At 43.7% G+C, this 72089-nt stretch overlaps 1 protein-coding gene across 1 annotated transcript; it reads right to left on the bottom strand.

The window, feature by feature from the left end:
• On the bottom strand, window positions 254-15718 carry EEF1E1 (eukaryotic translation elongation factor 1 epsilon 1). The gene is made up of 4 exons (XM_005696866.2): window positions 15562-15718; window positions 11149-11349; window positions 6495-6590; window positions 254-1526 (listed from the first exon to the last, which is right to left on the bottom strand). Exons 1-4 carry the CDS (start codon window positions 15646-15648, stop codon window positions 1386-1388), a joined length of 525 nt encoding a protein of 174 aa, XP_005696923.1. The 5' UTR covers window positions 15649-15718; the 3' UTR covers window positions 254-1385.

The raw sequence follows: 72089 nt of genomic DNA on the forward strand, positions 1-72089 counted from the left end.
CCTGGAGATGGAAAGGGTAACCCACTCCAGTATTCTTACCTGGAATTTCCATGGGCGGGGGAGCCTCTCGGGCTACAGTCCATGGGGTCGCAAAAAGCAACTACACAACAACAAACTCCAGTATACTCAACACTCTTGCCCATCAACTCTCTTGACTCAGGAGGGGTGGGGCTCTTATAAAGGAAACCTTGACCGATAGCCAGGGGCTGCATGTTAAGGCTTTTCCACACACACTGTCTCCACGAATCCTCAGAGTTTAGAGTCATCTTTATTTTTACATTTTATCTTTATTTTTACATATTAAGAAAACGTGGTTACCTGATTTGCTTCAGGTCACGCATGCACCTAGTCTGTGATCAAAGCAGCGCGAAGCCAAAAGGACGTGATGGACATTTCCCAGGTCTCTGCTCTTTGCACTTGAACTTTGAATTGTATTCTATGGACTCGGCGGGGACACCAAAATATTACATCACAATAAAGTGCCCAAAGACTCCGCTTTTCCTACAGTTTGTAAATGTAAGCTCTGTAGCTCTCAATCACTGATTATTTATTGACTCAGCTGCTAAGAGTTATAAATTATATCGGTTTGTTAACAAAGTGTGAGTTTTTGTTCCTTAGGGCATTGAGGCAGCCTTTCTGTGTTGGTTTTTATTAATAGTTTAGAAAAATCTAGTAGTTACAGAGTCCAAAATTAGGGGGATGGTGGGAATGTCCCGTCCCTGGTTAGCTGCTGCACATTCCGATACGCCCAAGGCCAGCAAAAGAACCATTAACTTGAGGGAACATATTTTATCCCATTTCCCTCTTGGGCAGAGCAGCAGTTGGTTTCACTTCAATAAATACTGACTACAGGAAAGAAAGAAACAAAAAAGGTTTTTCTCAACCACCTTTACTGGCTCACATAAATATCGAAAGACAAATCCATCTGTCTCCCCCTTTTGTCTCCTTGGTGACAATTTACTCTAGCTGTTAATCAACAAACTACTAGAAACACGCAGAAGGGGGAAATGAATTTTACAAGATGAAAGAGGTCAATAACCAGTCAAATACATCAATCACTGGAAGGACTTTTTTTTTTAAGATTAAACCACTGATTTGCAACTTTTATTAACAGAAATTTCATCTATATCTCTAAAAACCAAGATAATTGATAACTTGATTTCAACTCAAGTTTTGACAGCAGCTGAAGTTTTACATTAAAAAAACTGCAAAATGTCAACTAAAAAAAAAACAGACAAAACGCTGGGACATGAGTCTGTACTTAAATTCTACCAACTTCAACAAATAGAGAATGGGTGCGTATCAGTTCACGTCAGTCCTCTGGTCTGAAACACTTCCCACTGGACAGGGGTTACTCCCTCTTCTGGGCGGGGCGCGGGTGGCTTCTACTGGGAGTTAGTATATAGTCTGTTCTTGATGAAGACAACACTAGACAGATGCTGCCTAATGCCTGGACAGTGCTGAATGTGACAGAACCAGCGCGACACGTTTAGGTATTTCTCCTTCTCTTGAACTGTCAGGTCAACCTGAGTAGAGACGAAAAACACAGACATTACACAAGCGCCGCTATCAGCATCACTCGAGCGGGAGACAGACACTGGGGGGAGCCCCACGGGGGTCACAGCCAACCTATTCAGATAGGAGTGAACCATCTCAGCCACTTGGACGAGCTCTCCACTTGTTTAAGGCTTTCATATTCCCGTCAAGACCAGACGTGCTTCTGAGCGAAATCTCAAGTTTTCAACAAATGAAAAGTCTACATTAAGTCAGGATCTGGAAGACCAGAGGGTTTTTTTTTTTTAATTTTTTTGAAAAGGAAGAGAATAGCTTCTGAGAGACTAAGATATGGTTCTTTCTCCAGTATTTTTTGCAAACCTAAAATAAGGAAGGTTTATCGGCATCTAACATACTTAACAAGGGAATACAAGGTAAACTCAAATACATACACATCTACAAATACACATACACACATTTCAGGATGGCTGCTGTGTATTAACGTGCAGACAGCTGCTGATTTCTACTAAACTCGGGAGAAATACACAATGACTCTTTTACTGTTAAGTAATTATTGCTTAACAGAAGAAGGAAGGGCTATTTCCAGGGTGTGTGCCTCGGATGAACAACAGCATGCTGAATTCTCTTTGCAGTCAAGCTGAACTTGGTCTTTAGAGGATGTAGCAGCTCTCGGGAGAAGGGGATGGCACCCACTCCAGTGCTCTCGCCTGGAAAATGCCATGGACGGGGGAGCCTGGTGGGCTGCAGTCCATGCTGAGGGTCGGACCAACTGAGCAACTTCCCTTTCACTTTTCACTTTCACGCACTGGAGAAGGAAATGGCAACCCACTCCAGTGTTCTTGCCTGGAGAATCCCAGGGACGGGGAAGCCTGGTGGGCTGCTGTCTATGGGGTTGCAGAGAGTTGGACACAACTGAAGTGACTTAGCAGCAGCTCTCAGAACTGACTATCCCGCTACCAGGAGGCCCAGAGACTTGGTTAGGGAAAGATGCAATCAACACCGTGGGTCAGACCCCCGATCATTTCACTGGGCTCAGACCCCAATGCAGGCAACTTGAAGCCTTTTCTGAGCCAAATGTTGGACTGGATCATGAAGAGGTGTCAGGCAAGAAGAGGCCAGCAGGCCAGCCACAGACCAGGTAAGACTAGTATAGCTGCTTCTCCTGTTATTAGTTCATTTATTTAACACATTGCAAGTCTCCATGAAACTGACTAGGAATGTTCACAAACACACAAAATCTCAGTCACCCTCTGGGACTGCAATCCCATTAGCCATCTGCTTGTCGTGTATACCTGTGTCCTAAGGCACAGGTTCAGCAACACTGAAGAACAGTCACTCTGGCATTTGATAATTATCACAGAATAGAAAATATTATAAAGGTAGCATTTTCTCAATAAATGTTTAATTGAACTTGTATTTTCCTTTCATGTTTACTACTAGGCAATTTAAATAGAAAAGCGGATAGAAGTCATCAGGCCTTCCTTTTTGCCTTCATGACATTAGGATACAATTGTACTAATATCTGATCTGTTAACATCATCTTTGATGTCAAATGTCTATCTCTGTTGGACCAGTTTACTAGCAGTGAGAGTCTCATTGCTACTGTTACATAAAATTTCACTTTCCGGTTTAAATCCTATATGCAAAGTGCTATTCATTGTTGTTTTGCTGATAGGCTGTAGTTGTGTCTGACTCTTTTGTGATTCCATGGCCTGTAGCCCGCCAAGCTCCTCTGTCCATGGGATTTCCCAGGCAAGAACACTGGAGTGGATGGCCATTCCCTTCTCCAGGGGATCTTTCCAAGCCAGGGACTGAACCCAGGTCTTCTGCATTGCAGGCAAATTATTTACTGTCTGGGCCACCAGCGAAGCCCACTTTCACACAAACACATACATATGTACATATATACATAATAAAATTCAAAACCAGCTTCAGCAAGCCTCTGTACTGATAGCTAAAGCAAACAGAAGTAGCAAGTATTACCCCAACTTGATTTCACATCAGCTGTTGACACATATGGTGAGTCCAATTTGACTGCTTACAATCTGACTAATTTCAGAACTCTTTCGTTTTAAAAAGCCTCTACTCAGCTGTTTTATGAGATGTTCCTGTTCAGAATGAATTAAAATGCACAAAGAAGGCATTTCCAAGCAGTAAGGCTTGTCTGATCCAGGCTCAAGTTGTCCACCCAAGTTTTGACGTGGGGGGAAGGGCGGTGTCTGTTTTACAATCTGCACTTCAGAAGAGCCCGAGCTGTCAGAGGCTGGCGGACGCCGCCACCAGGCCTGCTCCCCAAGAGGAGCGCAACACACACCAGCGCACGCAGCATCAGGAGGTCACCACCTAAAAACTGCACAGTGTCCAGCCTCCAGTGTCAGGAAGACAGCAGACCCACAGCATCACGTAATTTTTATTCCAAGAGCTTCTGAAGTTTCTTCTAACATTTCCTAATTGATTCTTGTAATTAGATGATCTATGTTAGAGAATATAAATTTGTTCACTTTCCCTCAGGACATTTTGCTAGAATACAACCTGTTTCCAGGAAGCTCACGTTACATTTAAACTTTTGGTTTCATCACCACCACTATTCTTTCGGAAAACATACTGACTCTCACCAAACTTACATTCTTTTTGAACTTCCGGGGTGGGATCCCCATCAGCTATTTCACTTATAACTGGTTTTCCACCATCCCTTTCTAGCTGAATTTTTCTTTCTCCTTTTTGTTTTAATAATGGGAAACACAATGCGATTGTTCTAGTTAACACCTCCCGCTTCTCAATGGTCTGCACGCCAGTGTGTCTGCAGTGATGTTCAGCCTTCCTAGTGAACCATTCCTTCTTATTTACACTGGCGCTCTATAACCAGTTTGAACCGTAAGGCCAAACAGATAATTTCCTTAGTCACTAATTTTCCATGAAGACATGTGAGAAACACTCTGAGCGACCCTTTCCAGATCAGAGGAAATGCCGGTCTGCGAGCTTTCTGGCAGATGACTCCACGCTGCCCCTGGGACACTCTTTATAGCTGGCGTTCCTGGATTGTTCGGTAGCTATTTCTTTTTAACTTTCTTTCTGAAAGAATGATACCTCCACGGGTGTTCCAAACTCCAAAACAACTGTATTTCAATTGATAACAATCTTATAGTCGAGCAGCACGTAATGTTACAAAGGATTTTAATAATCTCGAGTAACAGCCTGTTCACGGGGGCTGCTGTGTACTGGTGAAATCACTTCGAGAGAGCAATGAGTCACTGGGCTAATCACAAACGGCCACAGGAACTGGCAGTGCAACAGAGGACCAACGTCACGCTCCCCAGAGGGAATTAAGAGATCAGATCTCAGGGGCGACTCGGCCACAGCTAAAAGCGGGCTCGCGCTGCAACAAAGCACAGCGGGACCATTTGATGACTTGAAGGTTCCCTGTTTCATGCCTGGTGCTGATTGCGCTGATTACATATAAAGTATTTAATAATGTGGACAAGGAAATGAAGGAACATATGAGGGTAAAAACAAACACACAGCCAAGAAAAACAAACAGCTATGGGATGAACTTGAGCATGGAGCTATCTGAACCTCCCATCGACCCTGCCTGAAATTAATACCTGGAAATCACTTTCTTCTCACCTGGGTCCATTTACACCCAACTCAGCAGGGGTGTCATTCAACACCACAGGGCAACACGGCCACAGCACAGGCTCCGTCTGTGAGGCCTGTTCCTTGAGAAGGTGTAGCTGCTCCCATGTAGCCTGCCTGCGTGTGCAGCAGAGTGGAGGCTTCGGTTGTGAACTCATTTGATGAACCCAAAGGGACGGTGACGTGATTTACATATTATTCCAGTCAATTTTGTTTCAGAAAAAATGAGCATGAGAGCCTTAATCATAATATTGTAACCATATAAAGAGGACAGACATCTCAAAGCAGAGATAGACATAGGCAGGGATCACCGAGCACTGCCAGTGGAAGACGAGGTTTCCGGGTGTTTTGAAGCTTTACTGCGTTTCCTTACTTTTGGCTGAGCCACATGGCTTGTGGCATCTCGGTTTCCCCGACCTGGGACTGAACCCAGGCCGCAGTAGGAGTGAGAGCCAGAATAGCGAACGTTCGGCCACCAGGGAACTCCCAGAAGCCTCATTTTCCCACATGGCATTGAATGAAACACTTCCAACCTGCTTGAGAACCACAGGCCCTTGCGGGCGCCTAGAATCAGTGAAATAGCCTGGCAGCTGGTACATTAGGCAATGAGGACCTCGTTCACTCTGCTGGCAAAGATTTCCACCCAAGCTCCCTCCTTCGGAGTACCTGCTCTCCCTACTGCATGACCTGTATAAGGCACGGTGAGCAGAATGTAAAATGAGCACTGGTTTGCAAGAGTCACACTTCCTTATAGCCTTTTATTTTTTTAATTAGAGGGGAGAAACGCTCATCTTCTTAACGACAGCTTGTGTGTGACTTCTCTGACACAGCTCAGCATGGAGACAGGACTGAACGCGTGTATCTGGGCTAACCAAGAGCTAAGGATTCAAGTTACACATCCAGCGGTCTAGGCGGGGTGGGGAAGAAAGTGTACAGGCTTGTGAAAAGGGCAGAAACGGAGTTACTGCAGGTAACAGTGGGACCAGGGGGTAAGACTGGAGTAAGAGCGGAGGTCGCACAGAAGGCGGGGTACAAAAGCAGGAGAGGACAGGTGATGGCGGGGTCCAGGTGAGGAGGACAACCAAGTCCAAAGGGTGCCAAGAGAAGGAGCCACAAAGAAAAGCAAGACCAAGAACAGGAACAAAACCACGCATGTCAACAGGAAGCTCCTCTGTGTGATGGATCCATGGAAGGAAGGAATATTTGCTTAAGGTACCTTATATAAAAACAATCCCTTTCATTTGATAAGGTGAAAATGCAAATTTGATTTAAATTCAAGACAAATGAAAAAAAAGGCATTCTGAACACTGCGAACAAAAAGAGCCAATAACTATCTGAATACTCACAATAAAGCGATGAAGCCCATAATACAACAGGATATCTGCTAATGTGAAGTTATATCCTGTAAGGTAGACTTTATCTTCAAGGTATGAATTAAGATCCTAGAAAAACAAATAACAAAATGTTAATTTAAAAAGCAATAACAATAAACTTAATTATACATTTGATTTGAAACATTTAGAAAGCTATTAGAAAGCAAAACACTGACACTGAATAAATTCAATCTTTGACAATAACAGAAATTTATTTGAAATCACAAATCATACATCAACTCATTTTGAAAAACAGTATAATTATTATTTATCTTATTTCATTTTAAAGAAATTAGAAAACATTAGAAAATGATATTCACAGTGCCATCTGTGGTAATTTCAAAGACCCCAACTGTTTCTTTGGGGAGATGGGGGGACATTTTGTAAATCATGCTCATGTTAGATTTATTTTCTCCATTGAAATATAAAAAGCTCAACAATTCCTAGGTCTTAAGAGAATTATAATGCATTGGTTTGTTAGATTTTTTAATATATGTATATTTTAACTTCTTAATTGAGAATAAATACATGTAACATGTTAAAATTAATCAAATTTTTATTATCACCACAACCATTTGTAGGTGCATAATTCACTTAATGTTAAGGGTATCCACACTGTGGTGCAATCAATGTTCAGAACTTTTTCATCTCAGAAAACACTCTGTAGTTTTTAAAACAACTTCCCCTTTCTCTCATCCCCAAGGCCCTGGGAGTCACTATTCTGCTTTCTGTTTCTATGAATTTTATTCACAGAATTTTGTATATGCTGTATATAAGCAGAATCATGTACTATTATTTGTCTTTTAGTGACTGCCTTATTTCACTTAGCATAATATTCTTAAGATTTACCCATGATGCAGCCTGTGTCAGAATTTCCTTCTTTATTAAGGCTGATTAACATTCCTATGTAATCATTCTAGAAAAACTTCTTAAGCTACAAAGAGAGCAGTTTGTTTTCATTCTCAAATCATATGCCACATGCTTGGCACACAGTGGTTCAGTAATCAGTAAATGTTAGCTGAATTGAACCTGAACTCTTTGAATTTGCCCAAGCCTTCATTTAAAGATAGTAATTTTCAAAACTGTATATGAATATGGGATTGTAAGGGGTGGTACAGATGATGACATTAAAATAACATGTACATAGACAGGAAACAAATGCATAAGAATCAAAATAAAACTGGGCAGAGAAGGTAAAACACAAAGGTAGGCACAGGCTGCCACTAATCCCCTAGCAATCTGTTGGATGGAATGCTTTTCCCTCCAAATGTCTTCGTATGAAACAAGTTTGATACAGCATAAGAATAAAATAATCTACACTTAATTTTAAGAACCATCTCTAAAAGAATCTGAAATAATAACTTAACACTGCTTTGTATAGTGTATATATTCTTAAAATATTCCATATCTATGTTTTAGTTAGGGCTTCCCTGGTGGCTCAGAATCCATCAGCAATGCAGGAGACCTGTGTTCGATCCCTGGGTTGGGAAGATCCCCTGGAGGAGGGCATGGCAACCCACTCGAGTATTCTTGCCTGGAGGATCCCATGCACAGAGAAGCCGAGCCTGGAGGGCTCCAGTCCATGGGGTCTTAGGAGTCACAAAGACACCAACTAAGCGACCAAGCACGGCACAGCACATTTTCGTTATAAAGACTCTTTCAAGGTGACACTCTTTAGTTATAAAAACTTTACAATGGAGTTTCAAAAACTGGAGTTTCAAAAACTATCAAGAGTTAATATTTTTCTGATTAGTGATATAAATCAATATTTTCAGAAATTATGATTTTTCAGAAATTGAATTCTGAAATTTAAAACACAGAATTTCACACTCAAAATATTTGTGGAAAAGAACTAAAGTCTGATATTCATTATATATATATTTTTAAACAAGCATTTCTGATACCACTGCCAAACTGGCATCAGAGTTCTATCTGATTTTTCTGTGTAACTACTATTAAACTTACTCCAGTATTCTGGCCTAGGGAATTCCATGGACCTTATAGTCCATGGGGTCGCAAGGAGTCAGACACGACTGAGGGACTTTCACTTCTTCACTTCACTTCACTTCATTGATATTCTTTATTTGGTTAGACATTGCTCTCAAAGGGCTGCCAAACAGATTAATAGTGACAATTCTTTGGGAAGATCCCCTGGATAAGGGAAAGACTACCCACTCCATTATCCTGGCCTGGAGAATTCCATGGACTGTACAGTCAATGAGGTCACAAAGTTTCAGACACAACTGAGCGACTTTCACACATCCTTCATCTGGATCCAAATGTTAGTGTATCATAATGGCTGCTTTTTTAAAAAAATATATTTTTATTCATTTTTGGCTGTGCTGTGCGGGCTCTGCTCTGGTTACAGAGAGTGGGGCTCCTCTCTAGGTGCGGCACGTGGCTCTAGGGCACGCAGTCTTCAGCAGCTGGGGCATGTGGGCTCCGTAGCTCTGGAGCATGGGCTCAGCTGCTGCCCAGCATGAGGGATCTTCCTGGGCGTGCTTAGTCATGTCCGACTGTTTGCGAGCCTGTGGACTGTAGCCCTCCAGGCTCCTCTGTTCACGGGATTTTCCAGGCAACAATACTGGAGTGGGTTTCCATTTCCTACTCCAGGGATCTTCCTAGACCAGGGATCCAACCTGTTTCTCCTGCATTGGCAGGTGGATTCTTCAGCACTGAGCCACGGAGGAAGCCCAATGCCTGTTTTTAATTACATATTACCTTAGCTCTGAGCCACCGTGGTTTTAACTTTGAAATGGAACTTTAGCGAATTATCCTTTTACAATATCCTTATAGCAAGACTTTTTAAAAAAGTAATAAAAACAGAAACAGCCTAGTATAAAAAAAGGCAAAGAAGACAGGTAAGGAAATTTTTTTAAAAAATGATGAAAATGCTCATGTTATGAAAAAAATGCCACAGCATTAATAATGCCACACACACAAAAACAGCAAAGTAAACAAAGAGATCACTTTTTGGCTTTGTCATGAAAGTGGGGTGGCATAGGAGGAAAGGGGGTAACACCTATGTCAGCAGGGGTTTTGTGGAAGAGGCCTCGGTCATCATACACTGCCAAACTACACTAAAACACTTTCCTGGAAGGCAAATGAGCAACAAAGCCTTAGAAATGTATATAGCTTTGGTCCAACAATTTCCCTTGCAGGAGTTTAGCCTAAGGAAACAAACGGAATGCGTTAAAATATTTAGCCACAGTCTGGTAATTACACGGGTACAGGCTAAATGCTGGCACAACTGTATGACAGAATACTAACAGGACCATCAGAGAGAATATGAGTGAGCATTCACGGGCTTGAGAGGGCTGCCCCGGTGGCAGAGTGGTAAAGAACCTGCTTGCCAGTGCAGGAGACATGGGTTCGATCCCCGATCTGGGAAGATCCCACATGCCTTGGAGAAACTGAGCCCGTGCGCCACCCCGGTTGAGCTTGTGCTCCAGAGCCTGGAAGCCGCAACTCCTGAGCCGCCAGGCCCGTGTTCCATAACAAGAGAAACGACTGCAACGAGAAGCCTGCTCACTGAAACCAGAGCGAAAGCCTGCTCACTGAAACTAGTTGCTCGATGCAACCAGAGAAAGCTGGTGCAGCAACAAATACCCAGCCCAGCCATAAAAAAATAAATAATATTAAAACAACAACAAACAAAAACACTTAAAAATAAAAAGGGTAGTTGATCATGATAGACCTATAAAGGAAAAAGATCTGGAATTTATTTTCTACCAGTTCTATTGATGGTATCTGTCAGGAACAGAATTTAAACCATCCCCCAGAATGATAAATGAAAAGCTTTCACTACTATGAGTTCTTCTTGTACAACTTACATTACCAATTTATAACTGGCATAAAATTAGGAAACAGAAAGGATTCCTACAATGATGTGGTTGACTAGGTAATGTCTAAGGTTCCTTCAAACGTTAAGCTTTAAAAAAAAAACTGCTTTATTTTTATATAGGTAACAAAAATAATTTTATTTAGAAACTTTCATTCTTGGTAATTCTAGAGCCATATTTGGTTTCTACTTTATAACAATAGATTCTTTAATTCTAATTTGATTTCTTTAGAAAGAAAATACAAATCCTAAAGCATTAAGTTTCAAGGGAGGGAAACGGGAATTCTCACATCAATCTGACAGGCTTTTCTCAAACTAGAACCCCCTCAAACTCTGATTCCTTCTTTCCTTTAATAAAGTACTTTGTTGCTTAGAGAATCAGAACTACTGACTGGGGGAAGTATCAAGCAATCATATAAGAGAGAAAGTCATAAAAAGCTATAATTATTGACTGTGATGAGTGCTACAAAGGAAAAGCACAGGATGTCAGTAAAGAAAAGCATTTAAACAAGAAAGTGTATCTGTGTGAGAGAGTGTTAGTAGCCAAGGATGTGACTGAGGAAGGGGATCTGAGCTGAGGCCAGAGCTGAGGGGCGGGCAGAGTCTGTTCCAGGGAAAGGCAGCAACAGCTACACACAGGGAAAGACAGTAACAGGTATAAAAGTATCCCGACGTAGAGGAAATGGTAAAGAGACCAAGAGCTTCAGTTACTGCATCTCAGGGAAAACAGATCCCGGCTCTTCATAGTTCACACACGTCAGCCCGTGAAAACAAGTCTCGCCATACCTTCAGGACAGTGTGGATGTCATCTTTACTGGAGTGTCCGTCCACTCGAGTTACCCTGTATTCTAACCACTGCTGAACCACGGCTTTCTCCTCTGCTGTGCTCCCCAGCAAGTATTCCTTGTTGGCCTGCTTGACTAGGTGAGCTGCTATGGTAGTCAGTCCTGTTAGACTTGGACCATTGTTTGTCTGAAGAACTGGAATCTTAAACAGAAAGAAAAAAAAAAATCTTAAAATACCATCACAACTGCTAAGTTCTAAATCCTAAACTTTTTTTTTTTTTTTTTAATACTCAAGTTATTAAATAGGCTTCTCTGGTGGCTCAGTGGTAAGGAATCCACCTGACAAGGCAGGAGACACAGGTTTGATCTCTAGGTCTAGAAGATTCCCTGAAGAAGGAAACAGCAACCCACTCCAGTATTCTTGCCTGGAAAATCCCACGAACAGAGAAGCCTGGTGGGCTAGAGTCCCACGGGGTCGCAAAGAGCTGGACTCAACTGAGCAAGTAAGCATGCATGCACGAAGATATTAAACTATATACAAATCCAAGTCAGGAAAATAACAGTTATATTAATTTACATTTGATAATAGTTGCTTGATGTCATGAAACTGGTGGTAACATTGCAAAAATGAGTAATGATATTTCTACCTAATTTATAACTACATATGTACAAAAATAGAAAATGGAAATCCTAATAATACCACATTAATTTCAATCAAGATTACCCACACCCTATTTAGCAAGGTGAACAAATATGCTTAAACAAACCCAACTTTGTAATAACAAAAACAAGAAACAATTGTAGTGAACACTGAATTCATGTTGATACAGCTAGAAACACCAAATGAGTTGTAGCCTGGTTTAAGTGACATTCGATCTAATATAATTAGTTATGTCATTAACTAATTAGTTAACTCATTATATGGTATGGACTGTGATGGTGATTTTGCTGCCATGGACTGCACATTCATCAATTTTGGGGCAACTCTGAAAGAGTACACGGATAATAAAAGTCTATAATAAAGTCAGGGCTTCAAGTAGTCATCTGAAAAACAATTCTACTTTTTAAAGTTTTCCTGATTACAACAGCAATACAAAGGATCAGATTATAAGAAACTGCTAATTAATTTAAAAGTTTTTGATGCACAACTAGGCAAAGTATTTAGAGAAATTTAAAAGAAAATGGGAAGTATCACCAATAGGGAGACTAACCAGTTATAAAGAACAAGTAAACAATTGAAAGGACTTCAGGAAACCGCAAGGGAACATTTTCAGGAGAAGACGGCTGCTCTTTCCTGCTCTTCTCAGTCTCCTGAACTCAAGAGTGACTTACTCTATACAGGGCCCTTTCACACTCGAACCTGGGTCAATAAGACCATGTGAAGTATATGGGAAGATTAACATTTTATGGGTACAGATTCAAAGGTTACCTCCTAAACAATAAAGGAAGTAACCAGAGGCAGTCTAGCTTTCCACTTCCTCACCAGCTATTTCCATTCACTAGCTAGCTCCCTGAACTCTCACTTTTGCCTTTACCCTCAAGTGAAACCATCACTTCTAAGATCACCAATAATCTCCTTTAAAAATGCATTAAAAAGTAAACACATGAAGCTTGCTGAGGGTGCTGCCAGTGTTCCATTCCCTGATGTGACTGTCTGCACTTTATGGCGGTGGCTTGATCACTAAGTCGTGTCTGACTCTGTGACCCCATGGACTGTAGCCTGCCAGGCTCCTCTGTCCATGGGATTCTCCAGGCAAGAATACTTGAGTGAGTTGTCATTTCCTTCTCCAGCACTTTATGGTAGATAAAGAGACGCCTGTGCTTCCAGGGAGGGAGGAAGGGAGGGAGGGAAGAAAGAGGAAAAGAGAGAAAGAGGGAGAGGGTGGGAGGGAGGAAGGAAGGAACAGAGAGGACAGAGAGAAAAAGGAAAGAAAAGAACTCACAATTGCTGAGCCTGGGAGGAAAAGGACAATTCTAAAGAGAACTATTTGTAAAAATAAATTATCCACAACCCCATCACAGGAAGTAAAAAATTCCTGGTTACTTTCTCATCTAATCATTACATCTTCTAAGATGTAAGAGGCAAGTAATTTCATCCTCAGTTCACAGATGAAGAACCAAGGTCACCAGGTTTGTGATGGGGGAGTCAGAATTTCAATAAAGTACAATTGGCTGGAAAGTTCATTTTCTTTCATTCACACAGTCTAAGCAGACAAACCTTATGCAGTTGCAATCATGGGACACGTACTATTTCACATTCATCTTACGGTTCCATGATCTTCAAAGTAATCACTTTCAATGGCTACATAAATAATATCTCAATGTGCTGATGTAGTATAATTTAACAACGGTTCTCCCAGAGTTGCACTTCTGGATTGTTTTGAAATTTTAATTATTATTGATATTATTGCAGAGAATGCCTTACTGCTAGCTAATTGCTGGCAGTTGTCTTCCCCCCAAAAATGAATGAATCTTATTGTAGGTCATCATCCCGTTCCCCAAACACATCAACAGAAACCTTCAATAGCTGCCCTCTGCTTAAAAAAAAAAGAAAAATGTTTAAATTAAAATAAGAAACCACACTTTGAACTCCACAGCCCTCACAACTGGGACTCCAACTATAATTCTGGGTTTACCCTGTATTGCATCATCCATCACATGGCTCTACTTATTACCTCAAATTACCCAATCTTACATAATTTATTAGTTTTATACACTTTAAACACCAACTTTTCATGAAGTTTCCAAACTCATTTTAGAGTCAGAATTAACTTTCTCTTCCACACTCATCAATAGTGCTTTCCTCCACTTAGTAACTATGCTGCTGCTGCTGCTGCTGCTGCTGCTGAGTCGCTGCAGTCGCGTCCGACTCTGTGCGACCCCGTAGGCAGCAGCCCACCAGGCTCCCCCGTCCCTGGGATTCTCCAGGCAAGAGTACTGGAGCAGGGTGCCATTGCCTTCTCCAGTAACTATTCTGTTCTGCTTAAAAAGAGCCCCCATGACTTTTTCTCGTGCTGGATGGTAAACTCCCTGAAGGCAGGACTAATGTTTGGCAAGGGTGTGGGGGAAAAAAAAACCAAAAACAAATGAGAGAGCAGCAGCAGCAGGAGAGGAATCAGCTGGAGGCCGGACAAAAAGGAAAAAGCAGGTCTCTCTGGCTCCAGTCAGTGGGCTGGTCTTCTGCAAGTCACACATCTTTTCGTGTGTGTGTGTGTGTGTGTTCAGCTATGTCCGACCCTGTGAGTGTGTTCAGCTGTGTGCGATTCTCTGCAATCCCATGGACTGTAGCCTGCCAGGCTTTTCTGTTCACAGATTTTTCCAGACAAGAAGCAGGTTGCCATTTCCTCTCCCAGGGGATCTTCCCAATCCAGGGATCCAACCGGAGTCTCCTGCATTAGCAGGAGGGTTCTTTACCAGTAAGCCACCTGGGAAACCCTTTCTAGACTCCAGTCTAACTTGTAAAAAGTACAACACGACTGCTTCGGAGATGCAGTGCTTCGGTTCTTCCGAAGAAGTCAGAAAAAGGAAAAAAAAGGAGAACCGAAGAAGGCAGAAAAGGAAAAAAAAAAAAGTTCATCTAGAAAAAAATCTCCAAGGGGCAAAAACCTTATATAATCCAAAGTGGTTTTCCTACAGTCCCCTCCTCTAACACAGTCATTCGTCCTCCGCAACCACTTCGCTTTATAAAACACAGAAGCCCTTCAAAGCCCTTAGAAATCTGAGTTCCTATGCCTCACTAGGTCACCTCAGACCGCGGAACTTCCCCCAGATCTCAGCACGTTGCACAAGGAACTTGATCAGACCTTAGAACAGGATTCCACTAAGGGATCTTGCGGCCGTCCACGCCGCAATGCAGCACTCTTCAGTACTGTAACCAAAATAGCTGCAATGTGTGTCCACTCCGCTGAAAACCAACCCTCTGGAGGGGACGGGAGGGGCACGGCCGCCTCGACCACCCCCGTACCTCCCGGCCTGGCACGGTGGACTCCGCACCCCGTTTGCTGTCTGAGGTAGATGCGGAATTCTGAATGAAAGGTACTGTTTACAGTAAGTGCTGTCACTGAACGCACACGTGGGGCTTCCAGCCTGCTCTACCCGAGGGCTCTCTAAGGAACCTCCGCCTTCCCAGAGCGGGAACCCGAGGGCTCTCCGAGGACCCCCTCGCTTTCCCAGAGCGCGATGATGACAGTCTGGCAGGAGGAAAAGTTCAGGGCGAGCGGAGCAGGTTCCTCTCGCTCCCTCCACTCCCTCCGGGAGCCAGGGCCGCAGAAGCAGACTGGGAGAGCAGACACGTGAGGAGAAGCCGGGCGGCATCCTCGCTCCGCCGCCTCCCCTGCCCGGCCCGGCGCTACCCAGCCTCAGGCGGCCGCGCTCCCGTTCCCCTCTCCCGCTCCGCGCCGCCTCCGCTTCTCACCTGGCGCTCGCCCTGAGCGCTGTACTTGTTCCCTTTACTCAGCCCCAGAGACTTCTCCAGCAGCGTCAGCTCCGCGGCCGCCGCCATTTTCCGGCAGAGCTCCCGGCAAGGGGCGGGATCGAGTCAGCAAGGATCTCCTGCATTGGCTGAGAGGGACGTCCCGCTCCCTCAAACGTCACCGCCTATTGGCTGAATGCGGGGGGCGTGCCAACACGCAGGAGGCGGGGTTAATGAGGGCGGGGCCGAAGGCGGCGTGTGTGACAGGTGGAGAGAGGCTGGCCAGCCTCGGAGATGCAGCCGGGGTAGCCGCAGAATTCTGAATTTAAAGATTATTCGGAGGGCGCTGGGTATGTTAGTGTCCAGTAATTTGCGTAGCCCAAGAAAGTCAGCCTTTACTTGTTTTAATGATCTTTACTTACAATACCTCTAAGATATAATAGTGATGCAATTTATGTATATATACATTTATGTGTATTACGTATATTTGTGGTTTCCCAGGTGGCCCTAGTGGTAAAGAATCCACCTGCCAATACAGGAGATGCAAGAGACCTGGGTTGGATCCCTGGGTGGGGACGATCCCCTGGGGGAGGAAGTGGTAACCTACTCCAATATTCCTGCCTGAGAAATCCCATGGACAGTTCAGTTCAGTTGCTCAGTTGTGTCCGACTCTTTGCGACCCCACGCCAGGCTTCCCTGTCCATCACCAACTCCTGAAGTTTAATCAAACTCATGTCCATCGAGTAGGTGATGCCATCCAACCATCTCATCCTTTGTCGTCCCCTTCACCTCCCGCCTTCAATCTTTCCCAGCATCAGGGTCTTTTCCAACGGGTCAGTTCTTCACATGAGGTGGCCAAAGTATTGGAGTTTCAGCTTCAGTATCTGTCCTTCCAATGAATACTCAGGACTGATTTCCTTTAGGATTGACTGGTTGGATCTTCTTGCAGTCCTAGGGGCTCTTAAGAGTCTTCTCCAACATCACAGTTCAAAAGCATCAATTCTTTGGTGCTCAGCTTTCTTTATAGTCCAACTCTCACATCCATACATGACTACTGGAAAAACCATAGCTTTGACTAGACGGACCTTGGTCGACAAAGTAATGTCTCTGCTTTTTCATATACTGTCTAGGTTGATGATAACTTTTCTTCCAAGGAGTAAGCGTCTTTTAACTTCATGGGTTCTGTCCTGGAAAGCTACAGAGTCCGTGGGGCCCAAGAGTTGGACACCACTGAGCATGCACGTGTATATTTATGTTTAACTTGTGTGCGTGTATTCAGTGGTGATACAATTTATGAAGCTTCTGGTATATAAATAAGCAATGCACACAACCTACTCTTCCTAAGTTGCTATAGTCTTACATTTTCAAAGTAGAAAATGGGGTAGTATATGTTGAATCTCAAATATTTCCAAAATATTACCGAAGATAATTTCCACACCATCGAATGAATAAACAATGTGTATGTTAGTCTGAGGGAAGTGGGAAAGAGCTACAAGATAGTTGATCACGAAGTCAGAAATACAGAAGTTTAGTGGGGAATGCTGTCACTGTGTGACACCCTCCCTACCCTAAAATATTTAATGAGTTAATTCTGGCAGCAGAAATAAAGGTAAGGAAAAGAAGAATTCGCCAAAAAGACAGTAACAAAAGACAAAGGAAATTCCCGTGTAAGTGGATTACTGGGCATTAATTATCCTTATTTTCCTTATTTAGAGACTTGAATGACTATTTCTCTACTTCCAAAAAGGCCAGTCCTCTGATAAAATTAACTCATGTATTTTTCAGTGTTTAAGTATACTGCTTGTAATGAAACATTTAAAACATTTCTACAATTATCTAATTCCAATGGGCGCTATAGTTGAAATAAGACTAGATCTAAATCACCTAATTGAAGATTCGAGGGCCTTCTCTGGTGGTCCAGTGGTTAAGACTCTGCTGTCTCAATGTAGGGCACCTGGGTTTGATTCTTGGTCAGGGAACTGGACCCCACATGCTGCAACTAAAGATCTTGAATGCCTCAAGGAAGACCTGGAGCAATCAAGTAAATGAACATATTTTTTAAAGGTTTGATTTGAATTCTAGTATAAAGTATCAGGGGCTTCCCAGGTGGTGCTAGTGATGAAGAACCTGCCTACCAATGCAGGAGACATAAGAGATATGGGTTCACTCCCTGGGTCAGGAAGATTCCTTGGAGGAGGGCACAAAACCCACTCTAGTATTCTAGCCTGGATAATCCCATGGGCAGAGGAGCCTGGCAGGCTACAGTCCATAGGGTCACCAAGAGTCAGACACGACTGAAATGACTTAGTGCATGTGTGTGCACATACACACAGACACACACACACACACACACACACACACAGAGAGTATCAGAAAGGACAGCACCCAAATAAGGAGTAGATTGGACACATGAGTGAAATATCCCTTTGTAATTTATGCACTCCGATTTGAAATATTATAGATAGATTTTGTACTTTAAAAGAAAGCTGTTTGTTTTCGAGGAGTTATAAGTTTATTTCTTCCCTTCAATTTCTGAAGATTTTTAACCTCAAATTTCCTTTTCTTCCCTGATAGTCTTCCTTTTGTTGTGAATGTGCGTAAATAGGGAATAAAATTGGTTGACCGCCGCAGTGCTTCTAAGATGGAACAGAAAGCAGGTGGTGCCACGTTTAAACCAGACTTCAGGAGTCAGAGATGCTGGTTTCTCATTAGCATGAACAAGTTGTGTCGCTCCGGGAAGGCAGGCAACCCTACTAGGACTCAGTTTCCCCAAGTATAATACAAAGGGCTGGGGTTAGATATCCTCTCTGGTTTCTTTTGGCGCTGACATCCAGTTTTTCAATATTTCAGGAATTTTGCCTTAAAGTGAACATGTATTTTTGTACCACTGTAATTTTGTCATTGTAATTTTGTAATGTGACTGCGCTGCTGCTGCTAAGTCTCTGCAGTCGTGTCCGACTCTGTGCGACCCCATAGACGGCAGCCCACCAGGCTCCCCCGTCCCTGGGATTCTCCAGGCAAGAACACTGGAGTGGGCTGCCATTTCCTTCTCCAGTGCATGAAAGTGAAAAGTGCAAGTGAAGTCGTTCAGTCGTGTCCGACTCTTCGAGATTCCATGGACTGCAGCCCACCAGGCTCCTCGGTCCTACTAATGCAATTCTGTACTGTTGCCTGGAAGGGCCTTTTGTTGGGGCTGACTGTCTTGTATAAATAAATGCTTGCTTATTTGAACATATTTGGGGGCTGGCCATGGAAGGGGGAGTCTAATGTTCCTCTCATACTTTCTCACCGTAATACCAACAGACGTGGGATCTAGTTTCCTGACCACGAATTGAACCAAGCCCCCTATATTGGGAGTGCAGAATCTTAACTACTGGACCACCAGGAAAGTCCCAGAGTTTCTCTATATAGAAGTATTCCAGCTAATAAGTGAAGGTAAAGCAATAGAATATCATTGTTTTGCATCAGTTCAGTTCAGTCACTCAGTCGTGTCCAACTCTTTTTGACCCCATGGACTGCAGCACTCCAGGCTTCGCTATCCATCACCAACTCCTGGAGTTTACTTAAACTCGTGTCCATCACATCAGTGATGCCATCCAACCATCTCATCCTCTGTCATCCCCTTCTCCTCCCACCTTTAATCTTTCCCAGCATCGGGGTCTTTTCCAAGGAGTCAGTTCTTTGCATCAGGTGGCCAAAGTATCAGAGTTTCAGCTTCAGCATCTGTCCTTCCAATGAATATTCAGGACTGATTTCCTTTAGGATTGACTGGTTGGATCCCCTTGCAGTCCAAGGGACTCTCAAGAGTCTTCTCCAACAGCACAATTCAAAAGCATCAATTCTTTGGCACTCAGCTTTCTTTGTAGTCCAATTCTCACATCCATACATGACCACTGGAAAAAACCATAGCTTTGGCTAGATTGATCTTTGTTGGCAAAGTAATGTCTCTGCTTTTTAATATGCTGTCTAGGTTGGTCATAGCTTTTCTTCCAAGGAGCAAGTGTCTTTTAATTGCATGGCTGCAGGCACCGTCTGCAGTGATTTTGGAGCCCAAAACAATAAAGTCTCTCACTGTTTCCATTGTTTCCCCATCTATTTGCTGTGAAGTGATGGGACCAGATGCTGTGATCTTAGTTTTCTGAATGCTGAGTTTTAAGCCAACTTTTTCACTCTCCTCTTTGGCTTTCATCAAGAGGCCCTTTAGTTCTTCGCTTTCTCCCAAGAGTGGTGTCATCTGCCTATCTGAGGTTATTGATGTTGATATTGTTTTGCATATCCCAGTGAAATAATGGATCCAGGCAATGATTATCAATAACTTCACATCACACAAATGGAGGCAAAGAGACAGAATGAGCTTCTGAGAGAGGTACATTCATCACCTAGGAGGTAGTCTTGCTAATTGAGTCTAAATCTGATTAAGTCTTTTATCAAACAACCAGTTCACAGGAAATAATAATAGGAAAGAAGAACTAATTAAGTGAAACCATGGATAGGCAATCAGCAAATTCTAAACCACAGGAAACTCTATAGGACAAGTGAATGGTCTGATCATTTCAGACCATTAGTAAGTAATTTGCAAAGAAAAAAGAAAAGGCAGAGGGGAGATGGAACCGATAAATGTAAAGAGTTACATTTGTAAAATGTAAAGAATTACATTGATATGAGGACATATCAATAAATAACAATATAAGAATCTTTTTTCCAAACTTAATTCTAAAAACAAAAAAAAGCTGTAATTAAATAAGCAGAATGTTTATGCTCAGTTATGACAGTGGCAGGTGCCTACGACACTCCATTTATATGCCAGGAATATTAAGTTAAGGTGCCCAAATCCACACGGCTAGATGTATGGAGAAAGTAACGTAGAAATTTACAATACTATATGTAAAATAGATAGCCAACGGGAATTTGCTGTGTGACTCAGGGAGCTCAAACAGGGGCTCTGCGACAGACTGAAGGGTGGATGGGGAGGGAGAAGGGAGGGAGGTTCGGAAGGAAGGGGACATGGGTATATCTATGCTGATTCTTGTTGATGTTTGACTGAAAACCTCAAAATTTTTTAAAACAATTATCAATTTTTAAAAAGTTTAAAAAAAATCCACACGGCTAATAGATCTATGCATGAATCACCCGGAGGATTTAAAAATTGCAGATGTCATGCCATACTCCTGGGAGATCCTGATTTATTTTGTCTGTGATGGGAATAGGCATTGGTATTAAAAAAAATCCTCTGGTGATTTTAAGGATATGGAAAAGATACATGCACTCAAATGTTCACTGAAGCACTGTTTACAATAGCTAAGACATGGAAGCCCCCTAACTGTCCACCAACAGAGGAATGGGTAAAGAAGATGTAGTTCATTCATACAATGGAATATTAGCCATAAAAAAGAAAGAAATAATGCCATTTACAGCAACCTGGATGAACCCAGAGATTGTTATACTAAGTGAAGTAAGACAAAGACAGATAGCACACGATACTGCTTATGTGTAGAAGCTGAAAAAATGATACAAATGAACTTATTTACAAAACAGAAATAGACTCATGGACATAGAAAACAAACTTATGGTTATCAAAGGGGAAAGGTGGGGGGCGATAAACTAGGAGTTTGTGCCGGGAGCCAGCATGAGGAACTCCGCCCATGGCAAAGGTCATGAGGAAGGAGGCTTCGGCATACGCAAAGGCGGGATCAAACCTCAGGAAGCCCCCTGTTCCCGAGCATCTGCCCCCAAAACCAGGGTCTGCCAACTTTACTGTTTCATGCTCTCACCTATACCTCTGACTTTACGGGGGGCTGACCCCCATTACCTCTCTCGGAGAAGGAGTTAACTTATAGCTCCAAGTCAATCAAAATTCCTGGGCATGACAAGAGTGTTTCAACTTATGAACTCCTCTGAAGGTTATCTAGCCCGCCTGTACAGGTTCGTCTGGCCACATGTGATTGTTTACAGTCTCCCAACCATGAGAGGCACGAGATGTTCTAGACTTACTAAAGGCAGATTCTTTTGGGAAGTTGGAAATTATTAGTATAGTGGGTTGGTTAGGAATTATATTGGTGAAGGGTTTTTCATTTGTTGTGCCAATAATTGCTGCTAATTCCCTGCCCTGGGTGGGACAAGGGTGTCTCAGGTCAAACCCCTCCGTAGGCAGACTAGCTTGTGTGACAGGATTATCCACACTCCTGCCACTACTCACATGATTGTTTACCACCTCTTAACCATAAATAGCACAGAGAGTTTGGAGTAGTTTGAAAATCTTAATTAGCATAGGGGTTTTCTCATTGTTGAATCAATGATTGCCGCCAGGCCTCCATATCCTTAGGCACCTGGGAATATATTAATGTATTTGGAATATAGAAAAGGAAATATAGTAGTTTTTGATGTTAGCAATACTAGACTTTTTGAGTTAATGAATTTTCTCTTTTGTTATAGATGACTGTACTTTGTTATAAATCACTGTGTCCTTGCTATGTAAAAATGTAACTTTATCACTATCTTAAAACTAAATAGATCTTAAGGGGAACATTGGTGAAGGGTTTTCATTTGTTGGGCTGATGTTGGCTGCTAAATCTCCATATTCCCTGCCCTTATAATGAATATAACTAGCATATAGGAGAAATAAGTATTAACCTTTAAGATTAATCATGTTAACTTTAGGTTAAATAAATTCCTTTCTTGATTGTAACCTACTACACCCTCACCCTATAGGAATGCAACTTAATTTGGAGGGTGGTGCCTGGTTTAAGAGAAAACGCCCTTGGAAAAAGTAAGTTTTCTGGTTAACTGACCATTATCAGAAAGAAAGAGTTGTAAAATGTCAGCAGGCCTCATAGCCAGAAGATGATGTAAAACCCCTAAGACCTTTTTTTAATACGTTTATGTGAAGCACCTGATTTCGATAAAAGTCAGGACTGCTGACCCCCACGTGACTTTAAAATTTCCATTTGTCTCTATGTGTAACAAAAGGTATATAAGCGAACCTAAAAAATAAAGAAATCGGATCAGTTTCTGGAAAGACTGATTCCCCCGTGTCGTTTCTTTCTTGCTCCCCGTTTTTCTGGCTGAATTCCCATCTGGAGCGTGGGTGCTCACCACGTCTACTTACTTGCCCTGGCTTTTAAGTTCCATGCGAGAAGGAGCCCAAGGAGGGGCACCTTCCGATATTCAAGTGGCACCAGTGGCCCAACGTAGATGGTGCAAATTCCTTGTCTTGGAATTTTATTGGCATCCCACATAAACCAAGTTATTCAGCCTCTTTTTCACCACTAATATGTCCTACTATACTGTCCGTTTCAATCTCTCTCTATATCTTTAATTAAGCAATTAATTCCTAGGACGCGGACTCCATCCCCACTTCGAATTACCCTGCATCCACCGGGGCTGGACCCCGGCAAGTTTGGGATTAACAGGCACAATATATATAGCATACAGAAGGACCTACTGTATAGAACAAGGAGCAATACTCAGTGTCTTGTCATAATCTGTAAGGAAAAAGAATCTGAAAAAGAACATATATGTCTGTTTATCTGCATTGCTTTTCTATATGCTTCAAAAGTGTACAGACTACAACACTGTAAATTGATTATACTTGAATTAAAGAAAAGGAAGAAAAATTCCCTGGTGATTTTAATGCAAAGTCAGAGTTGAGACCTTCCTGTAATAATGGAGAATCTGGACTTTTGAGTTAACTTTCCGGTTCTGAAGCCCACACACTTGTAACTTCCCACTGTCCTTTCCCCTGTTTTTATGGTGAGTGGATGCATGCTGTCAACATTAAGCCTCAGAATGATGAGAGGTTGTATTTTATTTACAATAGTCAATCATTTGCGTATTTGACTTGGAAATACCCATGCAGGGACCACGTTGCTCATACAAAAAAAAAAAAAAAACTTGACAATTTGATTTTGTGAAATGGAACCCGTCTGTAATCTGCTGCTGTCCTAGTCAAGTTTTAAATCTACAGTACCTGAGGATACAAATTAAACGTCAAAGGAAATTAATTTGTCAAGTGGAACACGAACCGGCTGATTTTCTTTTCTGGAGCAGGCCTGACAGCTTTCTGTCTGTCATCTCGGCATCTGTTAAAACGAGCTGCATGTGCCAGAAACTGTTACTGTATCAGATCGCTCTTAGCGGTGCCTGTCTGAAAAGGTTCAGTTCTAGAACTTCACTTTCTGTAGCAGAAGACGCTGGGATCTTAAACCTGTGTTTCATCGCCATCAACCGCGTGGTAAATAAGGGGATGCAGGTGAGTGCCTGCTGTGATATCATGCACGTAACTCCCACATCCACGTCTGTCCTGCATTTATCCCAAGGGTTCATTAAGCCATTACTGCTCACCAGCCCTGAATGAAGCGCTAGGGCCACATGGACAAACAATAGCTCCGGTGTAGGGAGCCTTGAGGGAAGAGGCTTGAAGACAGGATTAGAATTGTGTGGGAAGAATAAAGAATTGTGTGGGAGACGAGCAAACACAGAGAGAAAGGCAAGAATACACAGAGAAGCCCTGCCTCTGGAACTGGGGAAGGTCAGCGAAGGGCTCCTGGAAGTCAAGGTGTCTGAGCTGAGACTGGAGGGAGGAAAAGGTGCTTTTCAGGTGACAGGTGAGATGGAGCAGTGGTGCAGAGGTTGGGGGGGTTGGGGATTGCACGGGCTGCTGTTCACCTGCTCAGTTGTGTTTAACTCTCTGCGACCCCGTGGACTGTAGCCCACCAGGCTCCTCTGTCCATGGCATTCTCCAGGCAAGAATACTGGCGTGAGTTGCCGTGTACCTCCTCCAGGGGATCTCCCTGACACAGGGATCAAGCCTGCATCTCCTGCTTGGCAGGTGGATTCTTTACCACTGAGCCAGCAGGGAAGCCTGGGATCGCACATACAGAGGCTGTACATTGAGCAGAACACTATTCTTGCAGGAGCTGTTCTGGGTCAGTGAGGGGAGGGAAGCTGGACAAGCAAGCAGGTGTCTCGCTAACTGCGTTAAGAAATCTTTGCTTCAAGGGAACCTGCTTACAGTATTGGTGGGAATGTAAATCGGTGTAGCCTCCGTGGAGAAGAATACGGAGGTCCCTCAGAAAACTAAAAAAGAATTGCCACATAATCCAGCAATCCCCCTGCTGGGCATATATCTGGAGAAAACTCTAATTCAAAATGATACATGTGCCCCAATGGTCACTGCAGCCCTCATATTTACAATAGTCAGGACATGGAAGCAACCCAGACGTCCACCAAGAGATGAATGGATAAAGATGTGGTACCTAGTACAGGGGACCATCATTCAGCCACAGAGGATGAAGTAATGAAGCATCACTGATGGATGAGCCTCAAGATGATCATAGCTGGGAAATGTCCTGGTAGCCTAGTGGTTAGGACTTGGGCATTTTTCACCGCCGAGGGCCTGGGTTCAATCCCTCGTCGCAGAACTGAGTTCTTGGGAACCGTGCTGCAGCCCCCCCACCCCCCCATCGCCCCTGACCTAAAAAAAGAGAGAGAGAGATACAAATGAACTTATTTACAAGGCAGAAACAAAGTCACAGATGTAGGAAACAAATTTATGGTTACCATAAATGGGGATAAATTAGAGGGTTACATTAGGGATTATAATAAATTAGAATTAACACTACCATGGATAAACAAGGTCCTACTGTATAGCACGGGAAAGTGAAAGTGAAGTCGCTCAGTCGTGTCCGACTCTTTGCGACCCGATGGACTGCAGCCTACCAGGCTCCTCTGTCCATGAGATTTTCCAGGCAATAGTACTGGAGTGGATTGCCATTTCCTTCTCCAGGGGATCTTCCCAACCCAGGGATCGAACCCGGGTCTCCTGCCTTGTAGACAGACGCTTTACCGCCTGAACCACCAGGGAAGTCCGTACAGCATGGGGGACTATATTAAATAACCTTGTAATAACCTACAATGGAAAAGGATATGAAAACGAAGGCATGTTCATTTATAACTGAGTCACTTTGCTGTACATCAGAAACCACCACAGCATTGTAAATCAACTATACCTCACTTGCTCCTTGGAATTCCATAAATGACCTGGCTGCCCGTATGTTAGTCTCAGTTTTTGCTTTAAATTAGGCAACTAAAACTCATGTTTCTCTACTTTGTTTGATTTCATATCAAACATCCTCCCAATTGAGAGGCATTTTTCAAATTCCCTGAAAGTTTGTGAACAAGAATCTCCAAGGAGGTTTGCTGTCTTTGCTCTTGATTTGTGGGCTCTCACTAGCTTGGAGCTCTTTCCAGGCTCTCTGGTGTTAAATTAATAACAAATGATGTGGAGCTGACAGGTAGGTGAAGATATGGGGAGCTATGATATTAAAAAAAAATCTCAATCTATTATGTAGCGCCGTGTGCAACACTTTGTCAGGTTTTGCCTGTAGGTATCCTAATTTTCCTTAAATATTTTGCTCACATCTTTTGAGCCCAGAGGGTGGGAACACAGCCCTGAGCAGCTCTCTAACAGACTCGGTAGCATACATGGGTGTGATCCTGAATACTGAACGGTGCCAGTGGGGGGGATTCTATGAAACTGCGCTGAATAAAACAAAAACGATAACTGTACTTTCTTGGTGGAGGAATTGTCTGATTTTCACTGGAAGTTATAAGGGGTCCTATTTTGGATCCATTTCAACATTATTTCCTTACCAGCCGAGCCATCCGCCTCTGACTGCCCAAAATGAGTGCACTCCTTGTCATCATAAGCATTGAAGCAGTGCCAAACCATCTACCGAGAGGTCCTTGGAAATGATTCTCAGCAAGAATGTAGAATATTGACAGAATTAATTTGGCGGTGTTTCAACTGAAAGCATTCAGTTTGTCTCGTCTATTCAATTTCAGTGCGATCTTTCTTTACAAAGAGTTAATAAGGAACATTTCAGACATACACACAAGTAGAGAGAGTAATATGATAAATCCTTATTAATGATCACACAGTTTCAACACATAAAACTTCTTTTGAGAAGTGCGTTTGGGTGAACTCCGGGAGTTGGTGATGGACAGGGAGGCCTGGCGTGCTGCAGTCCATGGGGTTGCAAAGAATTGGATATAACTGAGCGGCTGAACTGAACTATGAAAAGTAAATGGAGAAACTGATGGATAATGTCTGAGGGTTCTATGACTCCATTTTATAGGTAACGTATGCCTCCCTCTCTTGAAGGGTCATTCTCTGTATTCAGTTCAATCATTCAGTCGTGTCTGACTCTTTGCGACCCCATGGACTGCAGCACACCAGGCCTCCCTGTCCATCACCAACTCCCAGAGCTTGCTTAAACTCATGTTCAACGAGTTGGTGATGCCATCCAACCATCTTATCCTCTGTCATCCCCTTCTCCTCCTGCCTTCAATCTTTCCCAGCATCAGGGTCTTTTCCAATGAGCCAGTTTTTCCCATCATGTGGCCCAAGTATTGGAGTTTCAGCTTCAGCATCAGTCCTTCCAATGTTATTTTTTTTTTTAATTCATTTATTTGGCTGTGCTGGGTCTTAGTTGCAGTATGCCAGATCTTTAGTTGCAGCACGCAACTTTTAATTTTGGCACGTGGGATCTAGTTCCCTGACCAGGGATCAACCAAACCCAAGCGCTGGGAGTGCAAAATCTTAGCCACTGGACCACCGGGGAAGTTACTCTCCATGTAAGTTGAAAGAGAAGAGTTTGACGTGTGCTCTTCCTGAGCTGTCCTTCTAGCCATTGCCCCTCTTCATCTCTTCTCCCAGCTTCGGTGCGCTATGCTTAGTCGCTCAGTCACAGCCGACTCTTTGCGACCCCATGGACTGGAGCCCGCAGGTTCCTCTGTCCATGGGGATTCTCTAGGCAAGAATACTGAAGTGGGTTGCCATGCCCTCCTCCAGGGGATCTTCCTAACCCAGGGATGGGACCGAGGTCTCCCTCATTGCAGGTGGATTCTTCACCATCTGAGCCACCAGGGAAGCCCCACAGCTTTGGTGTGGACAAGGATTATTCATTTCTCTGCTGGCTGCAATGAGCATCGCTTGCTCTCACATGCCTGTGGAGGAGTAAGGGCGGGCAGGTTCCACACCCATTTCTGCCTTCTTCCTTTGTTTTCTTGCACATCGCCTGAAGGGTCAAGGCAACAACAGTAAGTTACAAGTGAAAGAAGACTAAAATTATGTTGCAAATTTGTTTCCTTTCCTTCAATAACAGGTCTGTATCCCAGAAGCTATGCTCTTCCAAGGAGGATGTCTGGGATAACTTCATGGGCATTCCCAGATCCTAATCTCATTTCTGCAGCCCACACATTTATGCAAGTGTGCAAAGGTACTCCCCCTCCCCCCAACTTTTAAACTTCCATGATATGGCTGTCCATCGACCTTCCAGAAAAGTCCATCCTATATGCACTGAGATTGGTCTCTCTCTTCTGACTGGTGTATTTCCCTGAGACTGAGTTATTCAGTCTAGGACATGATTCCAAAGGGAAGGGCTCCAGGAGGATCCTACATTTGCATGGCTAATTCCATGGAGGGATTCGATACGGAGGCTCCAAATTCAATACTCACGAGGGTGTCCGCCACACGTCTTTATTCTCCATTTTGTCCAGTGAGTCGCTGCTAAAGCATATACAATGATCCATTTCCTAAGGATAAACTTGCATCCTGTAAATGTAAGGTGTGAGCTGTATAGGGGAAACAAAAGGGCCACAAATTTGCAGCCAGCAGATCTGCCTTAATCTATAGATATGCTGGTTTATCCAGCAAGATGTTGAACTGTACAGTTTCAGAGGATAAATTAGTAGCCAAATGTTGAATTTAGTAGCCAACATTTTAAATCAAGAAATTTTACATACAAATCCAGACTTCTGCCTTAAAAAAAAATTATGTGTTTGTTCGGCCTGCATTGTCTTAGCTGCTTCGACTAGGCTTTCTCTAGCTGCTGTGAGCGGGGCTGCTCTGCATTTCGTGGGCAGGCTTCCCGCTGTGGTGGCCTCTCTTGCTGGAGGGCATGAGCGCAGACTCGAGACACCGGGCTTCAGCATCGCAGCACTCGGGCTCAGTAGCTGCTGGCACACAGGCTTAGCTGCTCTGAGGCATGTGGAATATTCCCCGACCAGGGTTCAAACCCACCTACCCTGCCCTGGCAGGCGGATTCTCTCTTCTGCTGCCTGGGAAATCCATACACCCTCTGTGTTCCTAAGATGCTGAGTTTCTCCCAGCTCCTTTCATGAGTCCACACTTTAATGTCTCCACAGCTGTGGCAGGGGCTCCTAGTATCTGCCATTAGAGACATTTGTATTCAAAAAAGGTGAAGACACACAGCAGTTACAGGTTCGGCAAATTCTGGAGTTCAACTGGGCATGTGTTGCCAGGTCCACAATGAGGGCGCAATTCCGATGCCTGGGAACGATTCCCAGCGGCTCTTGGCTTCACCCTCTGAAATAGGCTTCCTTTTCCATGAAATGTGCCCTTGTTTGAAGCTGAATAATTTCTCAATCTCATTTCTAACCATATAAATCTGAGCATTCAAAGGCATCGTTTCATGTTTACTTTCTGTGCTCTCAATTCAAGCTAATGTTATTCCTTAAAAAATTCGTAGTTTGTGTGTGTGTGTGAATTCATCTGTAATCCCTTCCATTATCTAAAAGAAACACTTGAAATCTCTCAACTAAACCTTTCTGCAGCTTAGATTGCCTGTAAGGCAGCATCTGAGGAACCAAGGCTTTAAGACTCAGATTTGTCTATTTGAAACAAGTGCTGCCTTATGCGGAGAGGGCGATGGCACGCCACTCCAGTACTCTTGCCTGGAAAATCCCATGGACGGAGGAGCCTGGTAGGCTACAATCCATGGGGTCGCAAAGAGTCAGACACAGCTGAGCGACTTCACTTTCACTTTTCACTTTCATGCGTTGGAGAAGGAAATGGCAACCCACTCCAGTGTTCTTGCCTGGAGAATCCCAGGGATGGGGGAGCCTGGTGGGCTGCCGTCTATGGGGTGGCACAGAGTCGGACACGACTGAAGTGACTCAGATCTTCACCTCTTTGGCTTCATCTGTAGACTGTGATTTCCTGACGTACTTTGGGTTTGATCTTTGTCTGAAAGGCATTTCTTAATCTTAGCACTGTTTGCTACTTGGAAAGCTGGCAGGAGAGTTTTATTTTTGAGCCTAAGAAGTCCTGATTTCTTTGTATCTAGCAGTTCTTTAGTTTACTGAGTCTGTTTCTTTACTCACCTTCTCTATAGCGGCAAATAGAGGCAGGCAGCACCTTCCATACTCTGCTTGCAAGTCTCCTTAGCTAGACTATCCTTTTCAGAAGTACACGTTCTATTTCCACGTTCCCATAGCCACGGTGTTACTGCATTTTCAGCTACAGCATCACAAGTTGCCCCTTTCCTCTGGTCTCCTAGAACATTTTCTTTTCTTTTGAGCTCTCACCAACAGTCTCCTTGGGGCCGTCATCTGCCAAGTCTGACTAGGGTTCTGCCAAGTCTCTCTAAGGCCTTCAGGGCTCCTACCAAGCTCTCAGTCCTGAAAACTGGCGTATTTCTAGGATTTAGTTGAGGTAGCATCCCATATCCAGGGATCCAAATCCTTGGTCATGGAGACCTCAGTTCAATTCAGTCGCTCAGTCGCACAGAGTCAGACACGACTGAAGCGACTTAGCAGCAGCAGCAGCAATAGCAGCAAAGGCTACTTCAGGACTGAGGAAGAATACCCACAAGATGATAGGGTTGGAAGAGGGGGTGTTGTTGTTCAGTCGCTCGGTCGTGTCCGAGTCTTTGTGACCCCATGGACTGCAGCACATTCTTTGTGACTCCATGGACTGCCTCCCTGTCCATCATCAACTCCCGGAGTTTGCTCAAACTGATCTCATCCTCTGTCATCCCCTTCTCCTCCAGCCTTCAGTCTTTCCCAGCATCAGGGCCTTTTCCAGTGAGTCAGTTTTTCCCATCAGGTGGCCAAAGTAATGGAGGTTCAGCTTCAGCATCAGTCCTTCCAGTAAATGGGGAGGACTGCAGGACAAAAATTCACTCACAGCCCTTGAGTTTCCAAAATAGGTGATCAATAAGGCAATCACATAACCATTATTTTTCTGTCATACATTATTTATGAGGATGGCTTTCTTTAATAGTGTTAAAATGGTTGGTCTTTGTTTTAAAAGAAAAACAGCAGCACATTTAAAACTTTTTATTACAGTATAACTTGCCTACCGAAAAGCTCACTCAGCATAAACACACAACTCAGTGAAATTTCATCAATAGAACACACTTGTGTAGCTCTGACTTGCATTCGGCTCAAAGGCAACATCACCTGTATCCTTATAATCCTTCTGGTCAGGACCCAGCCCAGAGATTAATTTTGCCTGTTAGTTGAACTTCATATAATCATGTAGTAAGCACTCTTCACGAGCGCTTCCCTGCTGGTTCATATGGTAAAGCGTCTCCCTGCAATGCAGGAGACCCAGGTTTGTCCCCTGTGTTGGGAGGATCCCTTGGAGAAGGAAATGGAAACCCACTCCAGTATTCTTGCCTGGGAAACCCATGGACAGAGAAGCCTGGTAGGCTATAGTCCATGTGGTTGAAAAGAGTTGGACACCACTGAGAGACTTCACTTTCACTTTCAAGCAATCTTTAAAAAGTACTTTCAATGTTTTATTGAGGCATAATTGACACACAATAAATTGCATATATTTGGAGTTACAATTTGATGGGTTTTGACAGATGAATACACCCATGAAATCATCACCACGATCAAGATAATTAACATATTCATCACCCCCAAGTTCCCTTATCTACTCTCTCCACCACCCCGACGTCTCCTTTCCCCAGGTCACCACATTCTGTCATCACGGATTAGTTTGCATTTCCTAGAATTTTATTTTATTTTATATGAGTGGAATCATACAGAATGTACTTTTTCTGGTCTTTCATTGCCCATCATTATTTTGAGACTTGCCCATGCTACTGTGCGTATCGATGCGTGCGTGCTCAGTCGCGTCTAACTCTGCAGCTCCATGAACTATGGAGTGAACTGTGGTCCACTATGCTCTTCTGTCCATGGGTTTGCCCAGGCAAGAATACTGGGGTGGGTTGCCATTCCCTCCTCCAGGGGGTTGCCGCGACCCAGGGATTGAGCCTGAGTCTCTTGCGTCTCCTGCGTTGGCAGGTGGATTCTGTGCCACTACTGGCAGATTGTATTAGTGTTATTGTTCTGGTGTTAATATTACTCAGTCCCACCCACATGGGTTGCAGTGTCTCCCTACGTGACGGATTATATGAATACTTCTCTGCCCGCAGATGTCAGGGGTGGACGTTTGGCTTATTTCGGTCAATGCCTGGTGAGTGGAAGCTTTAAGAGCTGCTCTATGGTTTGGTCTTAGCTCTTTTCTTTGCCACTAGGTTGCTATGTCCCAGACACGGGGCATTTCTTCAGCCCGAAGCTGAAAGCACATTAAACAATTGCTGACCTACAGCTTAAATGGATAACGAGCATGAAATCATTGTTATTGTGGGCAGTAGTTACATATACCCACTTCTTCATACGTGAGAAAATCAACTAGAAATACTGAGTCATTGGTTGTGTTTTTATAATAACGCATTCCAATTGCCAATATCTAATTCTAGTGTCTAAATTTTTAAGGCTTCTTCCATTTTAATCAGTCTTCTTATTCTTTCTTTACCAGTATATTTCCTTTTGGAGAAGGAAATGGCAACCCATTCCAGTGTTCTTGCCTGGAGCATCCCATAGACAGAGGAGCCTGGAGGGCTACAGTCCATGGGGTCGCAAGAGTTGGACACGACTCAGCGACTAAATCACCATATCTCCTTTACCTTTAAAATGAGTTTACCTTGAATCAAGAAAGAAATTTCACAGCATTCTAAAGCAGCTCTACTCCAATAAAACGTAATTTAGAAATAGCAAAAAAAGAGAGAGAAATCATTCTGTGAGTGCCTGCTGCTGCTGCTGCTAAGTCGCTTCAGTTGTGTCTGACTCTGTGCGACCCCATAGATGGCAGCCCATGAGGCTCCCCCATCCCTGGGATTCTCCAGGCGAGAACACTGGAGTGGGTTGCCATTTCCTTCTCCACTGAGTGCCTAGGTTATCTCATTTAATTCTTGCTCATCCAGTTTCTCCCTTCAGAACACTGTTAAGTTATAGACAGTTGCTTCCAAACTCAGTTGGTAAAGACTCTGCCTGCAATGCGGGAGACCTGGGTTAGATCCCTGAGTTGGAAAGATCCCCTGGAGAAGGGAAAGACTACCCACTCCAGTATTCTGGCCTGGAGAATTCCACGGACTGTATAGTCCATAGGATCGCAAAGAGTCAGACACAACTGAGCGACTTTCACTTTCCAAACTGTGCTCTGTGAATCCCAAGAATATTTCTTCTCCTCCACTCGGCTCCATGCTGTGAATTAGAGAATTAGAGACATGATGCTCAGAACCTTCTTCCAATCCGCCTCTCAATCATCTGTACCTGCATTCTTGTTCTGCTTCATCCACAGAATCTCCTGTATGGCTTAAAAGAAAAAAAAAATGCAAACAGTAGGGTTAAGGAGCCATCAGCACAACGCTAACATTCCTGCCCAAAGCCCTCTTTCTGGTAACCCAATAAAAGGGGTCTAACTAAGATAGACTTGACTTGGGTCTCTTATGACCATTCCCCTGAATTGCTCATTTTCTTGTATTTCTGTGTATTCTCTGTCGCTCAATTGTATCCAACTCTTTGCAGCCCTATGGACTGTAGCCCGCCAAGTTCCACTGTCCATGGGATTCTCCGGCAAGAATACTGGAGTGAGTTGCCACTTCCTACTACAGGGGATCTTCTTGACCCCAGAAAATGAACCCACATCTCTTGCATTGGCAGGAGGGTTCTTTACCACTAGCGCCTTCTGGGAAGCCCCATTCATGCTGGGCCTGGGCTAGTTGGCAAAGTTGTAACTCTCCAAAAGAGTCACTTTTTGTCTTAATATTGTCTGAGAATCCATCTCAAACTGTGCTTGAATTCCACTTTTTACGTTAAAATCCATTCTTGATCTACAAAATTCAGGTACTTTATTTGGACTGATTATTATACTTCTTGTCCCTGGAAGGTTTTAAATTCCCATTTCTGAAAGCTTACTTCTAAATTTGTTATTACTACCAGTTATTGATATTACCTAGCTAGAAGAATCATTATAAAAGACACTTTGAAAATCGGGTTATTGTGCATGTGTTGAAAAATACCTTTACCGGATGATTCTTGTCTGTAGCTGACTTTTAAAGGCTTTCAAGCCTGTTCCTCCCTGGCTGGGCTGTTGTTTGGGAACTGACCAGCTGATGTCACTATGGGACCGTGAATGCAGGCATGGTTCCAAGTCCTTGGCTTAGAGGAACTTTGGACTGGCATCCTGGCAGCCTTGGGAAAGATAACCTCCCCCCACCCAGTGCCAGCCTCCGCCCAACCTCCTCTCTCCCACTGCCTGTGTAGTTTATAAAAATGAGAACGAGCTGACAGATTTAATTTTGATGGAGAATTACCTGTAGGCAAGAGGGCAATCAAACCCATACTGTTAAGGAGAGGGGTTGAGATAATGAATCTATTATCTCTGTTTTGTGAATGGTGAGGGTCAGGCTAATAATCCTTTAGTTTCTTCTTGCTTCTGCTTTCTTAGGTACAACTAACTTGAAAAGTGAAAGTGAAGTCGCTCAGTCGTGTCCCACTCTTTGGGACCACATGGACTGTAGCCTACCAGGCTCCTCCATCCATGGAATTCTCCAGGCAAGAGTACTGGAGTGAGGTGCCATTTCCTTCTCTGGGAGATCTTCCCAAACCAGGGATCGAACCTGGGTCTCCTGCATTGCAGGCAGATGCTTTACCATCTGAGCCGCCAGGGAAGCCCTGCAACTAGCTTAGGACGACCTCTAACGGGGATTAACTGGGTGGTGTATTTTCTAGACCTCTTATTCGCCGTGTCCTTTTCTGTGCCTGCTCTTGATCTGGGTGGGCTGTCATAGAGTCCCAGCTGGACTTGAGATTTCAGATCAGTCTCTTGGTCACAGTTTTTTGCAAATCTTGGAGCTGAGGTACAGGGGGGAAGGTTAGGAGTAAGACCTAATAAGAATCTTGAAAATTTCTGTAGGTCGAAGGTATTTATGCCACTGTTTGCTGTCATACACAGGCTCTCAGAGGCCACAGATAAGCCTTCCCGAGTTTAAAGGTTAAAGTTGTATTAAACCGAAACATTACTAATCAATTATACTTCAATTAAATGCACACACACACATATACAAAACAGTTTATTTGGAATCATAAAAGTGCACACAGTTGCTTAAAACAAAAAAATACAGTGTTTGAAGGACAGACCTGCTGACTTGGGGTCACTAACTGTGTTCCCCACGCTGGTCCACTCAGGTTGCCATAATAAATATCGGGACTGGGTGCTTAAGCAGCAGAAGTTCATTTTCTCACAGTTCTGGAGGCTGGAAGTTCAAGATCGAGGTGGCGGAAGGTTCCCTTGGAGGGCAGGACTGGTTCCTTCTGAGGCTCCGTCTTTCCCAGCTTGTGGACAGCCGTTTTCGCCCTGCGTCCTCACATGACCACCCCCTGGGCTTGTGAGCATCCAGGCTTCTGCCCCTCTGTCTGCACTTCCTTTCCACAAAAGGACACTAGTCAGATTGGATTAGGACCCACCCTAAGGACCTCATTGAATTTAATCACCTTTAAAGACCCATCTCTAAAGGCAGACACATTCAGAGGTGATGGGGGTTTAGGACTTCAGCAGATGATTGGGGTGGGGGGAACGATTCAGTCCATAACGCCTCTTCCACCCCCTCTCTGGTCTAGAAATGAGCTGACCAGTCTGAGATGTTGATTTATTTGACTGAAATACGTTCCCCTGCTGCTGCTCTCTGATTGCGGCGCGAGGGCTTCTCGCTGTGGCGGCTTCTGTGCCGGAGCACAGGCTCTGGGCACGCGGGCTCGGGAGCTGTGGTGCGTAGGCTTATGTGCCTGCAGCACGTGGGGTCTTCCCGGAACAGACGGAACCTGTGTTGCCTGCATTGGCAGGGGGATTCTTAAACCCTGGACCAGCAGGGAAATCCCTCTCTCTCTTTTCTTAAAAAAAAAAAAAAAGTGTTTATTTATTTGGCTGTACCAGGTCTTACTCTCAGCATAGGAGATCTCCGATCTTCATTGCTGCCTGTGGGGTCTAGTTCCCTGACTCAGACCCCCTGCACTGGGAGCACGAGTCATAGCCACCGGACCATCAGCGAAGCTCCAGCAAAATCCCTTTTTTTATGCCGTGTGGGTTGGTGTCCAGATCATTATGCAGACTTAAAACCATATAAATATGTATAAATCATTGTTATAAATATATTTTATACAATAAAATACACCATAAAGTATAAACTATAGTATATAAAATTTGTAAATTTTAAAAAACATTCTTAAATATATAATAAACTATAAAATATCAAATTTTGTCTCAAAAGAATTCTATTTTAACTTAACTGAGAATTGTATATATCCTATGGCTTCTTTTCTAGCCACATTCCATTAAAAAATAAATTATGATATAAAAATATCTCAGTGAGTTAGTGACTTAAAAATTAAAACACATCCATTTAAAATGTTGTCAACTGGTTCATCACTGCTGTAGATCTTATTATTGTTTACAATTATGCATGGCCCTTCTGGGGGTGGAATCCTAATCTCCCATGTACATGTGACATGGTGTGGACAATAAAAATGACCAGAAGGCACATATGATACTTTAAGACACTGAAATGTGGGAGATATTTTGTTACCCAGCATAACCTCATCTGATAACTATAAGTCTATGATGTCATAAAATAATATTATACCAAACATGGGATTTTAAAATATCTCAGCTTTGCATGACAGTGGAAAACTTGAAAACAATAATTGATTTGGTTTTCATCCAAGTGATTTCTGGATGAAAATGGATACTTCCTGGGCTTTTAGATAAGAAAACTGAGGATGAGGGGGCAGCCAAAGAGAAAAGGAGAGAGGACTTTCTCCAGATGGAGATCTGATCCAGGGAACTTGCCTCTCAGATCTCTTCTTATATTTGACCCTCTGTCTTCTTTCTCCAATTTTCTATTTCACCTTCATTAAGCTCAGTGGAAGACATGTTAAGAACCTCCCTTCAAGATGAATTAATTCATTACTTTCCAATAAATAGACTGAGATGAATCGAGCACCTGGACAGTTTGTTTAAGATGCTTGTCGACTTGAGCACCTGCAAGTTCTGTGCGGTACGCAGGGAGGAAGCTGTGAAACTGGTTGAAAGGAGCCTGGACGACATCATCATGTCATTTTGTGACACCGAACAGAAAACTCAGTAAAAGTCCAACTCATGCAAACAAACAAACAAAAATTTAAGTAGCAATGTATCAATCTATTTGTCCTATTTATGGAGTTGTAACGTTTAGATTCTGTTATCTAACTGGTGTCAGTATGCTCTGGATGCCTGATTGTTAAAATTCCCTACATGTTACTCTTTACTATCTTATGTGTGTTAATTCTTGATAGTGATTATCAAAGGGCTCCCCTGATGGTTCAGATGGTAAAAGAATCTGCCTGCCAATGCAGGAGACTCAAGAGACGTGGGTTCAATCCCTGGGTGGATAAGATCCCCTGGAGAAGGAAATGGCAACCCACTCTAGTATTCTTGCCTGGAGAATCCCATGGACAGAAGAGCCTGGCAGGATACAGTCCCTGGAGTCACAAAGAGTTGGCTACCACTGAGCGCCCACACACACACACACACACACACACACACACACACACACACACACACACACACACACACACACACACACGGTGATTATAAAATGCTTCCTCTTTATTTTATGCTTTTTTGTTTCTTTGCATGCATGCTCGTGCTACGTTGTTTCATCTGTAGAATGCTAATGGAATGGTTATTGAAGGGAGCAGCAGCTAAAGACATAGGTTTATGTCATGTGACTTGGGTCTAGTTCTTATGATAGCAGTAACTGTGAGTTTATAAAGCAAGGTCTGCACAACCGGCACATTGATCAGAAAGACAGGGAAGGTGGGCACAAAAGAGGCCAAAGCATTTATTGCTGAAGAATCAGCAAAGAGGATTTGGGATCACGATTCCTTACCTAAGGAGAAAGGCTTAGTTGTCTTTGCTACAAATGTCACTAGTCTCAGTAAGTAAAATAGTTGATTAGAGGAATGATGTTTACTGCTACATGTTACTTATAATTACCTAAATTTATATGGGAGATTGAATGGTTTCCTTCAATTCTGAAGAGGGAAGTCTACAGTTAAATTTATGAAATGGAAACATGGTCTCCACGGAATCGTCTTTCCCATATCACAGAGAAGCAGGTTTTCTCCCAGAGATCTTGCTTTCCATTGTCCTTCCATTTTAGATATTCCATCTATGTATCTGTTTACCATTGCCAAACTATTTCAAGCAGTTTATGAATACTGGGTCTATAGATTTGTTAAAAAAGCAACCCTGCATGGTTGTGGCATGAGAATTAGAAATGAGGATCCAGACTTTCCAAACTGCTGCCTTATTCAACCAGCTTTAGCCCCTCAATGTATGCACAGAAGGTTCATTAGTATCATTCCAAATGTTAATGGAATTTGCCTAGGGTTCTCATCCATAGATGAATACAGCCAAATGCTACCTTTAAAAGGAAGAAAGATTGAAGGCAAGAGGGTGACAGAGGACGAGATGGTTAGATAGCATCCTGGACTCAATGGATGTGGATCTGAACAAACTCTGGGGGGGATAGTGAAGGACAGGGAAGCTTGGCGTGCGGCAGTTCATAAAGCAGCAAAGAGACAGCAGGACTTAGCGACTGAATAACATCTTGCAGTCAATTCTTTGGTCTCCCAACCCCCAGGCCAGACCCTGCTTAGCTTCGGGATCAAACAAGATTGGGCATATTTAGGGTCAATTCATTGGAATGCCTTTTGGATTGGCTTATGGGGGTCTCATATTTTTTACTTACAATCCCCTAGTGGGGTTAACTATTCAATCATCTATTTTGCCTCTCTCATTAGCACTCACCCTAGTCACTCAATAAATATCCATTCTCTTTCACTTTTTTTTTTTTTCTGACATACTCTTTTCAAGAAAACCCTACATTAGCCTCATAGTAAATGAAATACAATGAATGAAGGATGGGGAAAGAAAGCGACAAAGAGAACAACAAAAAAGAGTAAAGGAATGGCACCAACACAACATGAAAGTTAGCACAGAAGCACTGCTTTAGTTAAGATGGTTATTTGGGATTGTGCTAACGGAAAGAATGAACTCAGGGTTTAAGAAAATGGGTTGTGCTGACTTCCCTGCAGTCCAGTGGTTAAGACTCTGTGCTTTCACTGCAGGGGTGTGGGCTTGATCTCTGGTTGGGGAGCTATGATCCCACATGCCTCATGGCACAGCCAAGAAAAAAGATTGATGGTGCAACATTCATTGAGCGCCTGTTAATTGCCAGGGACTAGGATAAGCCCTTGGAGAAGGCAATGGCACCCCACTCCAGTACTCTTGCCTGGAAAATCCCATGGACGGAGGAGCCTGGTGGGCTGCGGTCCATGGGGTCGCTAAGAGTCGGACACAACTGAGCGACTTCACTTTCACTTTTCACTTTCATGCACTGGAGAAGGAAATGGCAACCCACTCCAGTGTTCTTGCCTGGGGAATCCTGCCGGGGTCCAGCCCCGGTGGATGCAGCGTGATTCGAAGGTGGGGGGACAGCGTCGGCGTCTTTGGAAAAATACATAGTTAATTACAGATATAGAGAGAGATTAGAAACGGATAGTGTAGTAGGAGACAGTATAGTGGAGAAAAGGAGGCTAAATCCAGATGGGAATTCAGCCAGAGAAACACGAGCAAGAAAGAAGCGACATGGGGGAATCAGTCTTTCCAGAAACTGATCCCATTTCTTTATTTTTGGGTTTGCTTATATACCTTTTGTTACACATAGGGATGAATACAGAGTCACACGGGGGTCAGCAGTCCTGACCTTTATCAAAATCAGGTGCTTCACATAAAAAGGTCTTAGGGATTTTATGATCCTTTCTTTCTGATAACCAAAAACTTATTTTTTCCAAGGGTGTTTTTTCTTAAACCAGGCACCACCCTCCAAATAAAGTTACATTCCTATAGGGTGAGGGTGTAGTGAGTTACAATCAAGAAAGGAATCTATTTAACCCAAGGTTAACATGATTAATCTTAAAGGTTAATACTTATTTTTCCTATATGCTTAAAGGTTAACACATTTCTCCTATGTGTTATATTCATTATAAGGGCAGGGAACATGGAGATTTAGCAGCAAACATTAGCCCAACAAATAAAAATCCTTTCACCCATGTTCCCTTTAAGATCTATTTTGTCTTAAGATAGTGATAAAGTTACATTTTCACATAGCAAGGACACAGTGATTTATAACAAAGCACAGTGATCTATTACAAAAGAGAAAATCCATTAACTCAAAAAGTCTAGTATTGCTAACATCAAAAACTACTATATTTCCTTTTCTATATTCCAAATACATTGATTAATATATTCCCGGGTGCCTAAGGACACGGAGGCCTGGTGGCAATCATTGACTCAACAAGAAGAAAAAGCCCTATGCTAATTAAGACTCTCAAAATACTCCAAAACTCTCTGTGCTGTTTATGGCTAAGGGGTAGTAAACAATCATGTGTGCAGTGGCAGCAGTATGGATAATCCTGTCACACAAGCTAGTCTGTCAGCAGAGAGGTTTGACCTGAGACATCCTTGTCCCACCCAGAGCAGGGAATTAGCAGTAATTATTGACACAACAAATGAAAAACCCTTCACCAATATAATTCCTAACCAACCCACTATACTAATAATTTCTAACTCCCCCAAAGAATTTGCCTTTAGTAAGTCTAAAACATCTCGTGCCTCTCAGGTTGGGAGGCTGTAAACAATCACATGTGGCCGGGCAAACCTATACAGGTGGGCTAGATAACCTTCAAAGGAGTCCGGAAGCTGAAACACTCTTGTCATGCCCAGGAATTTTTATTAACTGGAGCTGCAAGTTTACTCCTTCTCTGAGAGAAACGGTTATGGGGGAGAGCCCCCCGTAAAGTCAGAGGTGTAGGCGAGAGCATAAAACAGACTCTGGCTTTGGGGTTAGATGCTTGGGAACAGGGGGTTTCCTGAGGCTTGATCACGCCTTTGCATATGCCAAGCCTCCTTCCTCATGACCTTTGCCATGGGCAGAGTTTCTCACGCTGGCCCCCGGCAGAATCCCAGGGACGGGGGAGCCTGGTGGGCTGCCTTTTATGGGGTCGCGCAGAGTTGGACACGACTGAAGCGACTTAGCAGCAGCAGGATAAGCCTTAGAGTTATATGGTGAACAGGGTGATTCCAGCCCTCTTGAAGCTCAGATTCATGTGGGGGCACAGACACAAAAATAATGATCTCAAATAAGATATGCTACAATCAGTAATAGAGAAGTGTGCACATTGGTGAGTAAATGGTTGATGTTGTTACTCTAAAAGGTTACTTGGATTGACACCTATGAGCTCCCATAGTTTCTAACACATTACAGGGAATTTTATGCAATACTTTCTTCCCATGAAAATTCCTTCCCTTTAGATGGACAGGTGGGATAATTCATTGCTCAGTATCAGAATCAATTACTTTGTCTTCTATAGAAATTACCTGAGTAGTGAGGCAAAAATGCTTGAGTATCAGGGAAAGCCACAAGCACGTAATTGCCTCAAGGGCTGAGAAATTTCATCATTTATGTTTCATTCTGTAGCAAAACAAACAAATGGACAGGAGACTGAGGCTCAAGTGAAGCGTCTCAGCCCTTTGCCCTCTAAAATAAGCTGGCATCTCCGATGAGAAGGTACAGGCTGGAAAGAGGTCTCTGTCGCTCACAGCTTTAAGCGGATCTGACAGTTTCTTATTTAGAGAGAGTGTGTTCTACACTTGACATGAAAAGTTTTGATGACTCATCGCCCTAATTATCTCCTACTCTCTGGGAGAGTAGAATCTACAACCCAATTCCGGGTGACATATTTCTGCCTTTCTTGGGATTATGAGTCTCTACTAACTGGTCATCACATCAAGGCAGCCTGCAAATACAAACTCCAGAGTGGTTTAACGAGGTCCTGATCTACGGCCAACTTTCTGTTGAACTCCCCCCATCTCCGCTTCCGATGAGCAACATCAAATAATGCTTCCCTGGAAATAAATGTATCTTTGTTGGAGATGTCAGGTTAGGGGTGCCTGGCTTCTGAAGCCGGCTGAGGCATGACTCCTTTCCTAGGATGAAGTAGAGGGCTCACTGAAGCGATTAGGGCAATTATTCAGAGCTGCCTGTCAAGGCTCATCAGCTCCGACTGCCTGATGGAAGAGGTAGCCCAGCCCTGCCTTCTCAGACCAAGTTCTGCTATCAGATGGCATCTTTGCCTCCGGCATCTCCTTAGAGGCACTCAAGTTTCAAACATTTTTTGGCACAACCTAACTTTCTCATTTCTCTGCTCTATTTTGTAGTCTTCCTACTCAGAGGGGGTCATCTGAGGCTTATTAGGATTTCGTTTTCTTCTTCAATTTCTCCTTTCCCCCACCTGACATCAGATTGCTGAACTTCCTTGTGATAAAGCAAGAGTTTTTCTGAGTTACAGAAAATTTCTCATTTTCTTTCATCCCGCTAAATCGTGCTGAAGAGCCGGTAAGTCTTTTAGGGAAACGTGGTGTCTCTGAAGAGGAAGGACACTTGAAAGCCATAGGAAAATGGCTTGTGGAAGTCATTGGAGAGGAAGGATTTTTCATCAGTCACGGTGAACCTCGTCAGCATCTTCATCCTTGCCATCACCATCATCAGGGCTTCCCTTGTGGCTCAGTGGTAAAGAACCTGCCTGCGAACGCAGGAGGTATGGGTTCAACCCTGGGTCAGGAAGATGCCCTCTAGGAGGAAATGGCAACCCACTCCAGTGTTCCTGCCTGCAGAATCCCATGGACAGAGGAGCCTGGTGGGCTACAGTCCATGGGGTTGCAAAAGAGATGGACGCGAATTAGCAGCTAAACAACAATCACTATCGTCATCATCTTAATTAACAGCATCTTTGCAGCACCCTCCTTTTCACTGCCATTAAGTTCTTATGTGACGCAGCATGAGAATGCCATAAAAATGGAATTAAATGTACAGTCTTGCTTCTCTAAGTCATCCAGTATAAGGGAACTACGATTCAAATAAATATTAAAATAAAATATGAAAACAAGTGAAAAATAAATAAGAGCTTGGATTGCAAAAATAATTGAAACATTGCTTTTACATATAACACTTCTTTAAAAAAAAAATGAGAAGTGAAGGAAAGCTGTGAATGCTGTGTGTTTCATCCAGAGCTGCTGCTGCTAAGTCACTTCAGTCGTGTCCGACTCTGTGTGACCCCATAGACGGCAGCCCACCAGGCTCCCCCGTCCCTGGGATTCTCTAGGCAAGAATATTGGAGTGGGTTGCCATTTCCTTCTCCAGAGCAAGGTCACGAAAATATTTTTACTCCCTCCTCTTATTTGTCAGAGAGAGAATTAGGAAAGAGGTGGGATATTATTTTAGGAATTAATTTAGAAAAGTCTTGTCTTGCTTGATAGGGTATTTTAGCTCTACTAAGACTTTCACTAAAATTATCCTTGTAGCTTTTATAAAATTAGGAGTATTTTGTTTGATTCCTAATAATAGCAATGAGAAGCAGTATTAAGACTGGGATAGTCATTTCCTTGGTGATCACAAGTAGCCCTGGATACATGACAAGGTGTTTGACTTGATCTGGGTAAGTGAGAGATTTCTCTCCTCCTGATGATTTCTGTTTATTCTAAGTTCAGTTCAGTTCAGTTCAGTCATGTCCAACTCTTTGTGACCTCATGGATGGCAGCACGGCAGGCCTCCCTGTCCATCACCAACTCCCGGACTTTATTCACAATCATGTCCATTGAGTCAGTGATGCCATCCAACCGTCTCATCCTTTGTTGTCCCCTTCTCCTCCTGTCTTTTCAAATCAGCATCAGGGTCTTTTCAAATGAGTCAGCTCTTCGCATCAGGTGGCCAAAGTATTGGAGTTTCAGCTTCAACATCAGTCCTTCCAATGAACATCCAGGACTGATCTCCTTTAGAATGGACTGGTTGGATCTCCTTGCAGTCCAAGGGACTCCCAAGAGTCTTCTCCAACACCACAGTTCAAAAGCATCAATTCTTCGGTGCTCAGCTTTCTTCACAGTCCAACTCTCACAACCATACATGACTACAGAAAAAACCATAGTCTTGACTAGACGGACCTTTATTGGCAAAGTGATATCTCTGCTTTTTAATATGCTGTTTAGGTTGGTCATTACTTTTCTTCCAAGGAGTAAGCGTCTTTTAATTTCATGGCCGCAGTCACCATCTGCAGTGATTTTGGAGCCCCCCAAAATAAAGTCTGTCACTCTTTCCACTGTTTCCCCATCTATTTGCCATGAAGTGATAGGACCAGATGCCATAATCTTAGTTTTCTGAATATTGAGTTTTAAGCCAACTTTTCCACTCTCCTCTTTCACTTTCATCAAGAGGCTCTTTAGTTCTTCTTCGCTTTCTGCCATAAGGGTGGTGTCATCTGCATATCTGAGGTTATTGATATTTCTCCCGGCAATCTTGATTCCAGCTTGTGTTTCATCCAACCCAGCGTTTCTTATGATGTACTCTGCATCTAAGTTAAATAAGCAGGTGACAATATACAACCTTGACGTACTCCTTCCCCAATTTGGAACCAGGTTGTTGTTCCATGTCCAGTTCTAACTGCTGCTTCCTGACCTGCATACAGATTCCTCAAGAGGCAGGTCAGGTGGTTTGGTATTTCTATCTCTTGAAGAATTTTCTGCGGTTTGTTGTGGTGATCCACACAGTCAAAGGCCTTGACATAGTCAATAAAGCAGAAATAGATGTTTTTCTGGAATGCTCTTGCTTTTTAGATGATCCAGTGGATGTTGGCAATTTGATCTCTGGTTCCTCTGCCTTTTCTAAAACCAGCTTGAACATCTGGAACATCTGTACTTAGTTATCCTAAGTACCGACTGATTTTGGAGCTCACTGGACGTTTTTCTTATTTGTGGTTCAGCAATCACACCAAACAGTCACCTTTACGTGAATAACAAGGTCCTACTGTATAGCAAGGGAACTAAATCTATGCCTTTGAGAACCTATAATGGAAAAGAACCTGAAAAATAATATGTACATCTCTGACTCACTTTGTTGTACATCAGAAACTAACACAACATTGTGAATCAACTACACTGCAATTTTAAAAAATAGTTGAGAAAAACTGAGATGCAAATTAGAATTGGGTTATTTATTATTAATGTTGTTGCTATTATTTGTTTTTCTTTTCTGAAAAAAAAAGTTACCCTTTACCTTGCTGAGATCAACTTGTTTCCCAGTAGAACTGAAAGCAAGGTCCTGTGTCCAGTACAGATCTGAGAAAATGATAATAACATGTGAGATCTTTGCTCACACTATTTTCCTTGCTGCAGATAGCTTTGGGGTCACCATCATTTACCAAAATTTGCTTTTTCATTCTGGTCTGGCCCCTCCATGGGGAGGTATTTTTTTTTAACTAAAGTCCTCCCAGTTTGGGGTTTGGGAGAGTGGAATGGTTCTTCTGAATTCTCACAGTACTTACCTTACAAAGCAATGATTACTTTTTTATCATGTTCTCCTCCTCCCCGCCTCTTCTTCTAATTTTTTTTTTTTTTTGGTATGAATTCTCCTTCAGAGTCACAGGACTTGGTGGAATAATTTCATCTCACTGAGCTTTAGCATTCCCATCCAAGATATGGGAGCTAGGAAGAGTAGCTTCCTCACAGGCTGTTTTGAAGCTAAAGATGAGATAATAGGTATTGATAATATGGGTGAATGAAAGTATGTTGAAAAGTATAAAATGCTATGCAAATTTAAGTCCATAGGTACATAGGAGTGGCAAATCTCTTAGACTCCACCCAATCCAGTGCCATGGAAACTGACATTCTTGATGGTAAAGGTCATCGGGCTGGTTGGAGTGGACGAGCCTGGTTGCAGGTCTCTGGACTCAGCCTGGAGTTCTCTGTTTTCCTCCCTGCTTCTCTTCCTAGGTGGGGCCGTGCACTCACTGGACACTGAATAATTGTTCAGTCAGTAGACAAAGCACAACTTGGTTTCACACGGGGCTGTGAAGAATTGATAGCACATCCTTTCTTGAAAGTAGAAGAGGATAGAAAGTTGAAGAATCGGCAGTAAGGTAATGAGAGTTTGGTGCCCGCAAGAGAGGTGGGGAGAGGCAGGGCTTCGGAGGACCAAAGAGAGCATGGAACGTGGGAGGCTGGGCCGCTGGGCCCATGGAGGTAAGTTTTGCTGAGTCTGCATGTTTGCCAGGTGGGCCTGGCTACTTCAGTGGGTGGGGAAACCTTGTGTGGATTGATTGATTGATTTTAAAGCTTTTTTTTTTTTTTTTTTTTTTTTGATGTGGACCTTTATTGAACTTGTTACTGTATTGCTTCTGTCTTATGTTTTGCTTTTTTGGCCACGAGGCTTGTGGGATCTGAGCTCCCCAACCAGGGACTGAACCTGCACCCTCTGCTTTGGAAGGCAAGGTCTCAGCCACTGGACCACCAGGGAAGTCCCTGTTGTGTGGATTTATGCTTAGTTGGGAAAAGTCACTTTTCTCCTCCTGATAGTCCACGACTTTCCACTGTGTGAACACGCACATCATCTACTGTCCAAAGGGTGAGTGACTTCTGAAAGGAGCTACCTGCAAGCTTAGTAGGTGAGTCGGGTAGTTGATTTTAAACAGTGAGATCATTATTGGCCTTAGTTCGTGCTGGGGGAGATGGGAGATCAGAAGTCAAAGGTCTGGGGTGATGGCCATTTTCGACATCAAGCTTGGGGCAGAGGGATCGGCTTGAGAGGGGCAACTGACGAATGAATGGCAATCTGAAACAGACAAGACAGGGAACAGGTGCAGCTGAGTACATGTGGCTGTTCTGGACCAACGTTCATAAAGGTTGGAAAACTGGCAGGCATTCCTTTTACGCGAGCCTGGTTCACTGCTGAGCAGGGTTGGCGAAGCGGTCCAGCTGGTCATTCCGGATACGAGCACTGAAACTTCCCAGGAGGAGGGGCTGGGGAGGGGCTGGGGGTGTCGAGATAAACCTACCTGCACTTCTCCTTGGGAGATTGCTGGGGGAGCCGGAAGCTCTGTCTCATTGCAGGTGAGCAGACTGTCCCGTTATTCCCGCTGCCTTCAGAGTACAGCTGCTCCTTCCTTGCCACTCACGATAGAAGGGAAAACATTTCTTGGAACCAACAGAGGGTTCAAGTTTCCCCCTGTGCACTAGAGGCGACTGGAACAATGCTGCTGTTCTCCCAGAAGACAAAGAAGCGCCTGCCGCCAAGCTTCTGAAATTAAAGGTGTGATGCAAATCTACGAAACCGGAAAGCAAACACTGATGGGGGAAGACACGTCCACTTCTGTCCTGGGTCCAGCTGTTTGCTAAGAGACAGAATCAGTCTCTTAATGTTTCAACACATTGCATTCAAAATCCCTTTGGATTAGCAGATCAAGGTTCAGCTTTTGAAAAATGGCACGTTTGCTCCTGTGGTTAAAAAAAAAAAAAACAAACCACAACTTTGTCAATGGTCATCTCATCCTTTTGGGAGGTTTAGACGCCCCTCAATCCCCTTCGTCTAGAATGAGCAGAGACCTCACAGGTGTGCAGCCTCACTCGGCACCATCACTGCTGATAGCAGCAGAATGGTGACGCTTGTGAGAGGTGGGATTTTACAGGCCCGGGGCTCAGGAATCAGAGTTACTGGCTGGCCTAATTGCTTCATCACGCAGCAAGCTGATCCTAGCCACCATGCAAAAGTAAGAGAACTTGGGGGTCGCTGCCTCTCCCCAGTTGTATTTTAACATGCTGTGCTTAGAAATAGCCCCCTTCACAGCTTGGTGAGGGAGAAAGACATTTGGTTCATCAGAAGAGAGAAAGTCCAAACCGAATGTGAATGACTGAAGGAGTCCCAGGCATCCTGCAAGTGGTGTGACCACTCAGTGTGATGTTTCAAAACCACCTATGCAGGGAAAAGACGGTTGAGTTGGTAAGCTTCACAGTAAACTCAGCCTGGGAATGACAGCCTTCTTATTGTTACACAGTGAGAGGATTTTAATGTGTGATATTTATGTGGCATCAATTTAAGAGCTATCATCCAATAGCTCTGGCAGGCAAGTTTTCTTTCTTTCTTTTTTTTTTTTTTTAATATTTATTTGGCTGCACCAGATTTTAGTTGCAACGTGTGGGATCTAGTTCCCTGGCGAGGGATTGAACCTGGGTCTTCCTAATTGGGAGCATGGAGTCTTAGCCACTGGACCAGCAGGAAAGTCCCCAAGTTTTCTATTTCTGAAATTGCTTTTGGGCTTTTGCTGTGTACAATATTTGCCTAAGTTAAAGTTTTTCCTGAGTGGAGAGTTGGAAAGTTTTTTTTTTCTTTTTTTTTTTGGTCTTGCCATGTGGCTTATGGAATCTTAGTTCTCTGACCAGGAATTGAACCTGGTCCACAGCAGTGAAAGTGTCAAGTTCTAACCACTGGACTGCTGGGGAATTTTAAAAAGCATTTCTAAATGGTGTGAAGTTTAGACATGCCAGGGTTATTATTGGTTCTCCAGAGAGACGGAGCCAACGGGATGCATTTCCATAGAGAAAGAGATTTATTGTAAAGAACTGGCTCATGGGATTATGGAATAAGATCTGCAGTCACCAAGCTGGAGACTCAGGAAAGCCAAAGATGATGTTCTAGGCTGAGATGGAAGGAAGAGCTCATATATCAGTTTGAGTCTGAAGGCCGGTAAACGCTAATGTCCTGGTTCAAAAGCAGCCAAGCAGGAGGCTTCCCTGGAACTAAGAGGAGGGTCAACCTTCCTGGTCTGTTCAGGCCGCCGCCTGATTGCCATACCACACCAACTGTCGTCGTGGTTTAGTTGTTAAGTCGTGTCTGGCTCTTTGCGACCCCATGGACCGTAGGCCGGGCTCCTCTGTCCATAGGATTTCCCAGGCAAGAATACTGGAGTGGGTTGCCATTTCCTCCTCCAGGGGGGTCTTCTCGACCCAGGGACTGAACTCGAGTCTCCTGTAGGCAAGCAGGTTCTTTACTGCCGAGCAGCCACACCATATCTTAAAGATTTTGGAAAAGAATCCTATTTCTTTCTACAGTAATAAAAGCACATTCTGTGGAAACGCTTGACACCCTATGAGATTCTAATTGTTAGCTCATGACTTGTTAAGTTCTCGATTTTATAGCTCAAGCCCCCAAACCAAGCTTGTTCTTTCCTCAGTCAGCTTTGAATTCAATGACAATCGATCCCAAGAAGACCCTCAGGAATGTCAGTTTGCATGTGAGCACTTTCCTATTCAGTAAAACCTTCGCATTTATTATGATTGGATTATAGCACACGGCATAGAAGACATACTTCCTTTTGCTGTTTTGTTTTTGTAGGGAAGGCAAATTAGCAACTGCTGTAGTGATAAGACTGCCAACCTCAAAACTTCCCTCTTGAAATCGTCTCCATCTCTTTCCTGCCTCAGTGTGTCGATCACAGAGACAAGGCTGTTGATGGAGAGCCTTTCGGAATGCCGCCCACATTCTTCACAGAATCAGGGCTGACAGGGTGACATGCTATATGTTTTCCCAGTGACGTGGAGGTTGAAAATGGAAAAGTTAAATATAAATCTTCATGGAAGTTTCAGTAATTTTTAATAATTTGTTCTTTTGTCGCTTGCATATGTGAATGATATATTTGTCCTAGAGCAATGTGAATTCATTTCCCCACATCTGTAATATCTGCGGTAAGCTAAATTAAAAATGCATTTGTACTTGTACAGTTAAATGATCATATTTAATGAAATGTAAGAGATGAATCTTAGCAAATAGTCAGGAAATTATTTTAGAGAGTGCAGCATTTCATTACCAGCAGTCAGGGAAAAGCAAAGTGATTAAGCAAATGGTTTACTGTTCAAAGGTGATGATGGCTGTCCAGGAGGACTGGAGAGCCAGGGTGTGGGGTTGATGGATGCTGGCTTTCCAAGTCTTTGTCCTTTCTCTTTTCCACCTCGTGAAGTGGGAAGGTAGCTCACATCTGGAGTTTGGGGAGTTTTCTCCATGGAGGGAGGAAAACAAGCCTCCAGAAGGTGGATATGAGGCATGGGAATCTCACATGAGGTCTCCACAACCCGACTTCAGCAAAATTAGGAGGCTCAGATTCACTGAATGAGAACAGATGGAACTAGTCAAAGAATGACCAACTATGAAGACCACAGGCTCTTCATCCATGGGGCAGTTGGATGTGGATTGGAACTTGGAGGAGGCAGGAGGTCAGGAAGCTGTGCCAGGGGTCAGGACAGAGTGAGAGCGGAGAAGTGTTAACACACAGCGGGTCAGAGCAGAGAAGGCAGGGCGCGTGAGTAGGCGGGGCCTGATGGGAGGGCCCTGAGTGACTGACAGGGGGCGGGGCCATCGGGTGGCCACAGAGACCTTCCTTGGTCACCAACACAGGGTCACACCCCCACACAAGCAGCTTGGCACGCTGGCAGACCAAGTATTTAAATAAGAGTTATCACCTGCTCTGGTGGGTATTAGAGGTTGAATTGCATCCTCCAAAAAAAGAGTGTTGAAGCCTTAACCCTCAAGCCCTCAGTCAGATGAGGTCATCCTGGAGAAGGGTAGGACCTTGTTATGTCTGAGGACTTTCCAAGGAGACGTCGGGAAGGCACAGAGGGAGAAGGCCGGGTGATGATGGGCAGAAAGTGAAGCGAGGCGGCTGCAAGCTCAGAGTGCGGCCCCACTACAAGCCAGGAAGACAAAGGACTCACCCCAGGAATCCTTCAGAGAGAGCCAGGCGATGCGGACATCTTGATTTCAGACTTCCGGTCTCTAGAACTGTGAGACACTATTGTTCTGTTTTTTTGTTTTTTTTTTTAATTGATTTCTTTTGGGTGGTGCTTGGCCTTCTCATTGTGGTGGCTTCTCTTGTCGCCGGAACTCCACAGTTGTGGCTCACAGGCTTAGCTGCTTCTCCGTGTGTGGAATCTTCACGGACCAGGGGTGGAAACTGTCCCCTGCATTGGCAGACGGATTCTGAACCTCTGGACCACCAGAGAAGTCCTCATTTCTGTTGTTTTTAAACTATGCAGTTTGTAATGGCAGCGTTAGGAAATGAATACAGTGGGTAGGACACAATTCTGAATGGCAGAATGAATAAGCTATACTTTTTAGTCTTGCATTTTTTCTTAAGGAGATTCCGTTACAGGCCATTAGCATTTTGTTTTTGTACTGGGACCAGGTTGAGGTTAAGTCATTTTCTTCAGCTGCAAACTGTAAGGAGCTGCCAAAACACTCAGTAATTAAGATAAATAATATTCTAAGACAATATATTTTTAAAAATTAATGCAAAAAATCTATGAGGAACAAAATATTAAAATTTTGAAGACAGGATCAGTGTTGCTGATTTTTCCTTTTGCCTCAATATGGTCTGGCATGGCACTGTCATCGGCATCTGAACAACACAAGTAAGTTTAAAAATGTTTATAGTGAAGAACATAGATGTAAACAGATTTACATAAAAAAACACTGTATTTCAATTTTATCTCGGGCAGACACCAGAAGAGATCACAAGGTAGAAGCATAATGTCTTGGGTTAAACTCACTTTTTTTCATGTGAGTTCTCAGACAGTGGGAAGGCCAGACGAATGACGCCGTGTAACAACGAGAACCTGGTGAAGCATGTTTGAAATAGGAAATCTGCCTAAGAAAGACATGCTGCTACAACCCCGGTAGCAAAGGGAAGTAGATCCTTCGGCCTTTACCACGTGACGGTAAATGACTGCATAGTAAATAAAGCTGGAATGATTTCTGACTTATACTTTTCGCATCACAACCTGGAAGTGCTTTGCTATTGTTACAAGTACATTAAATGTTGGTCTGATTATGTCCCAGGGAGAGCTGACAAGAAGCGTATTCTGGAACAGAGAGATGCTGGTCTATGTATGGTGGTGGTTGTTGTTCAGTAGCTAAGTTGTGTCCAGTTCTTTGTGACCCCGTGGACTGTAGCTTGCCAGGCTCCTCTGTCCATGGGATTTTCTAGGCAAGAATACTGGAGTGGGTTGCCATTTCCTCTTACGGACCCAGGGACTGAACTCGCGTCTCCTACAGACAGGCAGATTCTTTACCTCTGAGCCACCTGGGAAGCCAACTTTACATATAATAAGACTTATTCTCTGCCTTGACCTTAGTTGGGAGTCTGCCATTCATGCTCAGGACAGCACAATGGAGCAGAAGAATTTGGTTCCAATGAAACAAGATCGTTGGCCGTGGCTTTCAACAGCTGATGGTTGAAATTAGCTGATGGGCTCAGTTTCTCATTCTTTGGATGTCGTAAAGGAAAAGCCCGTGGTTGTGTCTTTTTAGCTGAGCCATGTGGGTTGTGGGATCTTAATTCCTGGACCAGGGATTGAACCTGTGCCCTTGGCAGTGAAAGCCCAGACTGCTAAACACTGGACTCCAGGGAATTCAAGAAACATATTATTTTTGATTCACGACTTTAGTATAGTCACATTTATTTGTATTTTAAATAATGAAGATATTTTAAAATTAAAAAAAACCCGCAAAGTTTAAAGAGTTCATAGAAGTAAATTTTCAGAAAGCTGGATAGTTTAGTTGCATTTGAAGTGTTGTTTATATGACTGCTGAACAAATTAGGAGAGAAAAATTCAGTCAATTCACAAGTGTATGCGAAGACAGGTGATATTTTGACATTTTCCACTGTTGAATTAATGAAATAACCGATTGCTTTGATTTCTTTTACACAGAGCCCTGATGCTGTCAAGAACCGAAAAGGAGCACAGTTAGCTTTATTTGCTGTTTTACAGGAAATGAGGGGCCGCAAAATATTGGGAATATTGAAGGCAGTCATTGGGAAACTCCTTAAACTTCCTTGTAAGCACATGCAGATGCCTTTAATTACACACACAGAGTAAAGTGGAAGGCAAATCTTTGCTTCAGGGAATTTTCTCCTTTATTAATTGAGCATGGAGAGTTCATATAGGTTTCTCTTACAATGCACATTCTTTGCTATTGATTCATTCTTTCAACAAGTATTTTTCGAGCTCTTGAGCTGTGCCCAGGAACAAGATGCAGATGGATATTTCACCCTTAGAGAATTCACTTGGGGTGATTGAACTGAGAGCCATGATTATAAACTCGATGTGAAGGGTTTCCAGAAGGCCAAAGACCAGGTAGCTCAGAGGGCAGGCGATCGTCTCTTGTGCGCAGAGGCAAGGCTTTTTGGGAAAGATGGTGTTAAACTTGAGCTTTGAAGAATGAGCAAGATTTGGATCTTTAGGAACGGAAAAGGGCACTTCAGGCAGAGGGCGCCGTGCAAGCCGAGCCAAGGAGAGGGATGAGAGCCTTGAAGGGAGCCTTTGGTCTGAGTGGGAAGCTGGATGGAAGGAGGGGTGGTTGCGGAGAGAAGCTGGAAGTCATTAAAATTAATCTACTTCCTGCTTAGTTTCTAAAAAACTTTAGCTAATATCTATTTGGCCACAACCATGTGATAGATACAGTGCCTGATGAACTATGGACTGAGGTTCCTGACGTTGTACAGGAGACAGGGATCAAGACCATCCCCATGGAAAAGAAATGCAAAAAAGCAAAATGGCTGTCTGGGGAGGCCTTACAAATAGCTGTGAAAAGAAGAGAAGCGAAAAGTAAAGGAGAAAAGGAAAGATATAAGCATCTGAATGCAGAGTTCCAAAGAATAGCAAAAAGAAATAAGAAAGCCTTCTTCAGCGATCAATGCAAAGAAATAGAGGAAAACAACAGAATGGGAAAGACTAGAGATCTCTTCAAGAAAATTAGAGATACCAAGGGAACATTTCATGCAAAGATGGGCTCGATAAAAGACAGAATTGTATGGACCTAACAGAAGCAGAAGATATTAAGAAGAGGTGGCAAGAATACACAGAAGAACTGTACAAAAAAGAGCTTCACGACCAAGATAATCACGATGGTGTGATCACTCACCTAGAGCCAGACATCCTGGAATGTGAAGTCAAGTGGGCCTTAGAAAGCATCACTACAAACAAAGCTAGTGGAGGTGATAGAATTCCAGTTGAGCTATTTCAAATCCTGAAAGATGATGCTGTGAAAGTGCTATAGTCAATATGCCAGCAAATTTGGAAAACTCAGCAGTGGCCACAGAACTGAAAATGGTCAGTTTTCATTCCAATCCTAAAGAAAGGCAATGCCAAAGAATGCTCAAACTACTGCACAATTGCACTCATCTCACATGCTAGTAAAGTAATGCTCAAAATTCTCCAAGCCAGGCTTCAGCAATACGTAAACCGTGAACTTCCAGATGTTCAAGCTGGCTTTAGAAAAGGCAGAGGAACCAGAGATCAAATTGCCAACATCCGGTGGATCATGGAAAAAGCAAGAGAGTTCCAGAAAAACATCTATTTCTGCTTTATTGACTATGCCAAAGCCTTTGACTGTGTGGATCACAATAAACTGTGGAAAATTCTGAAAGAGATGGGAATACCAGACCGTCTGACCTGCCTCTTGAGAAACCTATATGCAGGTCAGGAAGCAACAGTTAGAACTGGACATGGAACAACAGACTGGTTCCAAATAGGAAAAGGAGTACTTCAAGGCTGTATTTTGTCACCCTGCTTATTTAACTTACATGCAGAATACATCATGAGAAACACTGGGCTGGAAGAAACACAAGCTGGAATCAAGATTGCTGGGAGAAATATCAATAACCTCAGATATGCTTATGATACCACCCTTATGGCAGAAAGTGAAGAGGAACTGAAAAGCCTCTTGATGAAAGTGAAAGAGGAGAGTGAAAAAGTTGGCTTAAAGCTCAACATTCAGAAAACGAAGATCATGGCATCTGGTCCCATCACTTCCTGGGAGATAGATGGGGAAACAGTGGAAACAGTGAGAGGCTTTATTGTTTTGGGCTCCAAAATCACTGCAGATGGTGATTGCAGCCATGAAATTAAAAGACGCTTGTTTCTTGGAAGAAAAGCTCTGACCAACCTAGACAGCATATTAAAAAGCAGAGACATTACTTTGCTGACAAGGTAATAGTCCGTCTAGTCAAGGCTATGGTTTTTCCTGTGGTCATGTATGGACATGAGAGTTGGACTGTGAAGAAAGCTGAGCGCCGAAGAATTGATGCTTTTGAACTGTGGTGTTGGAGAAGACTCTTGAGAGTCCCTTGGACTGCAAGGAGATCCAACCAGTCCATTCTGAAGGAGATCAGCCCTGGGTGTTCTTTGGAAGGAATGATGCTGAAGCTGAAACTCCAGTACTTTGGCCACCTCATGCAAAGAGTTGATTCATTGGAAAAGACTCTGATGCTGGGAGGGATTGGGAGCAGGAAGAGAAGGGGACGACAGAGGATGAGATGGCTGGATGGCATCACCAACTCAATGGACGTGAGTTTGAGTGAATTCTGGGAGTTGGTGATGGACAGGGAGGCCTGGTGTGCTGCAATTTACGGGGTCACAAAGAGTCGGACATGAATGAGCGACTGAACTGAACTGAACTGAGAGCCGGACATCCTGGAATGTGAAGTCAAGTGGGCCTTAGGAAGCATCACTATAAACAAAGCTAGTGGAGGTAATGGAATTCCAGTTGAGCTATTTCAAGTCCTAAAAGATGATGCTGTGAAGGTGCTGCACTCAGTATGCCAGCAAATTTGGAAAACTCAGCAGTGGCCACAGGACTGAAAAAGGGGGAAAGAGCATGCTGGTCAGGAATACAATAAATGGTTTGATGGCTTTGTCATAGTTACTCTGGCTTCTCCCTCTGTTTTTTACCCCTTGATAATTATCCTAATATCTAGTTTGTGCTACCATCTCAAAATGCATAATTAGGTTTGATGTTTTTACGGAGTGACTACTATGTACAAAGTGCTGTCTAGGTGTCCTAACTAGTGCAAAGAGTCACTATCATGAAGATTTAAAGACAGTGATGACTATATGAGTGAATGAGATATGGAATATCTTGCTTCCTGTTTTCTTTTAAAATATTTATTTGGCTTCACTGGGTCTCAGTTGTGGCATGTAGGATCTAGTTTCCTGACCAGGGGTCGAACCCAGGTCCCCTACCCTGGGAGTACAGAGTCTTAGCCCCTGGACCACCAGGAAGTCCCGCCTCCTGTATTTTTCACATAGGTGCTGGCTCCTTGAAATGACATGCACTGCAGTCCTCATGTTAAGCTGGAGAAGAGCCAAATGGTAAAGAAAAATGAGAGTGAAAGTGTTAGTCGTGTCCAGCTGTTTGGGACCCCATGGCCTGTAGCCCTTCAGGTTCTTCTGTCCATGGAACTCTCCAGGCAAGAATTCTAGAGTGAGTTGCCATTCCTTTCTCCAGGGGATCGAACCCGAGTCTCCTGCATTGGCAGGCAGATGCTTTACCATTTGAGCTACCAGGGAAGCCCACAACTATGGTAGGTCCTTGGCAATTCATAGCACTACTTATTGCTGATACTAATGGTGCAATGGGTTCATCATAAACACTTAGAATTCCGTTTTATTATGGTCCAATTAAAGTGTATGCTATGGAGCTTGGATATCTGACACTTGCCAAGGGCCCATGGATGAGGCCAATACTGGATAGCATGCCTTATGGTAACTGATATCCAAACGTTTCTATAAAAAACCCTTATTTTGGCCAATCTTGGAAAGAGTATAGGGAGAAGAATTATATTGTTATTAAGGAGCCATCTTTCCTCATTCTTGCCAAATTCTTTTTTGGCTGGCTATAGTGATCAGGGAGAAGTTGAAAATACTGATTTTCTAATCCATTCTTTAAGGTTGAAAAAGCATAGCTATTATTATAAATTTATGTTAGGAAAATTAAACAAAATGCTTCAGTTCAGTTCAGTCACTCAGTTGTGTCTGACACTTTGCGACCCCATGAATCGCAGCATGCCAAAATGCTTACAGTACAGAAAATTAAGCTTAATGAAATGTCCTCGTTTGAAAGGAATGGGCTGAGGGTTGTGTTTATTTGGCTTTGGTGATGGAGCTGGTATACAGTTCTTTTTCCCATCCTAGGGTTATGTTGGTTTGTGGGGCCTTGAATTTTTATGTTTCTCTTAAAGGTTGTGGTTTCAGGACTTCCCTGGTGGTGCAGTGGATAAGAATCCGCCTGCCAGTGCAGAGGACACAGGTTTGATCCCTGGTTCGAGAAGATTCCTTGTTCCTCGAAGCATCTAAGCTGGTGCACCACGAGTGCTGAGCTGGGGCCTCGAGCTCTGCAACAAGAGAAGCTGCTGCAGTGAGAAGCCTGTGCACCACCAGGAGGAGCAGCTAGAGAAAGCCTGAGTGCAGCAATGAAGATCCAGTGAAGCCAGAAATAAACCCAAAATTCAAAAAATAAAAAAAGGGAAATTAATTTTTTTTTAAAGGGCTCTGTTTTCAAAAAAATATTGTTGAGTTTTGGGTTCAATTCAGCTCAGTTCAGTCGCTCAGTCGTGTCTGACTCTTCGTGACCCCATGGACAGCAGCATGCCAGGCCTCCTTGTCCATCACCAACTCGTGGAGCTTGCTCAACCTCATGTCCTTTGAGTTGATGAACCAAAGAATAAACTTAATTCTTTGGGTAACTTTGCATTTTCTGTGAAGACGAGGAGTGGACAAAACTGATTCTAGAGTTGCTGAAAAACCCAGGACTTTGCAAGTTTTAGATCAAGGGCTGTATTTGTTTCCTGTGGCTGCTATTAACAATTTTTCACTACTGGGTAGCTCAAAACAACAGGTATTATTCTATCACTGTTCTGGAGGCCGGAAGTCTGAAACTGATTCATCAGGAGAGCCCTGCTCCCTACAGTCTCCAGGGAGAATCCATTCCTTCCCCTTCTAGTGGCTCCAGGTATTCACTGACCAGATCACTGGCCAGATCACTCCAGCCTCTGCCTACATGGTCACATTGCCTCCTCCTCTTAATTCTGTCTCAAATTTCCCTTTTCCTTTCCTTTTTTTTTTTTTTTTTTTACTGTGCCACATGGCATGCAGGCTATTAGTTCCCCAATCTGGGACCGAACGTGAGACCCTTGCACTGGAAGATAGGAGTCTTAACCATGGGGCTGCCATGGAAAGTGAAAGTTGCTCAGTCATGTCCAACCCTTTGTGACCGCATGAACTACACAGTTCGTGGAATTCTCCATTCCAGAATACTGGAGTGGATAGCCTTTCCTTCTCCAGGGGATCTTGCCAACCCAGGGATCAAACCCAGGTTTCCAGCATCGCAGGCAGATTATTTATGAGCCGAGCCACAAGGGAAGCCCAAGAATACTGGAGTGGGTAGCCTATTCCTTTTCCAGCAGACGTTCCCAACCCAGGAATCGAATCGGGGTCTCCTGCATTACAGGTGGAATCTTTACCAACCGAGCTGTCAGGGAAGCCCAGACCTCCAGGAAAGTCCCACTTTTTCTTACAGGGACACTTGCCATTGGAATTTGAACCCACCTATGTAATCCAGAATGTCTTCATCCTGATATTCTCAACTTTATTACATCTGCAAAGACCCTTTCTCCAAATAATATAACCGTTCACAGGTTCTGGGGATTAGGGTATGAACATACCTTTTTGGGAGCCTCCATTCAATTTACTACCGTGGCTCTCAAACTTGTTTTGAATGGTAGGAAGAAATACTGTTACAACACAACCTAGCTCCCATGTATCCAGGGAAACAGAATTGTAACAAACAGTTCTGTCTCTTACCAGAGGGAGATGCAATCTGTTCCATTCTGTTCTGTAACATTGCATTCCACTCCAACAAAATCCTGTTTGGTGAGCTACTAAATTGATCTCATGACCCATTAATGGTGGTGCCGCCCACAATTCTAGATTTCAGATGAAAATGGTCTAAACTTGAATGGAGATTACTAGCTTGCCTTGGATTTGTCAGGCTGGCTGAAATGAATTGGCTTTGAAGGAATGGATGGGGAAATTAAAGGTGTGATCAGAATACTACTTTACTTGATGACACCACTGCTGCTGCTAAGTCGCTTCAGTCGTGTCCGACTCTGTGCGACCCCATAGATGGCAGCCCACCAGGCTCCCCTGTCCCTGGGATTCCCCAGGCAAGAACACTAGAGTGGGTTGCCATTTCCTTCTCCAATGCATGAAAGTGAAAAGTGAAAATGAAGTCGCTCAGTCGTGTCCGACACTTAGCAACCCCATGGACTGCAGCCTACCAGGCTCCTCCGCCCATGGGACTGAACTGTATTAAATTCAAGTTATCAATATTTACTGACATCTTTCCATGCACCTAGCATTGTGTTAGATATGAGAACCACAAAAATGAATTATTCAAGCCCACACCAGGCATTCCCTAAATTTTCTTCTGTGTTCCACCATACAAATTGTATTAAATATACATTCTTAATCACCATTTTCTTTACAAAGGTAAATAGCTCTTTATAAGTGGACCTTTAGGCCCACTTATTTACTTTTCTCATGTATTCTTAAGTATTGAAAATATGGTGTCCCACTGAAGCACCTAAATTCATGCCTTATAAATTGTTTTCAGAGGATTTCCAAGTAATTAGAGGGAAGCTATTTTCGAGATGATGTTAATCTAAATTTCCCATAATTGTGTGGACATTTTAAGCACTTTGCTGAAGAGACTCCAAGTGTAGAAGCAGTGACAAAAAAAATCTCGCTTCCATTTCAAGCGAGTGACGTAAGAGAACTGAAACCCATGATTAAGAAAAATGAAATTGTATAAATTATAGCAGAAATGCCTGTCATCACCCGTATTAGCTGCTAAAATGCCTCCAGGGGGTTAGATTAGAAAAAGAAAATTACTTATCTGTAATTCTTATTCTCTTTAGGTAGCAATTATAATAGATATACACTCTTGGGTGTAAGTCATTGGTGTGAGAACCAGGCGTAGACTAGAAGTCAGCTAAAGAATTATAACCCTCAAGGAAGATGCACCCTGGGACGTCAAGGGCAGGATGTATATAGAATGTCATTGCCCCCAAATGTCATTCCTATCTGACCATTGGAAAGAACCGGTGAATTTAGTCCCTGGGAAGAAAAGAACGGTTGAGCAGATCTATTATTATTATGATCGTATATTAAATGTATAAAGGTCTAGCCCGAGGCAGAATTTGTGAATCGGGCCTACTCATTTTCTCTCTGTGACTCTCTGCCTATTTCAGGAATCCAATACCTTCTTGCCATCTCTCTCACTCTGCTCTTAGGAAATACCTCATTCAACTTATTTACACTGAAGCCAAAACGTTCATTTGGGAGGGAATCAGGACCCATGGGCTTGGTGCTGGCTTGGTTACCAGATTATTCTCTGGTAGGTGTCGGGGGAACCCTGTCACCTCTTTGGGCACCAACATCCTCCTTAATACCATAAAAGGGTTGAACTAGGATGTGTAATTTCTAAGAACAGTTTCATTTTCATGATTCTTGGTGAAATGACAGGCTAAATGTTAGGCTAATTTTAGGCTAAAGCGTTAGGCAGAAAAAAGTTACTGGTGAATGTGGCATTGAAACATGAGTAGCACTGAGGACGTCCCGGGTGGTCCAGTGGTTAAGAATCCGCCTGAAATATAGGAGATGCAGGTTTGGTCCCTGGTTGGGGACCTAAGATCCTACATGCCGAGCAACTAAGTCTTCCTGCTTCCGATGAAACGTGTCCACAAATACTTGGGGACATCATTCTACCATGCTTCAGATTCCACTCTGAACTTCTTTACTCAGTTCTTCCTTGAAAAGAAAGAGCTTTCTCTGGGAAGGTTTCTGGTAAAAGTCTACTGTAGGATGGCAGGAGCTGTGTCGTGCCCATTTCTGCTTCTCTAGTTCTGTGCATGGCGCTGAATTAGGGCTTGTTTATGGAAGCTCGTAGCTTCCTGGTGATAAGGACTTCGATGAGGTGCTCAAACTTTATCCCAATTCGAGAAAGCTCGAAAGAAGCAACTATTAGCAGTGATGGTCTATCCTTCTTTAGTTAAAAAATAAAAGTCCGACAGTGGTAGTCAACTTTGGCTGAGGTTTGTGATTCCATGGAAGTTTTAAAAACACAGAAGTCTCCTGGATCCCACCCGTAAGGATTCTGTTTCACTGGTCTGGCATCAAGATTTTTTTCAAATTTCCTTCGATGCTACTAACGGGCAGCCAAAGCTGAGAGTCACCAGAGAAAGATATAGAACTCATTGTTACTATCGAAGTTGTCTGGATAAAATCCAGGACTCAGTTAAATCTGATAGCTGATGAATAATTTTAGTAAAATTCTGTATACCAAATATTGCTTGGAGCATTCACAAGCTAAATAATTACAAGTTTATCAGAAATTCAAATTTCACTGAGTGTCCAGTATTTTTATTTGCTGTATCTGGCAAACCTAGTTGCTATAAAATTATTCCTCACAGGCTAACCTTGTTAGAATCTCTGTCTGCAGTGGCGTTTATCCCTGCCTGTGACATCTGTCCTGTGCAATTTCACCCTAGCTGTGCTCAGATCCCTCCAGCTGCTTGTGCAGCCCTGACTGTTCCTGGAAAACAGCTTTCTCAGAACTGAAACTCCTGGTGCTGATACAGAAAAACTCAGTCAACTTCACAGGGTGTCAGCTGTAAGCAGGCAAACCTAGGAACAAGCCACTGAAACGGACTTTGGAGAACTGCATGGAGGATGAGAGATGGAGAAACTGACCCACCGGATCAACAGTTTTTCTACAGCTCAGCTGAAACCAAAGGTGAGAAGGATGAGCACCTTGTTTTACCTGTTCCCCAACCAGACCAAGTGAAGTAACTTAATTGGGTAATTCCCAGTTAGAATGTGTCGCAGATGACCTGTGTGGAGAAAGAACCTCTGCCCCTTGCCCATGCCTGCAGAGCACAGACGGCTGCACTTTCCACCATGGCAGAGTTGACCCTTCACTTCTCACCTGGGCAGGTGGTGCTCTTGAGGCCTTGGGAAGGTTCTAGAAGGGTAAGGCCTCTCACTGGTTTGCTTCTTCTGTCTTCTTTCTGTGTTGATGAGATTTACAAGCCCACTTATTGGTCTTTGGGCTCTGGGGTTGAAACTCACCCTACTGGGAAACCATTACGTTTGCAAGTTTTGGGGTGGGGGAGGGATTCCTGGCTGTATTGCTAGGCACTGAAATGCTTATTTATTCTCAGCTTGGAGAGATTATGCTCTCTTGGAACCAGAAGAAGTTGTATTTCTTTTTTTTTGGTCGAACCATGTAGCTGTCGGGATCTCAATTCGTGGACTAGGGATCAAACCAATTCCCTCTGTAGTGGACGCTTGGAATCTTAACCACTGGACCACCAGGGAAGCCCCCAAAGGTAAATTTTTGAATAAGCTGGTTGGTTAGGATTGAGACAGAATTCATCATAAGAATGACACTTTTCTAGCACGTTATCACTTTCTTATAGCTTTGCCTCTGATCCTAACAATGGTTCTGCTGGTTGATCTTTTAAAAAACATATGGATTCCTAAGTCATTCTCTTATCAGCTCTAAGGCAGTGAGGCTGGGGCAGGACCCAGGCTCTGTAGTTTCAAGACCAGCCTTTCAGAAAATTAGTAGAGACTATTATATCTGAAAATTATCTTTGACATTTTTAAAAATTGGAGTATAATTGATATTATATTAGTTTCATGTGTACAACATAGTGATTCAATACTTTTTATATATTACAAAATAATCAGCATGATAAATCATGTTACCATCTGTCATACAAAGTTATTACAAAGTTATTGACTATATTTCTTATGCTGAACATAACATGCTGTGACTTATTCATTTTATAACTGGAAGTTTGTGCCTTTTAATCTTCCCCACTCATTTCATCCGTCTCCCCACCCTGGGATTCTTGATTAAAGTTCTAGAAATCCCAGATGCTTTGGGGAGTAGCAAGAATAAGTGAAAAAATTTACTATCTCTTTTGAAAAATTGTTGATATTTGCAGTTTACTTTAAAAATTATGTTGGAAGCCTTTAGTAACTATAACACAAGTTGTAAGGTGGAAATGTGAAAGTGGATTAATTATTGATTTCTTCACTCCGATCACTTTTGGTGTTAGTGGAGACCAACTGAGGAAGATTCTCTCTCTCTCTCTTTTTTTAAATAAATTTATTTATTTTAACTGGAGGCTAATTACTTTACAATATTGTAGTGGTTTTGCCATACAGGGACATGAATCCGCCACGGAAGATTCTCTCTTTTAGAATTTGTTCAATTTAATCCATTTACACACTGAACATTGACTGGTTATCTATAACGTATCAGGCACTGTGTTAAACTCTAGAGGTATAAAGCACTGAACGAGGCTCGCTCCTTGCCTTTGAGAGCCTCATAGTGTATTGGGCAGACAGGGCTGTATGTCTACAGATTCTGCTAAACATGATTTATGAGGTAATAGGGGCTTCCCTGATGGCTCAGCAGTAAAGAATCTGCCTGCCAATCCAGGAGATTTGGGTTTGATCCCTGGGTTGGGAAGATCCCCTGGAGAAGGAAATGGCAACCTGCTCCAGTATTGTTGCCTGGGAAATCCCATGGACAGAGGAGCCTGGTGAGCTACAGTCCACAGGGTCGCAAAGAGTCAGACTTAGTGAGTAAATCACCACCATGATATAATGCGGGTATGAATTACAGGGTGTGGGGACACAGAAGGGGGAAGATTTGGCTCTGCTGGGTCAAGTCAGACTTGAAACGTGACACAGGGTCTTGGCCAGGGTTTCTGGAGGCTTGTGAGTCTCTGGCTGTGCTTGGTGTTGCGTTGACAGCTTCGGGTCCCTTTCCCTGCAGAGTCCACTCGCTCAGAATCCAAGTGAGATGGTTTGCTGCCTCTGCCTGCTGGGAATGGTATGTATATCAAGTCCTTGGGAGAGTCTGCAAGTGAAGTCAGCCTCAGCCGAACCAGAGGGATTCTGTCTGAGCTTGCCTCTGCGCCCTCTTCTAGGAGAGGGTGGGAGGAAGGCAGTCTCAGGGTGGAAGCTGGTAGATTTCACACCGCACTTCTTCAGGCTTTAAAGACGCCTGCTCGCTTCTTTGCAGCTCTGTTCCCAGGTGTGCAAATGTCAGAGAGACTGACGCCAGCGTTCAGTGACCTGTGATCACAGCTCCTTCCAGCCCTCGGTCATTCTGCCTTGCTGAGCTCATTCCATGGGCGATAACCGCACACGGAGGGTTTGGAAAGGGCACCAGGAGAACCTCACCTGCTCAGATTAACTTTGAGCTTCTCTCTGAAGTCTTCATGGCCCTCAGTCCTATGGTTTGCTGGTAGAGTTCTGCCCTCTCTGGTTTTATGCAATTTTAACTCTTTTTCTCTCCACTGGCACTACCCCTCCTCTCTCTCCCTCCCACTTTCCTGCCCCCTCCCCACCTCCCAAACTGCCGAAACCGCTTGTCATCCTTTGCTGTGATGGCAGCCACTGTAAATAAAGCCAGGGAGCAGGCAGGACCTGCAGGAGAGGGGGCGAGGTCACAGAAGCTGCCCTTTGAGCCCTCCGTTCTGTCTTCTCTGGAAGTCACAGGAAATGCCTCTTTCCTGCCCCCAAGGTTCTTTGCTCTTATCCTTACCTTGGGCAATATTTCTGCTTTTACTGGAAGAAAAAGTAGCATGCTGCGCAGCTCTTTCAGCTCCCTGAAATGCAGAGCAGCTCTTTCAGAGGCTTGTGTCTGTCCAGCTGTGTCTGGGACACCTTTGTCCCGACGTGGAGACAGGAGTTGGGGAGGATGGATGGGGGGACACCAAGGCCGGAGGAGAAGTGGGTTTCTAAGGCTACAGCCCTGAGCAGGGTTTCCTCTCCCAGCTCTACGACCCCGCATCTCCATGGTAATGGATTTGCTTGAGAATGTAACTTCCTATTTTGGAGTCATCAATGATCAAAAATATCAAAGCTTTTAAACTCTGGGCTCCTCTAGAGGAAAAACGATCACTAATTTGTGTGACTGGGTGTTTGCGGCAATGCAGAACCTACCCAACCAGGGCTGCTGGATTCTGATCTCGGATGCCCAAATAAAATGAGAAAATCAACGTGGAGAAAAAAAATGAACTGCCCTTTATATGCCAGAATTTTACCTACTTGTCTCATTTGGATGTACGCTCACGGCTCTCTGGGGGCTTTCCTGGTGGCTCAGAGGTAAAGAACCTGCCTGCCAGGGCAGGAGATGCAGGTTCAATCCCTAGATTGGAAAGATTCCCTGGAGGAGGAAATGGGCAACCCACTCCAGTGTTCTTGGCTGGAGAAGCCCATGGATGGAGGAGCCTGGCGGGCTACGGTCCATGGGGGCGCAGGGAGTCAGCCACGACTGAGCAGCGGAACAAGAAGAACAAATGGTCCTCTGAGGGGGTGTCTTTCTTCTGTGACAGAGGCCGAGAGAGGGTTCCGGGAGTTTCGAGCGGAGCACAGGGCAGAGTCGGGTTTCAATCTTGGTATGACTGCCTGGCTACTGAGCTAAGAAGAAGGGTTGCTGTCCTACTGACTTGGGGAAGCAGGCACATTCGGTTCTAATAGGAGCAGTTTATACACACTGAAATCTGACTGCAGAGTTATTAGGTATGTCTGAACAGAAATGGCACCCAATAGAGAGTGGGTTTATGCAGGAAACACAACTGATATAACGACTTCCGTCTTCCCTCCCTCCTTAACTTCCTGGAGAGCACAGGCAGCTATGCTCAGTATTTTGTAATAGCCTATAATGGAAAAGGGGCTTCCCAGGTGGCTCAGTGGTAGAGAACTCTCTTGCCAATGCAGGTGGCAACCCACTCTAGTATTCTTGCCTGGGGAATTCCGTGGACAGAGGAGCCTGGCGGGCTACAGTCCATGGGGTCGCAAAGAGTTGGATATGAACACACACACACATATACACATATGATGGAAAAGAGGATAGACAGATAACTGAATCACTTTGCTGCACACTTGAACACAAGTTGTAAATTAACTGTATTTCAATTAAAAAAAAGAACATCTGCCGAATTGTAGTCATCTCTCAATATTGGTTGTGGGAGTCTAATGAGAATCTCCTTATAATTTTCTAGCACATTGTTAATTCAAAAGAATTTATATCATTAAGATCATTAAACTCTGTTTATTTGCTATTGGCTATTAAAGAGAATGCTAATAATTTAAACTTTCTCTCTGATCCTGCAAAAAAAGAAAAGGTTGATGTGTCCCAGCTCATTTTATTTTCATTCTCGCCTTTTTAAAAACTGGAGATCCTTATCTTCCAATAATTTTTTCAGGTTTTCAGTTGTTGAACTTTTCTGTGTAAAAAAATACCATTTAATCGGGCGAAAAGGCTTTCAGGTTAAGTGAAAAAGTTTTTCAAAACATTCATAATACTGATTTATTTCGTGTCGTAATTATTTAAAAGGTGATATTTACACCTCCATTCCCCTGGTCATCTCCCCTGTGTCAGTAAGCGAATGCAGCCTCATGAACACGGTTCACAGAAGCAAATATGTTTGGCTGTGTCAGATTCCATTGTTTTCCAGAGAGCTTCAGATGAGGAACATAAAAAAAGGTGACAGTTTCAGAAGCCACTAAAATTTTACACTTGGCTTTGTGAGTAGGATTAATGCATTTTAGCACAACTCCGTAAGAAACCCTGGCCATTCTTCTGTGTGTCTGTCACAGCTGTGAAAACTCCCAATACGTCGGCCTCTCTCATAAAGAGTAAGTAGATTGTAAAACCGTTTATAGCCTTTATAAAAATATTTTGACTATTTTACCCAACTACCTGAGTAGGACACCTGATACTAGCCTTTCCAGTCAAGCCTTCGAGCATCCAGGGGAGGGTTGACAAGAGACAAGTCTCTCTTTTATTAAAGTGACATGAGGGTCACGTCTGTCTCGTCAGAGCAGAGTCTCCGCGGTGGGGAGCATTCCGTAGTAGACGCAGATGTTAAACTGAAATGCTGCACACCTGAACTTTATATAAAAAAAATAACCTTTGAAATTTAATTTATTTTTTATTTTTTGGCCATGCGGTGTAGTATGTGGGATCTTAGTTCCCTGACCAGGGATTCAACCTGTGCTCCCTGCATTAGAAACATGGCGTCTTAACCACTGGCTCGCATGGGGATGTCCCCAAAGAATAAAATTTTAAGTCTCTTTGCTTCTCATGCTTTACTTCCAATAGCTTCTATAAGGGATTCTGCTCCTGGCTCCCACCTGAGAGAAGCCAGGCGTTTTATTGAGATGGTATCTGCATGACTATCAAAGATTGAGGTGGTGTCTGCAGGACTGTGTATCAAAGGAATGCAGAGGCCAACACGCTGTATAGAACAGGCCCAGGGATGTCCTATCCACACCCTGAGCCTTGAAAAGGTGTCCTTTTCTCCAGAGGATTCAGCCCCTCGGGGCAGCAGCCTGGGCTTCCGCCTCACTCCAGCCCTGACAGCCGAGCACCCTGTGAGCACGTGGCTGGCCTTGGCCTTGCACATGTCCACCCTCATGCAACTCCTCCTGCGCCCTTTCATCCCAAACGCTTGTGTGTTTACCAAACAGACCTTACTCTTAGTGCCAGCCAGAAACCCAGAAGCCAGTTCTTATTTCATGTATGTGGACAGAGAGCTGGTAAATACAAGTGGATGATCTCCAGAGCATATAGGAAAACAAGCTGCAGCAACCAGCCCAGGAAACCCATCCATTATCTGCAGTAGTCAGTCCTGGCTGCCAGCCTGCTGTCTCTAAGACAGGTTTATGTCAGACTACTATCTCCAGTAATAATCCAGGAAGCCGAACAATAACCCCTGTGATGATCATCCCCAAATGCTCAGGACTGAATAACTGACGGCTTCCCTAATTTTTGTCCCCACCTGCAACTTAGAACCAAACCAAAAAAAACCAAATATGCACCCCTACCCAATCACAAGGGATGCCCCACTTCTTGAGAGCCCATCTCCAGCTTCCCCAGCAAAGGGCAAAACTCTAAAGAGCCTGAACTTGCCGCTGCTGTTTATAATCAGGCCTCCCCTTTCTCGGTGCCTGACAGTTAATCATGCAGCTAACAAAGCAAGGATTCTCTTGAGAGGGTCCATAGAAAATTCATCTTATTCACAGGCTCTTGGTACCCCAACAGCAGTAAGAATTTGGGAAAGAATGCTAGTTGTTGGAGGGTCTTGTCCTAACTATGGGGCTTTCCTGGTGGCTCAGATGGCAAAGAGTTACTTGTAGTATGGGAGATGTGGGTTCAGTCCCTGGATTTGGAGGATCCCCTGGAGAAGGGAATGGCAGCCCACTCCAGTGTTCTTGCCTGGAGAATCTCATGGACAGAGGAGCCTGGCGAGCTACAGTCCATGGGGTCGCAAAGAGTTGAACGTGACTGAGCAACTAACACACACGCTTGTCCTAACTGCCACTTCATCCGGTAGCTTCTTGACCAATGGTCCTCAGGGAACAATGTAACTCATGTGGGAATCTGGGTTAGTAGAGTGGAGGGCTGGACAGGGAGAGAAAGGGCAGAATGATGGATGATGAGGGGAAGCAAAAAGGAGGGGGAATAAGGGAGAGAACAGCCAGCCTGGAACCCCAGTTCCCATTGGAGTCTCTCTCTGGATCTTGCAATCGTGGGGATGGTAGGAGTCTTCAGGTTAGTTCTGGAAGTGACCTGAGTCACTTCCGGTGCATAACCAATGGGAAGGTCCAGAGGAAGCTGTAAGACCTAACGGATGGTCTGGTAGATGAAGGTGAAACACAGTTATTAGAGCAAAGAGCTACTTCTTTGGGGGGAAATCCCTGAGAAGACTTAGGCTGATGCCTTGTTTATTGGGATCATTTCCCCCCTCAAAAACACATGAGTCAAACACCACTTGGCTACAAAAAAGGATGAAATAATGCCATTTTTGACAACATGGATGGACCTAGAGATTATTGTACTAAGTGAAATAAGTCAGAAAGAGAAAGACAAATACTATATGATGTCACTTACATGGGAGATCTAAAATAGGACACAAATGACCCCATCTACAAGGCAGAAACAGACTCACAGATGTGGAGAACAGACTTGCGGTTGCCGAAGAGGTGAGGGGTGGGGAGGGACGGACTGGGGGTCTGGGGTTGGCAGCTGCAAACCATCGCAGATAGAAAGGATGGCCAGCAGGTCCTACTGAACAGTGCAGAGAACTATATTCAATGTCCTGGGATAAACCATAATGGAAAGACTATAAAATAGGATTTATATGTGCATATATATAACTGAGTCACTTTGCTGTAGAGCAGAGATTAACACAGCACTGTGAATAAACTATACTTGTTTTAAAAAAAAGAACTTAAAAAACCACCCACAAGTGTCCTTTCTCCCCATCGTCCAGATGGTCGTATGTCCAGACGACGCCTCATGGAGTGGCCACTGATGTCTATGAAGGTAGACGCTGCCAGTAGATTCCCTTGAAGATTTGTGAAAAGGGGCTCAGATGGAAGGTTTGTGGTTGATATTTCCTTCTGCTTTTACTTTTTCAAGATAAAATTCCCTGAAAGCTCATATGGTAAAGAGTCTGCCTGGTGTGCAAGAGACCTGGGTTTGATCCCTGGGTCAGGAAGATCCCCTGGTGGAGAAAATGGCAACCCACTCCAGTATTCTTGCCTGGAGAATCCCATGGACAGAGGAGCCCAGCAGGCTGCAGTCCATGGGGTTGCAAAGAGTCGGACACGTCTGAGCAACTAAAACTTACGTTAGTTTTTCAAGATAAAATTAGAAGATAAAATTCTGACGGCCTTAAAAATCAATTTTTAGTAACTTTATATTTAAGACCGTTTGTAGATTTCCCTTCTGTGTATTTTCTTTCCTTGAGCCCATTTTTATGATCCTCTGAAGCTTGAAAAATAAAGCTTGGAATGACCGCCTCCATCTTTCACTTGAGATTGTGGTGATCTTTTTGTTAGCATGGCCTCAGGCTCCAGCAATGTGGCTGTGATAAAGCAGCTTGAAAGAGAGTGAGGTTTTATTTAAATACAAGGCAGGGGACAGCCTCAAGTGTGATGACTATTTTTCCTGACTGGTAAAGTCTGTTGGAAGGACTGATGTGGAACTGAAACTCCAATCATTTGGCCATCTGATGCAAAGAGCCAACTCATTTGAAAAGACCCTGATTCTGGGAAAGATTGAGGGCAGGAGGAGAAAGGGACGACAGAGGATGAGATGATTGGATGGCATCACCGACTCAATGGACATGAGTTTGAGTAAACTCTGGGAGTTGGTGATGGACAGGGAAGCCTGGCGTGCTGCAGTCCATGAGATCACAGTCAGACACGACTGCGCAACTGAACTGAACTGAAAGTCTGTTGGGTTTTGGAGGAAACAAGTGATGACTATCCTTTCCCACATGGGTCCTGAATCACTTGAGACAAAGGGTCTGATAAGGATCACCCAGTAGAAAGCCAGAAGGAAAATTTTCTGTTTTTCCTCTTTGAATTGCATGAGCTTAACTAGCCAGTTGTGTGCTGGCCAGCTGGGGACCTATGGGCCTCCTGGCAGGTGCAGGCTGCTTTCTACCTGGGGAAGAAGGTGCGTGGGCTGTAGGCTAGTTAAGACTGAGGAAATGAGCACAGACAGGGCTGAAACGCTCAGGACCCCTCCCTAAGCTCCGCAGGTAGGTGTCACTCCTTCTTTCGTGGGACTAGTGAAAGGGAGCTCAGGTTCCTCCCAAATTCCAGAAGGCTAGAAGCCCCAACTTTTGGGGGCCCATCAGGAACATTTCCAAGGGAAACCCCTAACCCCTGCAGCTTGGCCCCGGTGGAGAGCTGAAGAAACCTGTGACAGCCATGGTTGGTCTACCCGAGCAAGCACAAATTCGGAGGGATTCTCAGTGATTCCAAATTCTGATCCTGGTGGAGAATGAATCAAACAGGCATAGTATGGATACAGTTTCAAGGTATTTTTCGGCAGTGTTTAGAACAACTTAGGGAAATGAGATTTACCAGATAAAATGGACCAGTATTTTATCTTGGAGTTCCATCTTTATTCCATCAGTGACATTAGCATTTACATCCAAATACATCTTGTTTTCTTTTCAAAAAGTTTTCTTGAGATAAGACTCACATATCAGACAATTCACCCATTTAAAATACAGAATTTCAGGATTTTATTACGCTTAAGGAATTGTAAATTCATCACCCCATTCGGTTTTAGGTCATTAAAGAAGTATGTAGCAATCTGAAATTTATTTTAATTTTTAATTGGAGTATTATTGCTTCATAATGTTGTGAAAATTTCTGCTGCACAGCAACGTGAATCAGTTACACGGATACATATGTCCTCTCCCTCTGGCCCCCACGTCCAGGGCAGGAAGAGAGACACAGGCATAGGGAATGGACAGGTGGGCACAGAGGAGGAAGGGGAGGGTGGGATGCGCTGGGAGGTGAAGTTTCACATATATACACCGTGCTGTGCTCACTTGCTCAGTCACGTCCAACTCTTTTTGACCCCACGGACTGTGGCCCACCAGGCTCCTCTGTCCATGGGATTTCCCAGGCAGGAATAGCGGTGTGGGTTGCCATTTCAAGGCGATTTCCCCAATCCAGGGTCGAACCCAGGTCTCACACATTGCAGGTGGATTCTTTACTGTCTGAGCCACCAGGAAAGCTCAAGAATACAGCAAAATGCAAGTCACTCAGTCACGTCCGACTCTTGGTGACCCCATGGACTATACAGTCCATGGAATTCTCCAGGCCAGAATACAGGAGTGGGTAGCCTTTCCCTTCTCCAGGGCATCTTTGCAACCCAGGGACTGAACACAGGTCTCCCGCATTGCAGGCGGATTCTTTACCAGGTGAGCCACAAGGGAAGCCCAAGAATACTGGAGTGGGTAGTCTATTCCTTTCCCTGGGTACCTTCCTGAATTGAACCAGGGTCTCCTGCATTGCAGGCAGATTCTTTACCCCCTGAGCTTACCAAGAAAAAGTGAAAGTGAAACTCGCTCAGTCGTGTCCAACTCTTTGCGACCCCATGGACTGTAGTCCACGGAATTCTCCAGACCAGAATACTGGAGTGGGTAGCCTTTTCCTTCTCAGGGGAATCTTCCCAACCCAGGGATTGAACCCAGGTCTCCCACATTGCAGGCGGATTCTTTACCAGCTGAGCCACAAGGGAAGTCCGAGCTTACCAAGAAAGCCTATAAATACGGTACCATGTGAAAAATAGAGAGCTCCTGGGAACCTGCTGGTTAGCACAGGGGGCTCAGCTTGGTGCCCTGTGATGACACAGAGCTTTTTGATCAGCCTGAGAAAGTGCTCCCCTCCCCTGAGTGACGTCCTCTCCAATTCCCTCCCTCTTCCTGAGTCTCGAGTTACTACCAATCTACTTTCTGTCCCTATGGCGCGCCCTCTTCTGAACATCTCATACAAGTGGAGTGATTACAGCGTTTGTCCTTTTGTGTCTGACTTCTTTCACCTTACAAAATGTTTTCAAGATTCATCCATGTTGTATCATTTATCAGAATTTAACTCCTAAGGGAAATCAACCCCGAACATTCATTGGAAGGACTGATGCTGAAGCTGAAACTCCAGT

This window comes from Capra hircus, chromosome 23 (assembly GCF_001704415.2).
Source record: "Capra hircus breed San Clemente chromosome 23, ASM170441v1, whole genome shotgun sequence".
NCBI classification, from domain to species: domain Eukaryota; kingdom Metazoa; phylum Chordata; class Mammalia; order Artiodactyla; family Bovidae; genus Capra; species Capra hircus.

What these genes read in the sequence shown, in the direction of transcription:
- EEF1E1 (XM_005696866.2), bottom strand. Translation starts at nt 15,648, where the DNA reads ATGGCGGCGGCCGCGGAGCTGACGCTGCTGGAGAAGTCTCTGGGGCTG. An exon ending in GCGCTCAGGGCGAGCGCCAG is followed by an intron (nt 11,350 to 15,561) that starts GTGAGAAGCGGA and finishes TTTCTGTTTAAG; the next exon opens with ATTCCAGTTCTTCAGACAAA. An exon ending in ATGGGCTTCATCGCTTTATT is followed by an intron (nt 1,527 to 6,494) that starts GTGAGTATTCAG and finishes GTCTCTACTCAG; the next exon opens with GTTGACCTGACAGTTCAAGA.